Below are 72,089 nucleotides of genomic sequence, written 5' to 3'. Positions count from 1 at the left end.
TATAATCAGCATGCCAATTATACCTGACCCATACAACGGATAACCTCACACAGGAGCTTCATATATAGTAAATGTTAATTAGAAGGAATAAGAGCAGGGGTATCAAATTCAACATCACTGAGGGCCGCATCAAAGGTTGTGGTTGATCTCGGGGGGCGTGGCTGGGACAGGCATGGCCAGCTCGATGTAGCTCATGTTGGGGGGGGAACCTATGGTGGCCCAGGTGGGGCTGAAGCGGATCCACTGTCTCCAACAGAGGAAGGTGAGACCATGGCGAGCACCATATCCTTGTCCACCAGAGGAGCCTTGTCATCCCTCTCAGGCCCCACAGAGGATCCCTGGCAGTACAGGGAGCCCTGGGCAGTGGAAGGCAAGTGCCCAGCCCAGCCTTCCCCAAGGGGGTGCCCGGCTGTGCTTACCTCCTCAAGGCTTCTGCTGCTTGGCTTGCTTTCCTTGGCCAGGTTGCTCATGGTGTGTGCAAAAAGGCAAAGGCTTCAGAATGGCCCACCCCCTCTCCATGTGAGGAGTCCCGGCTTTGTAACCAAAGCATCCTCAGCGATAGGATGGGAAACCACCAGGAGAGGTCAAGAGGAGGGGACAAGGGGATGGTGAAAGGGCAGCAGGGCTGCTTGTGGCCAAGTGCTAAGGCAGGACTTCCCTCAAATCCTCCCAATCTCTCATAATTTCCTTTCTACCTACCTACCTTCCTTCCTTCTTTTCTTCCTTCCTTTTCCCCTTTTCTTTTTCCTTCCCTCTTCGTTATCCTTTCCTTTTTCTTCCTTTCCTTCTTCCTTCCTTCCTTGCTCTCTTCCCCTTTCCTTTTTTTTCTTTATTTCCTCTTTCCCTTTCTCCTTTCCTGTCCCTTCTTGAATGCTCAATTGCAAAAGGGAAACATTTCTCGAAGCCTTCTCAGAGCTTCTCTGTTTTTTATATTGGTTTTCTTTACATAATCTTTAAAAGGGCTCTTCTGTGGGGATCCTGCCATGGTCTAATTCATACTGGAAATATAGCAAAAGAAAATGTTTTTCCCACTCTGCTTTGTCCTGTTTTTCCCCCCACTGGAAATGGCTGTTTGCAACACACAAGGAAGGGATACTTTCCTAAGAGCTCACAATTCAAGAATACCAATGTTAACTTGAATTGCCAACAAAATTCTGTCTGTGACAAAACAGAACACAAAACTGCTTTCTCCTTTGACCCCAAGTCTCAATGGATCCAGAATTGAAGAATTAGGTTTGCAGTGGAATGGAATTGGCTCTTAAGCAGTTGCTGTAGTCAGAAATGGCTCAGTCTTGGCTGGTCTTCCACAAACTCTCCTTTTTAGAGAAAGCAGCTTGCGCTGACATAGTGATACATTACAAGATTTTCTATTCTGCCCCTACCAAAATGGAAGCATCATTCTTATATTGACTGTGCTGGTTTTTCTTTTTCCTTATGTTTGCCCCCCCCCCTCAAAAAAGGGAAAAGCATTTCACAAAAATCTCTTATTTCTCTTTTTTACTGTTTTACCCATTTTATATTCAAACAAATCAGTTGTACATAAAATATATGTGTATAGTAGTTTTTTCAGGACCCACCGCAAACCACGTCTTAGGAAGACAAAATTCTTGGAGTCAAATCTATTCCAAAAAGAATCTTTACTATGACATGCTTGGTTGTAGGAATACGAGACAGGACTTAATATTATTCCACGAAGTAGACCCTTATAAAGAGTTCCCGGTTTAACCCCCCTTAACCCCATTTGGTCAGTCCCCCATCCTTTATCTCGTATCATCCCTCTTGTGGGAAAAAGGAACTTAGGACCTTTCATGTTTATTGCTCTCTTCCGTGACACAAGCCAGATGCTAGCCCCCCCTTTTGTTTCCCCAGTTCAAAAGGCTTCTCCTTTCCTTTGAAATGCCTAATACCGGTTCAATACACATCCATTCCCTTCTCTTCGGGAGATGGCAGAATCCATGGAATAATGTTTGAAACATTCCATTTATGAATATGATATAAATGGATTCTGACAGTTTTACTGTGTAACATGAAGTGTAAGTTTACCTGACAATAGGTTATGAAATTAGGCATCTAAATTGGAACATACAATCTAAATTTCTGCAGAGTCCACTAATTAGAATTCCCTGCTATATAAATGCTTATATAATTATTACTTTTTGGAGTATTATGTAATTTGCATCCAAGTTGTTGCCAAGAACAAAGTATTCAGGGCCAAATAAATTTGTCTTTACATTTTTGCAGAGATGTGTTAAGTCAAAATAAAAAGCAACTTTTCAGAAAGATCATGCCCATTACAGAATCTCTTTCAAAAGATATTAAAAGTAACTGGGAACGACATTAAATGTCATGTATACATTTTTATACTATTTGATATTCACAAATACAAACATTTGAGTTTCAATTTTCTTTTTTTTCTTTTTTCTTTCGGTAGAATTTTCTTTTTTGAACTAATTAGGAAATCCTTGTGATAATTAAAAAGAAACATTAAAAACTGTTTTAATATAAAGAATTCAATCTTTCTTTTTACTTATACATATTATAAAATAATTAACTAGGAGGGCATGGCTTTTTAAGATGCAACTACAGCTAAATAGGCCTGCCTTAGTGCTCAGGCTCCAGTATCTTTCTATGGCCAGGATCCTCTTTCTGTTTTGCAAGGCTGGAAGTCAAGAAAGGAACTTTGCTTCTCTTTTGATCATGGCATCTTGAAATTTTCTGGAAGACAGAAGTATTGGACTTTAAACTCTGCTGGGGTAAGGCATGCAAGGTAAGGCCACACAGGCGAGGTAGATGAGAAATTGTTTCCTGTACTTGAAGGAAGCAGATATCTCCAGAAATATTGGCTGGCCAGGAAGGGTGGGGTTGCATTTGAAACTCATTTAAGGGATTATAGGCCTAGCATATATACTTCATCCCCCTTTGGCTTTTCTCTCTCTCTCTCTAGAGAGAGAGAGACACCCGCCTCCACACACACACACACACACACACACACACACACACACACACACACACAAACACACACAAAAAAACTTCTATTTGTTTTAGGCTATTTTCCCCTAAAGCTGTTTTGTTTTTTAACTAGATGTTACACACCACATATAAATCTTGAGTCTTTTCCAAGCACTCCCATATTTTATGTGGCCCTCCTTCTGTCAATACAGCTGCCCACGCAGAGGGAAGGGCCTATCATTAAAAGATATGATAACCACAGTCTCAATTGTTTATTATTGGTCTGAGAATCACAGGCAATGAACACATATACCATTTGCAGAAGAAAATATTGCTGAACTGATATAAGCAGATGAGAAGAACCAACCTGGTGTAATAATTAAAGGCACCAAGCTAGAAATTGGGACTGTGAATTCTAGTCCTGCCTTAGGCGTGACTAAGGTGAATTTCTGGGTGAATTTGGGCCAATCATTCTTTTCAGCCCTAGAAAGAAAGCAATGGCAAACCACTAACCCTTACTCATCAGTACAAGCTGGGAATCCCTATATAACCCAGATTTCGTTGAGGAGCTTATAACTCTTACCTTCCTCTAGTCTCTGGAACTAAACAAGTCCTTTCTAATTAAGATCCCATCTTGTCTTTTCTAACTAGGAACTTTTTATATTTTGATAGGACTCCTTCTCTAAAGTTACCTTTTTTGTTGTTGTTTTTTAAAATTGGTCAAAATGGCTTATTACACAATACAGTACAAAACACAGCAGCAGGTAAAGCAAATATTCAGATAGCTCACTTCAGACCCAGATTACAGAAGATCCTTGCCAAAAAGTACCTCCTCATCTTTATCCTAGAGCAGAAAGCCACCAAAGAAAAAATAAAATGGGTCTTGCTAGAAAAGGAACTTATGTGCCTTCCTATCTTTGCCACCACCCTGACTTTGTTAAACTTATTATTTCATGGATGCTACTCTTAAGTCTCCTTTTTTGCATTTGCTTGAGGTGGTTTGATTTTACATACAGTAGTGGCTGTGACCCCTTCATGGATTACTGCCTTGTCGTGGCGAAGGGGCTTGCGTAATTCAATGAAGCTATGAGCTATGCCGTGCAGGGCCACCCAAGACGGACAGGTCATAGCCGAGAGTTCTGACAAAACGTGATCCACTGGAGAAGGAAATGGCAACCCACTCCAGTATCTTTGCCATGAAAACCCTATGGACAGTACCAAAAGGCAAAACGATATGACGCTGGAAGATGAGCCCCTCAGGTCGGAAGGCGTCCAATATGCTACTGGGGAAGAGCAGAGGGCTAGTACTAGTAGCGCCAGAAAGAATGAAGCGAGTGGGCCAAAGCCGAAAGGACGCTCAGCTGTGGATGTGTCTGGTGGTGAAAGGAAAGTCCGATGCTGTAAAGATTTTTTCTCCATAGGAACCTGGAATGTAAGATCCATGAATCAAGGAAAGCTGGACGTGGTCAAACAAGAGATGACAAGACTGAACATCGACATCTTAGGTATCAGCGAACTAAAATGGACAGGAATGGGTGAATTTAATTCAGATGACCATCAGGTATACTACTGCGGGCAAGAATCCCTCAGAAGAAATGGAGTAGCCTTCATAGTCAATAAAAGAGTAGGAAAAGCAATACTGGGATACAATCCTCAAAATGACAGAATGATCTCAGTTCGAATCCAAGGCAAACCATTCAATATCACAGTAGTCCAAGTCTATGCCCCAACCACCAGTGCTGAAGAGGATGAAATTGACCGGTTCTATGAAGCCCTACAGCACCTTATAGAACTAACACCAAAAAATGATGTCCTTATCATCATGGGGGATTGGAATGCTAAAGTAGGAAGCCAAAAGATAACCGGAATAACAGGCAAGTTTGGCCTTGGAGTACAAAATGAAGCAGGGCACAGGCTGATAGAATTTTGTCAAGAGAATACGATGGTCATAGCAAACACTCTTTTCCAACAACCCAAGAGACGGCTCTACACATGGACATCACCAGACGGTCATCACAGAAATCAGATTGACTATATGCTCTGCAGCCAAAGATGGAGAAGCTCTATACAGTCAGTAAAAACAAGACCAGGAGCTGACTGTGGCTCAGACCATGAGCTTCTCCTTGCAAAGTTTAAGCTTAAACTGAAGAAAGTAGGGAAAAGCACTAGGCCACTCAGGTATGAATTAAATCATATCCCTGTTGAATATACAGTAGAGGTGACAAATAGATTTAAGGAATTAGATCTGATAGACAGAGTGCCTGAAGAACTATGGACAGAGGTTCGCGACATTGTACAACAGGTAGCAACCAAAACCATCCCAAAGAAAAAGAAATGCAAGAAAGCAAAATGGCTGTCTGAGGAAGCTTTGCAAATAGCTAAGGAAAGGAGGGAAGCGAAAGGCAAGGGAGAAAAACATAGATATGCCCAATTGAATGCAGAATTCCAGAGAATAGCTAGAAGAGATAAGAATGCCTTCTTAAATGAACAGTGCAAAGAAATAGAAGAAAACAATAGAATAGGGAGGACCAGAGATCTTTTCAAGAAAATTGGAGAGATGAAGGGAACGTTTAATGCAAAAATGGGCATGATAAAGGACCAAAATGGCAGGGACCTAACAGAGGCAGAAGAGATTAAGAAGAGGTGGCAAAATTACACAGAAGAACTATACAAGAATGAGCTTAATGTCCCTGATAATCACAATGAGGTGGTCACTGACCTCGAGCCAGACATCCTAGAATGTGAAGTGAAGTGGGCCTTAGAAAAGCTGAGCAACAACAAAGCTAGTGGAGGTGACAGTATTCCAGCTGAGCTATTCAAAATCTTAAAAGACAGTGCAGTAAAAGTGCTACACTCAATTTGCCAGCAAATTTGGAAAACTCAACAGTGGCCACAGGATTGGAAAAGATCAGTTTACATTCCAATTCCAAAGAAAGGCAGTGCCAAAGAATGTTCAAACTATCGCACCATTGCACTCATTTCTCATGCTAGTAAAGTCATGCTTAAAATCCTACAAGCTAGACTTCAGCAGTATGTGGATCGAGAACTACCAGAAGTACAGGCAGGATTTCGAAGAGGCAGAGGAACTAGAGATCAAATTGCCAACATACGCTGGATCATGGAGAAAGCTAGGGAGTTCCAGAAAAACATCTACTTCTGCTTCATTGACTATGCTAAAGCCTTTGATTATGTGGATCATAACAAACTGTGGCAAGTTCTTAAAGAGATGGGAGTACCAGACCATCTTATTTGTCTCTTGAGAAACCTATATGCGGGTCAAGAAGCAACAGTGAGAACTGGACATGGAACCACTGATTGGTTCAAAATTGGGAAAGGAGTCCGGCAAGGCTGTATACTGTCGCCCTGCCTATTTAACTTATATGCAGAGCACATCATGAGAAAGGCAGGGCTAGATGAATCAAAAGTTGGAATTAAGATTGCCGGAAGAAATATCAACAACCTAAGATACGCAGATGATACCACTCTAATGGCAGAAAGTGAAGAAGAACTAAAGAGCCTCTTGTTGCGGGTGAAGAAGGAGAGTGCAAAACTTGGGTTGAAACTTAACATTAAGAAAACCAAGATCATGGCATCTGGCCCTCTCGATTCCTGGCAAATAGATGGGGAAGAAATGGAGGTAGTGACAGATTTTATTTTCCTGGGCTCCAAGATCACTGCAGATGGGGACTGTAGCCAAGAAATTAAAAGACGCTTGCTCCTGGGGAGGAAAGCCATGACAAATCTAGACAGCACACTAAAAAGCAGAGACATCACCCTGTCAACAAAAGTGCGTATAGTCAAGGCTATGGTCTTCCCAGTTGCAATGTATGGCAGTGAAAGTTGGACCATAAGAAAGGCTGAGCGCCAAAGAATTGAGGCCTTTGAACTATGGTGCTGGAGAAGACTCCTGCGAGTCCCTTGGACTGCAAGGCGATCAAACCGGTCAGTCCTAGAGGAGATCAATCCTGACTGCTCTTTAGAAGGCCAGATCCTGAAGCTAAAACTCAAATACTTTGGCCACCTAATGAGAAGGAAGGACTCACTGGAGAAAAGCCTAATGCTGGGAAAGATCGAGGGCAATAGAAGAAGGGGACGACAGAGAATGAGGTGGCTGGATGGAGTCACTGAAGCAGTAGGCGTGAGCTTAAATGGACTCCAGAAGATGGTAGAGGACAGAAAGGCCTGGAGGAATGTTGTCCATAGGGTCGCGATGGGTCGGACACGACTTCGCAGCTAACAACAACAAGTGGCTGTGAAAGTTGGACCATAAGAAAGGCTGAGTGCCAAAGAATTGAGGCCTTTCCTGCAAGTCCCTTGGACTGCAAGGCGATTAAACCAGTTAGTCCTAGAGGAGATCAACCCTGACTGCTCTTTAGAAGGCCAGATCCTGAAGTTGAAACTCAAATACTTTGGCCACCTAATGAGAAGGAAGGACTCACTGGAGAGGAGCCTAATGCTGGGAAAGATTGAGGGCAATAGAAGAAGGGGATGACAGAGAATGAGGTGACTGATGGAGTCACTGAAGCCTGAGCTTAAATGGACTCCAGAAGATGGTAGAGGACAGGAAGGCCTGGAGGAATGTTGTCCATGGGGTCTTGCTGGGTTGGAACGGACTTCACAACTAACAACAACAACAAATGGTCCTCATTGCAATGGGTTATTAATGTAAGTGATGTGTTATTATGCTTGCGATGTTCCAAATCATTAGCAAAATAAACCTCTGAATCTTAAAGTAAGAATTATTGTTTTGTGTTGCTGACTCCTGTCTTTTCCATTGGGTTTTTCCATGACACTGATATATCTTCACCTTATACTTTTGGGTAAAGCAGTAACTATTTTTAGGCCATAAGAAAAAGGAAAATCCAAAAAAGCAACCTCTTTACTGAACTTTTTTTTAAAAAAAATTCATGGTGTCTGCTCCTGCTTTAAATCTCTTATTTCCTCCCAAAGGGAAGGTTCTTATATAATCACTGTCAACAGAAACAATTTAGCATAGGATCTTTCATGATAGGGTTTGTGGTTACTACATAGTACAAGGTGTTCGCTGTGGCAGTGTGACATGCATAAATCAGTCAAGTGTGATGAGCTGAAGCTCCTTTTTCTGTTCCTTCTCTTCTGTGGACTAAATCTACCACCTGTTAAATGTGTTGATTTGCAAAACTTGTAAAAGGCTTGGTCAGCAACTGTATGGTTGAATAATTGTTCAATCATAACCAATTATGAAATCATAAAACACATGTAGAAAAGTTTGGAATTAACTTTTATTAACCCCTACTAACCCCAACCCTCCTGCCCCCTGTATGTCAATGTGCTAAAGCTTACTGTAATGTACTTTAGCTATTAGGTATGAATTGAGGCATAATTATTTATGGTGTATAGTATAAGTAGTCCCTGACTTATGACCAGAACTGAGCCCAAAGTTTATGTTGCTAAGTAAGAGATTTGTTAAGTGAGTTTGGCCCTATTTTACAACTTTTCTTGCCAGGTTTGTTAGGTGATCACTGCAGATGTTAAACAAGTAACACAGGTGTTAAGTGAATCTGGTTTCCCCATTGACTTTGCTTGCCAGAAGGCCACAAAAGGGATCACATGACCTTAGGACACTGCAACTGTCATAAATATGAACCACTTGTCAAGTATCCAAATGTAAATCGTGTGACCATGGGGATGCTGCAATGGTTGTAAATGTGAAAAATGGTCATAAGTCACTTTTTGGTGCCATTGTAACTTTGAATGATCGCTAAATGAACTGTTGTAAGTCAAGGACACATGTATACCATATTATAAATATGTATGAACAGGCTGCTTAAACACAAACCAAGACTCAGTGAAATATGAGAATCTACTCACTATGTTAATGTGACCCAGAACTGCATGGTCTGGTTTCAATTTAACATACTATGAATCCAGCCATTTGGGCATATTTATTAAATCAGGCTGTGGACACCATGTGAGAAACTGAGGAGGTTGAGAAAGAAAGGGAAGAACTCTAGGCAGAAACCACAAATAGATGGAGGATAAATTTGTTATTAGCTGATCTCATAAATGGCAGTTCAAGATGAAGAAATACAAAACGTGCAAAGAGGCACTGCCTTAAGAAAATCAGTAATAAAAAGACAGCTGGAGGTTCTGATTCGGTACTGAACTTGTGTGATTCTGGCTTCCTTGATGAAGCCTTACTTGAGATGAAACAAGATTTAGCAGAACATGTGATTTCAGCTCAAAGCTGCTATGAAGAGTGGCCCAAGGTGCTGTGGCTCTAAGACATTCACCTGTTAAGCCTTCTCCATCTCCCAATTCAGTTCAATGACTCTTTCCTACATACAAACCAGTCAAGAGATTTGTTTTTATGCTATCTTTCCTTCAAGAACTCAAAGTGGCATACCTAGGACTCTTTCCTCCCATTTTCCCATAACAACAATGCTGGGAGACAAATTGGACTAAAACCTGCATCTCCCTTTTTTAATCCAACACTCTAATTTTGTGTTTCTCAACCTTGGCAACTTCAAGATATGTGGACTTCAACTCCCAGAATTCCCCAGCTAGGCCTGCTCACTGGGGAATTCTGGTCCACACTTCTTAAACATGTCAAGGTTAAAAATACTGCTTTAACCCCTGGACTGTGTACTGGTTCTCCTAGTTTAGCTCCATGACAAAAGTGAGTAGGCTAGAAATATTTCTAAACATACAGATTTGAGGAGGGGGATATTTTAGAAAATGAAATAGAACCAGATTTTTGGTAAGGAATTATATCAATGATTTTTTGTCTGCAAAAATAAATGTCCCAGCAATAAATTCACAGCATTATGCCACTAGATGGGGATGAAGCTGTTTTAATGATGCAAAGCATCCTCCAGAGTATTGCACTAGTGCCATCTAGCAGGTTCTTGGGAAAAAGTAAAGTTTTGCTGCTGCTTTTAGCAATGATGCTAAATGATGGACTGACTAAATGCCTACTTTAGGTGGTGGATTGAGATGACAGCAGAGTGGGACCAAGACGCCACCTGTTATCCTTCTGATTTATCTTTCAGAGCAGCTCTCACTGGATTGAAGTGCACAATAATCTGCCTATTGCCTACATGTATTGTTCTGAAGAGGTCCTTGCAGTGATGCTTTGTTAAGGAACAACATCATCTGCTAATACAGGCAGTCCATGAAGTCAGGGGACCTGGTTGAAGGTGAGTGGCAATGCTACTGCTGTCACCACTAGGTGAGGAATGGGGAGGGATTGTGGAGAAATCCCATCCATTCTCCTCCTGCTTCTGGAGGTAATATTTTTGGGTCATCCCTACTTAAAAACAATTCAGCTCATAATGTTGCAAGTTTATTCACAATGTTGCTAGCTCTACTTTCTCAGGCCTGTTATTGATCATGCAGAAATGGAACAATTTTGCCCATGAAAACTAGTTCATCATACATGTCTCAGCAGTTAGTCTGCCCCCAAACAAAGAGCCTGACATGACTCTCTCTGCCATCTTGCCACCAACACATTGTTCTGGTTCAGACACTATCTTGATAGGATATCTAACAAATCAATTCAGTTCAGTTCAATTCAATTCAATCAATGCTGGCCACGAGGATTATTAAAAAATAATAAAAAAAAGTTTTTTACCAATTAAAATGGAACCTGAATTTCAAATATTGTGAATGCTATAGAGCAGGGCTTTTCAACCGGTGGTACGTGTACCAACTGTGGTACTTTGCCACATGGCAGGTGGTATGTGACTGCTAGCCAAGTGTAGCGGGGGAGGAGAATGAGCTGAAGCGACCCAAGCCTGAAGGAGAGGCAGCTGCAACTGCAGGACAGTCTGGGCTTGGCCCAGGAGCCAGCAGGGCTCCAGCTGATTGGCACTTCTGGAAGCAGCATGGAGCTGGAGGTGAACTGAAGAAAAATGGGGGTGGGAGGAGAGACTATAAAAGGATGTGGTTTGGGCAGGAAAGGGGAAAAAAAAGACAACAGGGAAAGAGAAGGAGAGGTCAGCAGGCAGGGAGGAAACAGGGACAGAGAAGAAGCAGCAGCTGTTGCTGGAAGAAAAGGTCCCCTGGTTTGTTTTCTCCATCCAGGAGAATGCAATCAGCACTGATGAAATGAAAAGCTGGCATGTTGGAAAGGAGGTGGGTTTATTTAGTTCTGGATTAGCTGGCAGCTTGATTGAGTTATCATAAGATTTTTGTAGTTTTTACAGCGTTTTGTAATTCAGAGGCTCGGTTTGTGTGCTTTGGTTATTGGAATATTTTAGTCTGTATTTTAGGCTAGAAATGAGTCCAAATTGTTGACTTCTGTAGGTTTAATCCCTTTAAACAAATGTAATTAGTTTTACCCCCTTATCTTGAGTCTCTCTATGGCTTTTAGAAAGTTTTCTTTGAAGGTAAACAGGCTTAATTTAAGGCTAAAGCTTTTTGCAATTGCTGGAACCTTTCAGTCTTGAATTGCAACATTGTGATGTGTGACACACTTGAGGCAGCTTAAAGAAAAAATAAAAATAAAATCAGAGTTTTATGTGTTTCTCTATTTTAGGAGCCTTTCTTGTTTTGCACTTGATTCCTGTGTCTTTAAGGGTACAGTGAAGGGAATGGGGGGTGCATTCTTACTACACTGTGAAAAGAGCTCAGAAGGGAAAGAGGAAGAAGGGCTGACCAGCTAGCTCAGGGATCTACAAACTTAGCAAATTTAAGACCTGTGAACTTCAACTCCCAGAATTCCTCAACCAGGCATGATGCCCGAGGAATTCTGGCAGTTGAAGTCCACAAGTCTTAAAAGTGTCAAGTTTGAAGAACCCTGAGCTAGCTGATAGTGGTGCATATTAATAAACATGGATAAATTCATCATACATTTGTCAGTGCAAAGGAAAAGTGATTCAGCAAAGGAACAACCACCGAAGAAATTAAAACTGGTACTTTTTTAGTTTTTCCCTACAGTTTGTAATATTTTATTAGATTATAGAATAAAATACAAAAATACGAAAGCAAATAGTAGGACACAGTGGGGAGGGAAAAGGGGGGGGAAGTGAGGGGGAGAAGGGAAAAAGAACAGACTCCTTCTATTGCAGTAGAAGGAAGCATTAACATTGAACCTCATCTTTTTACTTTTCCATTTCTATAATGAATCTAATCAGTGAAATCCAAAATCCCAGCCCCCTTTTTTTTTAGTCATCAAGTTTTTGACACCTTGCTAAGCACTGGTGGTACTCAAATATTGTCTTGTCCTAAAAGTGGTACAATCTATAGCACAGGTGTAAAACTCACTGCTTCATTGACATGTCATGACGCATTGCAACTTTTTTCACATTGCCAGAGCTGGGGTAGGCGGGGCTTCCATATGATGCAACCGGCCCATGGGTCGGCAGTTTGACACCCCTGCTATAGAGCAACATAAATTGCAGATAAGAGTATCTAAAGGGAGGATGTATGCAGGATACAGCATATTCTTTTCCACAAAACTTTACCATCCAAATATTTAAAAGTTTAGAAAAAAAATCTGATTATAAAATGGGGCACGAGCATAGCTTTCTTCTCTTTCTACTATAACATTCATAAACATAAAACAGTCTGCCATAATCTACTGCTTTCCAAATGTGATAGCCTCCATGTTTGCATTCCCTAACCAACAGGTGGATGAGTTATCTGAGATTTATGGGAATTGTAATCCAACACAGCTAGAAAAGCACTTTATTGGAAAAGGCTGACTTGTAGGGAACAGTGGTGAAACCGATAGATTCAGGATAGGAAAGCAGATTCAGGACAGAACCAGCAAAACAGTCATTTATACAATGTCTAGTTAATTATTTGTTGTACAATAAGTCCTCAACTTATGACCAAATTTCTCTTGCTAAGTGTAACAGTTAGTAACTGAGTTTTGCTCCATTTTATGGCTTTTCTTGCCACAGTTGTTCAATGAATCACTGTGATTGTTAGTAACACAGTTAAGTGAATCTGGTTTCCCCATTGACTTTGCTTGTTTGAAGTTTGCAAAATGTGATCACATGACCCTGGAACACTACAACCATCATAAATATGAGTCAGTTGCCAATCATCTGAATTTTGATCACATGACCATAGGGATGCTGCAGTGGTCATAAGTGTGAAAACAGTCATATTCAATTTTTTCCAGAGCTGTTGTAACTTTGAATGGTCACCTGGAGGCTTCAACTGGTGCAAAATGCGGCCGTGCAGGTGCTTATGGGAGTATCTCGATACTCCCATGTTACACCACTCCTGCGCGAGCTGCATTGGCTTCCAGTTGCCTTCCGGGTGCGATTCAAGGTGCTGGTAATTACCTTTAAAGCCGTACATGGCTTAGGCCCAGGGTACTTGTGAGACCACCTGCTGCCAATGTCAACCTCCCATCGCCCGGTTCGCTCCCACAGAGTCGGCCTCCTCAGGGTTCCGTCGGCCAGGCAATGCCGGCTGGCGACCCCCAGGGGGAGAGCCTTCTCTGTGGGCGCGCCGACCCTCTGGAATGAACTGCCTCCGGAGCTGCGGACGGCCCCTGACCTTCGGTCCTTCCGCTGTGACCTGAAGATGTGGCTGTTCCAACAAGCGGGCCTGGACTGATCATGGTTTTAAATTTGGTTTTTATCAGCTTAAATTTTCCTTTATTTCTCTTTGTTTAATTCTTTTTTAATCTTTGTATTCTATGTTTTTTTAAAAAAAATTATTGTTGTGAGCCACCCTGAGTCCTTAGGGAGAAGGGCGGCATATAAATTTAATTAATAAATAACAAATAATAAATAAATAAATAAATAAATAAATAAATAAATAAATAAATAAATGAACGGTTTTAAGTCAAAGACTATCTGTATTTATATTCTTCAGAGGAACTTTATAGTGTACATAGTTCTTTTCCTTCCTCTTTTATCCTTATCACAACCTTGTGAAGTAGCTGAGGCTGGAAGAGCTTCTTCAGAGTCAGCCATTGAACTATGCTTGACTTGAAACTTTACTAATATGCTCCAATCAAAATAATGCTCCCTATACCTCACTGGTTCTTTTTTTTTTTTTGCAATTGATTATATTGAATTTGGAAAGGGTTATCATGGTGACTTATTGGGGCTGATATTGAGAGACCATTCGATTTCCAATACCAGTCATTGATGGACTAAAACATGGCTATTATTTTCATGTCTTGCTTTTTAATTTTCCAGAGTCTGGCTGACTACTGGGGGAATTAAACCAGCCTGAAATTTCAATCATTCTGTTTCCTTGTTTGGGCACTAATGCTTGGAACTGTATCACCTACATGCCTTTAAGCCTACCTGATGTAGGTGTGCCTTACAAAATACCAGACTATTGATGTGGGACAGGCACCAAAGTTGCATGCCAGGCCTTACAGAGTTTGTCTGTGTTTATGATAATCTTAACCATAGCTATGATAACATCAGCCCATTATCAAATGAACACTATTATGACTCATTTGACAGGCTGATCTTCTGTTACTAAAGTATGGCGACTAACGGCTTAACCACTCACTTGATAATTTCATTCAGGCAGTTTTTAGGAGGTATGGGGCACTTTATTTCATCACTTCTATTGTGGGAAAATGAAAAAAAATGTGTTATTTTCTCTCCTTTTCTTACACACCCTTTTCAGTGAAACATTTAATCTCTGCCAGTAATTGAAGTTAATTAACATTTGTTGTAAAGAAAGGTATTGGTTGAAAATGAAAGTTGGTGTTGAATAAAAGACAGCAGTTGAGAATCAAGAAAACTGGGCTACAGATATTGCCAAATTCTTGGGTTTCATGGAGAATTGATAAAGTGAAGAATCAGTAGGTTTGGAAGAAAGCTTCTTTCTTGTATAATCTACATATTGCAGATTATACAGGATAAGAAAAAAAAGGCAAACTAGAGCATTTATAAGGGATAAGTAATACTAACCACTTATCTGTAACTCCAGTCACTTGTAAATTTATAAAATTGGATTCAGTGGGCAGAGCTCCATTCAGAATATTCTATATCTGAATATTCCACAGAGAATTCACTGTGGAAATTCTGTCCAGCATGTATATCATAAAACTAAGTACACTGTTGACCCCTTTCAGTTTCTGACTGGAACAAACGATGGGGATACTTGAAATCGAGCAGGGTAGAAGGCACAGATTGCGTGACTTCATAGATTGGAGAATTGTAATTACATGTTATAACTCTTCGTTGTAGTGATTCAGGCACCTGCTGAGAGGATTTGATTGTTACAAGGTGATTAAAAAGAGGATAGCTCTGGTGAAGGCTGGGTATTTTCAGTCCCAATTTAGTCCCAATTTAAAATGCTTGATGAAGATGGTTGCTGATGGGCACAACTCTAGTAGTAGAATATCCAAGAGACAGGGTGCTGATGTTGCTGCCACTCCTGTGGAGGTAGCTTGCATTGGGAGTTTTTCCATCTAGAAGCAAAGCTTAAAAGATTTACAGTATCCTTTTGGAGTAACACTAAGGAAAGGGGAAGGCCATATCGTTTAGACAGAATTTGGAGAGCCAGAAATAAATGTTGGCCTAGGCCAGGGGTAGGCAACCTCGGCTCTTTTATGACTCATGGACTTCAACTCCCAGAATTCCTGAGTCAGCAAGCTGACTAAGGAATTCTGGGAGTTGAAGTCCATGAATCATAAAAGAGCCGAGGTTGCCTACCCCTGACCTAGGTGAAATACTGCTATGGAGTCCAGATAAAATGCAAGAATCTGATCTTTGTTTTAAAATCCCATTTATATCCCGCCCTTCTCCGAAGACTCAGGGCGGCTTACAATCTAAGAAGCACAAATCAATGTGCTTAGCGATATCTCCATTTAAAGAATGAAGTAAGGTTCCCAAAGGCATTAGGAGGATGTGAAAAAAGCTAGGAAATATGAAGTCTTCAAGTGGAATGCCAATGTTGCCTTTGGAATGAAGGACATTTCTGAATATATAACTAATTTGTCCCTATAAAAAGTGAGGAAAACTCTTTTTGCAAGGTATTTCCTTCTTCACCTCAGCAAACTCATATCATGGCCACCAGAAAATCCACTTTCCCAAAGATAAGATGCACCAGGGCTCAAAACATTTTGATATGAACAAAAGAATAAGAGAAAGGTCCCAAGCTGGTAGCATAGAAGGGAGAGATGTAATAGGACTTTCATGGAGTATTTTGCTACTGAGTTATCATCTGAACTATCATCTGATAAAGAAAAAAAGCAGCAAATGGCTGCAAGTTATCTCATTACTGAGCCAAGACACAGCTTTTTTAAAGTTATATTTTTGAGAACTCTACAAAGACAGATCTAAAAAAGAAAAAGTGCAAAAAAAGAAAAAAGAAATTAGTTATGAAATAATTACAATCCTTCCTCCCTCATGGATATTTTATAAATCCCTCCTGCCCCTAATCCACATTTTTAAAATATCATCAAACCCATAAATCATATTTTTTCTTCCTTTAGCAAAAAGTCTATATAAGGCATCCAGTCTTCCAAAATAGTTTTAGTTGTTTTCTTCTTTGACCAAGTTGGTCAGAAGCTTTGCCAGGACAAAAACCTCAGTTTAAAATGCAGGAGAAAGCCCACTATGAGATCTTTTAAGAGAACTGTGTTAACCTATGATGAAAAAACTAAGAAATCTGGTACCTTCTTGTTATTTAGGTTGTCCACTTTTCACAAGCTGCAGCTCATTTCACCAGATGTTTAGAGTACCTAGACCGATGTGGGTTTGAAATTGATGGTAATGATACAGAATGGTGAGGAAAAGACAGTTTGATTAAGCAGATGCAGGTTACAGATCATTGCTAGATCACAAGTGCAGTCAATGAGCAATTGTGTTAAAAAATTGTTTGTTGAAACCTTCTAACATTACTTGAAACAATTAAGTTTGTGAATTTAACAATTTCTTGTTTAATGGTGCCTTGATGCCCTATTTTTCTAAAATAAACACTTTTGAGATCTGCTAGTGTGTTCTGGGATATTGAAATGCTATAATTGTCCTTGTTTTGAGTCCCAATGTCAGTCTTGTGTCCGTTATTTTTTTTTTGCAGTTTGTTCCATTTGTCTTATGAAGAATCCAGAGGTGCTGTTGGTGTAAATGTGAGGGCAAAATAAATGTGTGAGTTTATTGTAAAGTCTGGTTCCCATGTTGCCACAATGTGATGCGCTCCTGATTTTTTCTTCCTTCTGTTCAATTGTATTTGATTTTTGAAGACTGCCTGGACAAGTCCCTGCAGGGTTTTTTCTGACAGGAATTTTCAGAAATGGTTTCCCATTGCCTCCTTTCTAGGGCTGAGAGGACTGCGACTGGCCAAGATCACCCAACTGGCTTCATACCCAAGAAGGCAGTTGGATTAGAACTCACTGTCTCCTTCTAGCCTGAAGCCTTAACCACTAATGCCAAATTGGCTCTTGATGAATATATTGTATGGGATTAAATTACTGTATAGATTCATAATAGACATTTAACCAAATTTAAGCAGGAATGGTTTCTCTATAGATGACACTACACTACAAGGCAGATTCAGGCATTTGAAATATGGCTTCTAAGAAGAGTCAAGTGACTAATTAAAAACAATAGATGAAATTATTTAAATTGATATGAACAAAAACCCCATTGTTTATATTAAATATTAAGAGCAGAACATTAACATTACAGTGGTTAGCAACTGAGAGAAAAAATGCAGAGAAGGGGAAAATATGTCCTCAAATTCACCTTCAAAATGTTACTTATGTTTTATTTTTTACTCTGCATTTGAACTTTTTTTCTTCATTCTTGCACTTTTAAGTTTATGCAATATAATTAATTAAGAGGCCAAGGAGTATAATTTCCCAGGAATGCTGTTGCTTGTGAAATGAGACCCTTAAAACTCCACTACAGTGTAAGGCTGTTTGTTTCAGGCCATACTCATGTGATAGGCAGCCAAGGTGTTCTGGTAAATAATGAGATTAAGGGGGAAGGGAAAAATAATTTAAATTATGCAGGACAATAATCTCAAGGATGAATGCGCTACATGTAGATGGGAACTGCTTTTAATCATGGTATCCTTGATAGTAAAAGGTTGATGAAGAAAACATGAAAGTTTGGCTGCTCGTCTTCACAGAATTTTTTTTTTGTTTCAAACAGAATTTATCTGGGTTTTATCCCTAGATTTTCCCCCAAAAATTATGCAAATAATGATTGCAATCTATGGAATACTTCAAAGAAGCATCTCAAAAGTTTTGCTGTTGTGTCACTATAGACTTACTCACCTAATTTACAGTATAAGAAATGTAGTCCTTAACATTTCCATTCCTTTTCCTTTGAATCAGAAGTAAGATGAATGTGATATTCCTCGTTTGCTGGAAATTATATTTGACTAAACTTGAGCTTAGCTGGAGAATTTAGTTGTAAAACGAGGGGCTTAGTTGTTGAATGTTTAAAGCAAATAAATTGTTTTACAAGGTATTTGTCTTTACTACTACGCAATCCCTACAATATGTTGTAACAGCTTAGAGCTAAGACTAAATCTTTCAAATGGGATGATATAACTTTTAAGATGGCTTAGGACTAGCATTTCTCTTCTTAAAAATCATTAAATCATTAAAAACAAATGACTCAATTGGGAATGACTTCAATCATTTTGCTTTTAGCTAGTCATCACCTTTTGAGCAAAATTCATTATTTTCCAAGTACTTGTTAAACTTTTATAATCAAGCCGAAAGTAAATATTGGTTTCATTTAGAATATATATATGTAAATATCCAATGAGTAAATCACAAATGCTCATAGCTATATTAACTGATTTATTAACTATGGAGCTTTTTTGTAACAACCAGCTATACTGTAAAGATTTAGCAGCTTTTGCTCTTAAGTTTGAAATTTGCACTTTCAACGGTTATTTACTTAAAAGACAGAATTTCCTAAACTTGAAAACAGAGTAAATTTAAGAAACCATAACCTTTTTGGTCCTCTATCTGCTTTCTTTTGCAATCAAGCTATTGCTGGTGGTAGAAGTATGCTTAGGTGAGTACAATAACTCAAAGTTTTCAAGTTTCTAGTTCTTGCCCTTGTCCAAAAGTATTAATTGTATATTTTTGTGAGTCAGCTCATGGATGACTAATAATAATTTTATATTTGGCTGAGTATTCCATGTAAGTCATGTCATAACAGTCAATAGGAAAGAAAACAGTTAAAGCAAAAAAGAGGGTATTTCATGATTTTTTCTCCTAAGCCTCATATATTGAATTCTCTCTTCCTCTTTCAACTTAACTAATCTCAAAAGAAAATGAAAAAAATATTTTTTTTTCATTTAAACATTGAGAATCACAATTGGCTTTTGAGGGAAGTAACACAAATTCTTGGGTGCAGTAGGCTGCCTACCATGAAGATGGGGGCAAATGGTTCCACAATATAAAACTGGCTCAAGACATAAATTTTGGAGCCAAGCAACTAAGTCAACCTAGGCATGAAAAATAGCATATCTCTAAAACAGCCAAATTACTTTGGCATGAAGGGGGAAAAATCAGCTCTAAATAAGCAAGATTTATTCTTGCATTCCAGAATTATTTGGAAACATATAGAAGCAGAAAGCCATACAAGAATCATGGATACCTGTTTGTATTCAGTGGAGGATGCACTTTCAAAAATAGGTATATTGATACATATAAAGGAAACTGTAAAAAATTAACACCCTATTTTGAAACTATCAAAAGCTTCATACTGACCATTTATCCATTCCCTTGATCTTGTTCTTTTACAATCTAAATCTCCTAAATAATGTCAAGGAAATTCTAGGTCATCATAAAGTCACTAATTTGATAAGCATATTTAATTCTGGACATTAAGCACAGGACGAAAATCAATGGATTACAACCATTTCCCATTGTCATTTTCTGCTTCCAATTTACATTTACATATATAAAATTCCATAGAGCTTCCCATGTAAATCTTCACTTTGATCTTGGACAATTTAACATAACCAGTTTCAACCCTTACAGCAAAACCACAAATGTCCTAAATTACTCTTAATATTATCATTTGTTCTTAATTCCCTTCTATACAATTTGATACTCCAGACTAGTTTGATGTTACTACAAAACTTCATCTGGCTCCTATATGACAGTGGGTGGTGGTGGGGGCGGGGCAGAACCAGGAACAGAAACCCACGTTGAGTATACCTGAAGTTGGTGAAGTCAAGATAGAACAGGAACATGTTGGAACAAGACTATCAGAGCTTTGGGTGGAGAGAAAGTTAATGAAATTTTGATAGCATGGATTTAAACTGTCTTCAGGAGCCAATTCCTCCTGGGGTTTTACATAAGAACACATACACTCTGAAAGTTGCCTCAGGTGCTTACAAAAAATCATTTACTCCACACCCAAGTTTCAAGGAGCAATTGTGCAAAGTGATACAACTACTTCATAGACTCTTACAGAACAGAAAGTTTTATAAATATAAATATTTCCAAAAATACATCTACATCAGTAGAATTGGGAGAATAGCATGATACAATGATTACAGCATATTTCACTGATCTGTATCCCTCCAATTATTTTGGGCTCAAGTTTCCATCATCATCAGCCATGATGACCAATGATAGGAGTTACAGACCAAAACATTTGGAAGAATTTGGTTTAAGGAAGACTGAGTTACTGTATCAAGCTAGGACTATGGGTGATAAAATTTTTGATTCTTAACCATGAAAGTTACTGAGTGATCTTGGGCCAAGTTATTTATTCTTTCTCACAGTCTAACCTACTTTACACAATTGTTTATAAGTGAAGAAACTGTGTAAATTGCCTTGAGGTTCTTGGGAAAAGAAGTGAGGCAAGAAAGTTAGTGTAGGCGGAGGGACACAAATTACCCTGGTACTTGTTTTTGCTAAGTCAAAAAGGAATGTAATCTGGGTTGGGCATCATGACACAAACAAATTGAAGTCATCATTAAAAATATGTATCTTGCAGGTGAGAGTTTCAAGCTTTTCAGGGTTACTGCACCAAAAGCACTTGCCTGCCGCTTGAAGAATTTAAGAAAAAAGATACACAAGATCCTTAATGAGAATTTTAGAAATGTGAATGAATCCTGCCTCCATGATACAGAATTCAACTGTAAGATCAAAGCCCTCATTAGCAGGTTTAGAGTAATTATTGCCTCATTCTGTAAGTAGTTTCACATACCTTTACTCAGCATTTAGCTTTAGTGAATACATTCAAAAAACAGTATAAGCTTTCTCAGTCTTGATTGTAATCAGGTTCTTTTGTATTTTGACATGTTGGTCTGTTTGATTAATTTATGATTCAATATGTTGTGCAAACCAAGAAAATGGGCATATTAATAATCATTTGAAGTGCGTTATGCAAATCCAATCCATATTTCTTCCAAGCTATATATCTTATTGCCAAGACACTATGCCAAAGTTAGGAAGCATTTGCAACCAAGATGCTTATTTTATTACCTCAATCCAACAAATTTGTTTTATACACTGATGCAGGTTTTTGCTGGTCTAAATGGTTGTCTTGACACAGCTGTCAAAAATATATTGTTTTCATTTGGGGAATATAATACGGGCACAAATATGATCCTAACATTTCCTTGTGAGAATATTTAGAGTTTTGCTTAGTGTTTTTTTTTAAACAGCCCCAAGGCCCCCTCCCAGCAGAGACAAATCTCCTGCCTCCCATTAGAATGGCAGAGCCCCGGAAAGAAAGTTTGAAGGGGTTTCTGACACATATTATGGACACAGGGAACCCACTTACTAGACAACTCAGGACCACTCAGTAATTGGGATAAAAAAAGTTGTTTTTGCAGAGCACATCAGATTTGGCTGACAGTATCCTCAACAACAAACTAGCTGGGTGTGAGAGAAAATTATGAAAATGTATACAAGCCTTTTTCTGCAAGGAACAATTTTTAAAAATGCAAAACAAATAAGGGGAAAGGCATGTACTTGTTAGAAATACTGAAAATATTTCACAAATATTGTGAATAGTTCTGGCTCAGCCACAACTATGAGGCTCAGTAGTTTCTCACTGAACTGAATGGACATATTTTAAATATATTCTCCCCTACCATTATGTCCCAGGACTGGACTGGCACTAATGAAAGTTGATTTACTGCAAGGAGATGTTTTTTTTTAAAATCTCTCTAGTTTGGTCTTAAAGAAAACAGCACTTTACTATCAGCGTGTCCAAGACAAGTACAGACCACTGCAATTATTTCACTGTCTTAAAACAAGTATTGGTTTATTATATCAAAAAACATTTTGAATAAACAGAGTAAAAAAGGAAGAATCTAAACAAAAGCCACTACAAATCTATAAACCAACAGTGGATTAGGAAATTTCTATAAACCTAGTGCCTTTCTTTAGTTAAGTTACCATCTTTTACTTAAATTCCTTGGAGATTTTAACCCTAAATCAAAACTTTGATGGCTCACGCTTAAAAAAAAAACTACATGAAGATGCAAGAAATATTTCAGGCTTCAATTGTCAGAGAATTAGCTTTTGCTGCTTAGTACAGATGTGAAGGAGAAAACTTGATAAGCCTTAAGCAAGTCCCAGGAACTATGTTCTACCACACCCTTGCATCAAATCATTGTCAAACCTGACATCACAGAGTATTGTTGGGAGAGCAGAAGAGAGCCTGCCAAAAAGAATCCCACATTACTCGGAACATAATGAAAGTGAATAATGCAGTCATATTTTCGACAAGAATGGCCTAAAGAATCATATGCCTTGGGAGAATATGTGTTCTGCTTGCATAAGAAACTGTATTGCTGCAAGGGAGAGAGAGAGAAAAAAAAAAGCAAACAAGCAAGGTATGCAGTGAAAGACAGATGAAAGCCTCTGGGGTTTAGAAGTATAGAAATTAGAAATATCATTTTATCAATGTTGGCTTTTAGTGCTGAAAGTCTTTAGCATATGCAATAGTGCAGGTGTTTTTCTTTTATAGATCCCAAAACAAGGAACTATCAGGAGAATAAGGCATCCTATGATTTTTATGTACTTGTCCTGGTGCATTTTTTCTTCTGTGAAGTTGCACATACTATTTTTTATTTTAATTTAAAATTAGTATTTTAAAAATGTATGGAGAGCCAGAAAAATCTGATTTTGAATGAGCTGCACGGTGCAACATAGCATTTGTTTTGTATGTAATAGAAATAGGAGATTTTTGTTGAAAATGAGCAGTTATTTAAATTCTATAGTTTCCATAAGAATGAATCTTGATCAGGTCCAAAAGCAGCTATAATTTGGGCTAGTTAAATCTCACCCTAAGCAGTCCACTTCTGAGAACAAAGTAACTTTTCAAAGGCTTAGATGTAGGAAAATAACAAAATCAATCAAAGCTAAATTGTTTTCTTAAGAAATATGATGCTGTTCGTATAAATCATATTGTTGGGTAACTATTCAGTTCTTATCATAGCATATATAATAAAAATGCATGGGCTACATTGTGAAACAAATAACCTACAACAATACTAATGACAGTTTACATATTAACTCCACTACAACTCACAAATCTTTTTAAAAGGTAAAGACCTATATGGAAAGAAGTGACTTTTAGTTTACTCTTTCTTTTCACCATCTTCTGAAGTTACTGGGTCAGCTGGGGGTTCTTCAGCTAGGGCACTATTGCTTTCTGAACCAGTGTTGCTATCACTTGTTCCTTCCTCTGCCATGCTTTCAACACCTTCTTGCCCACTCTCCTTGTCTTCAGGAGTGGACGTCCCTTCGCCATTCTGCTGATTCTCAATAGCTTCTTCTGGAGGAGGTTCTTCTGTCATAGACACACACACAAAAAGCAGCGATATTCTTAATTTGAATTACTAGAATATTTTTCAAGAACAAGAGAACAAGGAAATAAATGATTGGTAGGCAGAGAAAAAAAGGGAGTCTCAAGGTATGCGTATTATTAGCTTGATGCTCAATGTTTTGCAGAATATATATATATATATATTTTAAAAAACAAATTATTTATTTTTTAAAATCAATTTACACTTCATAAGTGCCTAATAAACAACATGCTGTCTGGGTCTTATCTTAATAACATGTAGCAAAATCCTATTCTCCATCCTGTCTTTCCAACGACTGGTAAAATACATCCCATATTTGAAAATACTCTGTATCTTCTTTTTCTTTAATCTTCAATGTGAGCCTGTCCATTTCTACACATTCCAGTATTTTCTTGATGATATCATTTTCAGAAGGTGTTTCTTCATTTTTCCAATTCTGCGCATAAACAATTCTTGCTACTGTTAGTACATGTACCATTAAATATACATTTTCTTTCTCATATTTTCCTGTAATTATGCCTAATAAAAATAATCCTAGCTTAAAATTGATGCTTTCTTAATATTTTTTTTCAACCAAGTATGAATTTTTGTCCATTTTTTTTTCTTTAGACACGTCCACCAAAGATGATAGTACGTGCCTGGTTTTTGCCTACATTACTGACATATTTTTAAACATTTTTGCTAGTCTGGCCGGTAGTAGGTGCCATCTATAAAACATTTTATACAGATTTTCTTTATATGCAGTTGCCATTGTTATTTTATAGTTTCTTTCAGATTTTGCCAGCTTTCTATGCCCATGTTATAGTCTTTTACTTGTTCATCTTCCATCTTTAAGCTTAACAAAAATTTATACAATTTCTTAATCAGTGTTTTGTCTGATGTTAATAGTACCAGTTCAAACATTGTCTGCTCTTTATAGAAACCATACATCTTATCATTCTCATATCTTGTTTGTCCTTTTAAATGAGGCCACCATGATAAGTTGATGCCCTGTTTTCCAGCTCGTTTGGTTTTTAAGTTCTCTTCAATATTCAAAATATATTTGTACATTAATGTTTTCTCAGGATTAATTAAATTAAGGTGAGTGAATGCTTCCATTGTTGAAAGCCGCCCTGGAATTTTCATATATATTTTCACTTTTATCTTTTCCCATGTTAAAAATAAGGCATTTCTTGCACAGTGGTTTTGAAAGTATCTATGAATTTTGTTCTTTCCATACCATACAAAGGCATGCCATCCCAACTGCAAATCACGTCCTTCTAAGTATAGTAGTCTTTTGTGTCCAAGAGTAATCCATTCCTTTAACCATGTTAATGCATGTACTTGGTAGTATAAAGTCCAGGCTGGGAATCCAAAGCCTCCATTTTCTTTTGATTCTTGTAACAATTTCAATCTGATTCTAGCTTTTTTCTCTTGCCAGATGAATTTCAAAGTCAATGTATTTAACTCATCAAATAATTTTTTTCTCTAATTTTATAGGTATTGTTTGAAATAGAAACAATAGTTTTGGTTAAGATATTTATCTTGACCGTAGCTACTCTTCCTAAGATTGACAATTGTAAATTTTTCTTTTTCCGGGTCTAGTTTTATTTGTTTTAATAATTTTGTAGAATTGTCTTCTTTTATTGCTATTAGATATATTCCCAAGTATTTAACTTTCTTAACTATCTGGGGATCTATTTTTTCTTGACAATTGACTTTTCTGTTTATCTGTGAAGTTCTTAACTATAACCTTGGTCTTTTCTCTATTTATTTTCAGTCCTGCTAGTTCTCCAAATTCTTCTATCTTTTTCAGTAATTTAGGGTTTGTCTCCAAGGGTTCTTCAAGTATGAATACCAAGTCCTCCACAAATGCTTGTAGTTTGTACTGTTCATCTTTTATCTCCATTCCCTTAGTTTATGGGTCTTGTCTAATATTTCTATTCAACGCTTCCAAAGTTAATATAAATAGCAAAGGAGATAATGGACACCCTTGTCTTGTACCCTTTTTTATATTAACATTCTTGTTTTGCAGACCACTCTGTTCCATACACACACACATACATAGACACAGATACATATATATGTAGTCCTCAACTTACAACCATATTTGGAACCAGAATTTCCCTTGTTAACCAAGATGGTTGTTAAGTGAGTCACACCCAACTTTATGGCCTTTTTTGCCATAGTTGTTAAAACAAATCACTGCAGTTGTTAAGTTAATCATGTTGTTGTTAAAAGTCCCCTTGACTTTGCTTCTGGGCTGAGAAGACAGCAAATGGCAATCACATCATCCTGGGACACTGCAATCATTGCACACATATGCTGGTTGCCAAGCACCTAAATTTTGATTATGTGACTTTGGGGATGTAGTGATGACTGTAAGTTTGAGGACTTTTTCCAGTGCTGTTGTAATTTCGAAAGGTTGCTAAATGAATGGTTGTAAGTTGAGGACTACCTGCATGCTAAAATACAGTCAAATTCAATAATGTATAAATTGAAAAGAGCTCTAACTGGAGAGAGATATGAATGAGATGTTAAACAGATACAAGACACACCCATTCATGAAGAGTGGTTTTCTCCCGTGTCCCAAATTGACCAGCTGAATTAAGGCAAATTTCACCTTCAGTACTTAAAATAAATAGAAGCCTCCATCTCGGAAATGCGTGACCTGTGATTTCATTTTCCTGAAATGAACTTCGGGCTTCCTAGGCATTGAGAGAGGGCTATGATGTCAGGGAACAAATTTTCTACTTTTACTGAAAATACCTTACAAAGGTTTTAAAAATCATCATCTCTGAAAAAGATAAGCACGATTATTTGGTATCTATGGAAGGAAGAGAACAATTTCTGAAAAACAAATCTGCATATTCAATGCACATGGCTGAAAAAAGAGTCTACTTTATAAATTGGTCCTCTATTAAATTAATTTTCCCCAAAGATTGTTTTTAAAAGCACCATTTTCTCTTCATCTCTAATATGTGATTGATGGTCACCCTCCACTCCAATTACCTGTTTCCATGGGAGGAGTTCCCTCTTCTTTTTTCTCCTCTGTCTTGCTGGCTGCCTGCTCCTCCTCAGTGCCCATGCTGGTCTGACTGCGTTCAGCTTGCTCTGCAGCCTCTTTCTCCCTTTCTTCCTGTCGCTTACGGGCTTGTTCTTCAGCCTGTGCAATTTCTGCTGCAATTTTCTCCATGTCCACTTCTACCTTCAGGCTGCACAGCTAGCAAGAGAAAGGAAAGAAACAAGACACTTTTCAATCCAGGGCTCCTATCAGAATATTTTCCTATCCTACTACAGGTAATACTCAACTTACGACTGCAATGGAGTCCAAAATGTCTGTTGCTAAGCAAGACAGTTGTTAAAGGAATTTTGCCCCATTTTACCTTTCTTGACACAGTTGTTAAGTGAATCACTGCAGTTAAGTTACTAATATGGTTGTTAAATGAATCTAGCTTCCCTATTGACTTTGTTTGTCAGAAGGTTGCAAAAGGTGATCACATGACCCTGGAACTCTGCAACTGTCATAAACACATGCCAGTTGCCAAGTGTTTGAATTTTGATCACATGACCATGTGAACACTGCTACAGTTGTGTGAAAAACAGCCATAAGTCACTTTTTCAGTGCCATTGTAATTTCAAACAGTGAATGGTGAATGGTTTTAAGTCGTGAACTGCCTGTACTACTATTCAAAACCAAAACTTCACAAAGTGACTTTATAACAACCCATCTACTCCACAGGCAGTATGGCAACTTTGCCAATAAAATACTCCTTGCATAAGCTGGGTTTAAACTACTATTAACTGAAGAAAAACAAGTTCATTAGAAAATGATAATATAGTACTTTATACTAAAATCCCAGAAGTGTTAGTTAAGAGGTTGCAAACACTATACATTTCTAGCCTGACTCTGTAACAGTTACTGTCCCATATACTGTAATTCCAAAACAACAAATGCATCATTTTTATTATAAGCAATACAACTGGGCCAAATATATCATGGCAAAATGGAAAAGCCAAGTACCAAAAGAACACAGAATTTGGAGAAGGAACAAAGGAGGCTAATCCACATGCCAGACAATGAAGAAACTTATTTGCCAATAGTAAAATTTCTAACCAGACAGGTTTAAACCTGCTGAAAAATTCTGTAGTGATTCAATTATAAATCTGAAGGTAATCTGCAATTCTTAGTCAACACTATTCATTTTACAATACTTTTAGTATTGCACTTACATAGTTTTACTGAGTGCAATGAATTGACCTATTCAATTCGCTAACAATTTAGACCTGTTTTTGACAGTTTATACAGTTATAATATCTACAGATAAACTTTTTATCATCACTTTTTGAAGATCTTTCTTTGAAGGAAAAATGAGCAACTTTAGAAATAGGAATTCTAAGGAGAATTCAACAGTTTGCTTACAATGTAATCTCAGACATGTCTAACTAGAAGTATCACTGTGTTGTACTAAAAATAGGCTAAAATGCATATTTATAAGAGTATCCACAGTAAGCTTCACCAATTATAATGAATGAGCTATCTTTGGTCATGTATCACTTCATACATAAATTGTATCCAGGTCTCAGATGAAGGATGTGAATACACAGAATGCAATATTACCCTACTGAAGAAGAGGCAAGTAAAGAGAAAGAAAATATGAACTATTAAATGAGATCAGAAAGTTAATTTGAAATTGTTTTCCTGATAATTATCTCCTTGAAGGTTTATTCAATAATTTGAATTTGCTAGTCAGACGGCAGGTGAAATAGTTATAGCCAAATATACAATGTAGTGAAAATGTAGTGCATGGGTATCTGTTAGATGTTTTAAATTTCTTCCTTAGGCAAGGAATTCTAGTTCAAAAATCTGGAAAGCCATCTGGAAAACCATCTACTTCCAACTTAATGCTTTGGTTAGAACAGCTGTGAACTTTTTGATCTGTATTTCTTTCATTTTGAAATTAGCATCGGTGCAGAGCGAGGTATTTTTGCATTTCCCCCCCAAATTTTCCAATAGGACATGGGAAAAATATTTACAAAAGGCATCAGGAATCCTCTGGTGATGACCTATAAAGCCCTAAATGGCGAGGGTCCGGGATATTTGAGGGAACACCTGCTACCAGCATCAAGTTCCCTTCGTCCAGTGCGCTCCCACAGGGAGGGTCTCCTCAGGGTGCCGCCGGTTAAAGACTGCCGGCGGGTAACACCCAGGGGTAGGGCCTTCTCAGTGGGTGCGCCTGCCCTGTGGAACCAGCTGCCTGCGGAGCTTAGGACTGCCCCCAACCTCCGTTCATTCCGCCGGGACCTGAAGACCTGGCTCTTCGAGCTCTCTGGCCCAGGCTGAGAATATTTTTAATTTTAATTTTAACTGGGTTTTAATTTTCTCAGGAGGACAGGAAGGCCTGGAGGAACGTTGTCCATAGGGTCGCGATGGGTCGGACACGACTTCGCAGCTAACAACAACAACAATTTTCTCAGGGTTCTATTTAATCTCTTTTAATTTGTTTTAATGTTTGTATTGACTGTTTTTTAAATGCCCTGTAAACCGCCCTGAGTCCTTCGGGAAAGGGCGGTATATAAATCTAAATAAATAAATAAAATAAATAAATAAAACTAATCCTAGATTCAGGTAGATCCACGTCATCCATGCATAGATTTTTTTGAACTCAGGCTTCATTTGCACTAATGTCCAATAAAACATTAGGCACAAGGATCCAAGCACAAAACACATTAAAAACTGAAAGTATGATTTTGCCCCTAGGCAACTTACAGGTTTGGGGCACACAACAGTAGATTTAACCTGCATGTCTTCTTTCCATCTGACCTGAAAAAAGACCAGGGACGTCTACATATGTTTAGTGAAACAGAGATGTTCTAGAGGACCCTACCCGTTTAAGCTCACTGTTAAAGGATTCCGTGCTTTCCAAAAACTTCCTCTTCTTTTCTTGATGACGTTCTTCTATTTGAAGGAGTTCAGCTTCAAGTTTACGCTGTGTAGATGGGAAAATGAAAGTATTCAGTGAAGAAAAAAAACCAAATACACATTTGAAATGTACTGGTATATTTGATTGCTGAGAAAGTTATGAAAAAGGGAAATTGAATTTATTTTTTGCAACACATCAGTAGATCTTGAATGCTTTGCAAATTGGAAAGCAGAAACCTGATTCAAAGGCTGTAAGTATCTTTAAGGCTTTGCGCATACTGTGCGCTTCAGAAGAAGGCAAATATCCATACCTGATTATATGAACACTTGAATCATCCTTTTCAGATCTTTCTAAAATATGTGGCAAATAACATATCTCTCTTATGCCAAAACCTGCCCTGTATTGAGAAATTTCTCACAAATTAGTTGTTTTATGATTAATCTGAATTTATCTGAAGTCTACAAAAAAGTGCTCAAAACTTCCTTATGGGCTATAAGAACTATGAAAGTATGATATTTATTTTATCTGATGTAGCTTTCAGCATTGCAGAATAAGAATTTCAAGAATAGACAATTCAGAATAAGACACCAATCTACCAATATCTGAAATTTAACACATATGTAGAAAAGTAGGTTCTGCTCTTTCCATGTTAATGAAAAAGTCTGGCAGTATCTTTAAAAGCAGCAGATTCTTGTTTCATTTAATTCAATAGTTGCATTTTTGTGATAGAGCATAGTATGTACAGAAATGTTCTCATTTCCCAAAAGATATAATCTAAAGCAGTGGTCCCAACTTTTCTGGCACCAGGGACTGGTTTCAGAAGAAAAATTGTTTTCCGCAGACAGGGTGAGGGAGATGGTTTCACATGCAACCTAGATCCTGCACATGCGCGGATGAAGCTTTGCTCGTTCGCCTGATGCTTGTGGGCCCAATTCCTAATAGGCCACAGACAGTAATGGGCCATGGCCCGGGGATTGAGGACCCCTGATCTAAGGTACTTAGGTTAGATCTCATTCTTTATCTCTCCTAAAGGCAAGTAAGAGAGGTAAGCTCTATGAGCAGAAATATTCATCTTAGCATGTTTTCAGATATAAGAAGTAATTTTAAGGATAATTCAAATCTGCTGCATTAAACTCACACTCATAGGAAAATGTTCTTGCCTATGTGAAAAGAATGGGACAATATGAAAATGTTAATACTGGGCAAGAGATACAATCTTTTATGCTGAGGATAAAGAAAATTCAAAACAAACTATTAATGAACACACACACCCAGGAACTCCCTAGCTATTTTCTAAGAAGGAAAAAAGGTCAGCTTCTTCTTCAGCTTGTATATTATGATCCCTGACCATACCAACAAAGTAACAAGATTTAATTTTTATAAAAAATGGGAGGAAATGTTATTGGATACATATATCTATTCGATATAATAATCAATTTCAGTTGGAAAGTTACTTATGTTGAATTCATACTGGCTTGAGTTACCTCTCCATAAGCATCTTTGTGGTTTACCAACTCAGTTTGTACATCAGTTGTGCTTTACACAGTCACAGTCTGATTAAGAAGCAGCAGCTAAGATATTGCTGAAAAAATTATTTTGTCTCATAATGATGACTAAATGTTCTTTCAGTTCTTGTTAAATCTATGTATAATACCACAGATCAATTACAAATCTGGTTTATGTAACTGCAACATTTATGGTAAAGCAAATTTGGAACAGCAAAGTAGTGAGATTTCTCAAGTAAAAGGCGTAAAGACCTAAAAGTTTCAAAGGTTGGAGGAAGAAATTATAAAAAAGATCTGAACTTAGTTAAAAACAATCATGGAGATCTATCCAATGTTCTTGCAGTTATTATCACACAATAGGTGAACTACCATATGAGCATTTACAATTCTGGATCCACTGCCTTAAATAAACTCTTCTTAAACCCCATCTCATCTTATCCCACCCATTTGTGTTCATACTTTACCTGGTGAACCATTAATGACTGTACTTGGCGTTTGAGGACTTGCATTCTTGCTGTAGTAACCACAGATCTAACATCAGGGACTACGCTTTCGCTCAGGATCTCACTAATTAAGCGATGGTTTCTCTGGAAACGGGCAGTAGCAGTATGTTTCATAGAAAATCCATCATCATAATCTGAAACAAAATCATGCACAGTGATGTGCCTGGGATAAACTTTATGCTATTCCTTATTCCTTTCTATCAATTTAATATCATTGATAAAAACATTTCAGCTTTTTTTCCGGAATGCCTGATGGCTCAAAAGCTGACATATGCAAAATAAAAATACATCTACCGTGTTTTCTCAAAAATAAGACCCGGTTTTATTTTTTTGTCTCTAAAAGAGGCACCAGGACTGTGTGTGTGTGTGTCTTTTCCACTCACCTCACAGCAGCGGCACCAACAGCCCCGCCCAGCCAGGCCACTTCTTCTGCAGCTGAAGGAGCAGCTTCATTCTGCAGCTGAGAATGGAGTTGGCCTGCATTTCGCAGTCAGAGGTCAATCCACAGCTCGGTTCTCAACTACATAGGCCTTCCAGAAAGGCCTGAGTCCGAAATACAGGCCGAGCTCCATTCTCAGCTACAGAATGAAGCTGCTCCTTCCAGCCAGGCAAGTGTCGATTCATGGGAGACCTGGCTGCAATTGTAAGCTCCAGCCCTCCACTCTTGCCCTAGCTTGATTTTTAGGCATGTGCCTTGCCCCAGAAGGAGGTTTATTTGGGGGTCGGGGGGGTGGGGTAGGGTACGGCTTATATTAGGTCCACTCCCAAAAATAAAAAAATTAAGCTAGGGCTTATTTTCAGCGTAGGTCATACTTTCTGGGAAACAAGGGAAAATATACTCATATAGGTTACTAAATTGTGATTATGAAATTTAATTTTCCTTAGCAAAGAATGATTTAGTCCTGCAAAGGTAAAATAGTTGGTTTTCATGTAACAGAGAAGTTAAGTGAATAATTTTGCTAGGTTAAGGATGCATCCTGAATGTATATTACTACATTTATTATTATTATATTAATATTTCAAATGTTAAAGGCTTGCAGACATTAATATGTTGGCTTGCAAAGTAATGTTTAATTAGAGATAGTATAGAACAGCATAAGTATACTTGGGAGTAAAACCAAGCTTTGGCTACACATATAAATTAAAATGTGCAGTTTTAACTAAAACTGTATAATCATACTATTATCAAGCAATGCTTTAATCAGCATAAAAATGACCAAGGGTGGATAACCTGGTTTAGGCTTCTATATTTTATTAAAAACAGCAATATTTGGTCAAAATCTTGATTGACCAAAGAGATGGTGAATAGTGCAGGTCAATACATGGGTCTATTTGGTAATGACCCTAACAAATGGAAGATTGCAATTTGATATGTAAAATAAATACATGATAAAGAATATGAATTACCAAATGAAACAAACAAATGAAATATATGTTAGCTGTCTATGCAAACAAAAGAAAGAAGAGATATAATAGATCGGAATGAGGATAATCTGATCCAGTGGGATTGATGAACATATGCAGAGAAATGAAAGTGTAAATTCAATTAGAGATAGTCCTGGCTTAGTGGACGCAATTGGGATAGGCAACCTCCATTATTAGAATTATTTTCAATGAAAAATTGTCAGTAAATAATTACTACTATTCAAACATATATTTTGTGGCATAATGGATGAAAAAAATCTGCAAAAAGGGATTCCAGTCTTTGCAACTTGCAAGTTTCTAATCTTAGATTTAATCTATCCAACAAATTCATACAATAGTTGGGACATGGAGGCAAACGATCAAACTTATTTCTCAGGTGCTAAGCATAGATAATAGAGGTTTTGAATTTGTATCTGTATTAGCCTTGACCAGCATGAACCATAGTGAAGACTGTGAAAAAGGTAGTCCAAAACATATTGCATCAAAAAGAGACAGTCACAACTACACTAAGTTTTAAATCCAATGTTTCTTATTCCTAATTATAAGTAAGAATTATAATTATCATTATACACAACTGCCTTTTTCATATGTAATGATAGATGTTTTTTAAATAGATGAAATCAATTGTATCCCATATAAGTTTAATTTGGAAGCAAACTGTTCTCTGCTCATTGAAGTCTATTCCTGGGTTAGCACGCAGTTTGGCCTGGTATATATGTTTAGAAAATGTACAATCCGGCCAAAATATATATACACTCTCACAAAGGCCTGATAAGGAAAAAATATTTCTATGTGATACTCAACAGGTTTTTCTTTCTCTTCATCAGCCCATTTGCTTACTTATAATAACTTGCTATTATCAGTTACAAGGTAATTTTAAATTAAAGATCATTTACTCCAATATTAGAAATTTGCAAAAATGAGCACTGGGAGAAATGAACTATATTTTATATAAAACAAAATATATTTTGTGAACTATTTACTATCTACAAGTTCCTTATATAATTAATATTTTGATTTGATATTTTAAAAAAGAAAAAAGATCAGTCACCATTTTCAAGACAAATAGAGCAGGTTAAGGAATCCCACACAACAAGCTCTCACTCTTTCTTTGACTTCATTCTCTCTGAAAATAGCTATTTAATGAACAACTGTGAATTCATAGCCACCCATTTTCCTCCTGTCAAAACCAGGAACATCAAAGTCAAGTCAAAGAATATCTCCTAAGTGCTTTTCAAAAGACAGAATGACGAATAGTAGATACGGGCTTGGTCTTTTCCAAAACTATTTTTGGAAAAGTGCTTCAAAGCAGCAATCTTGAATTTCTAGTTTATCCCTCCAACCAATGAATCCCATGTTTTTAAAAAAGGACTGAAAAGCTAAATATGCTAGAGGTATTTATATATGGGGCCAATAGGTCTGCTCATCCATATTATTTTACTTTAGTTTAATTTTTAAAATGATAGATGGGAGTTCAAATCATATTTATATACCCTCACAACCCATCCTAATAATTCCAAGTGAGCATACAATTCAAGGATTCTTTCACCGATGTACTGGAGTTCTGAATCATGAAAGCAAGGTTACAGGTTTTAGAATTAAGATACTCATGAAGCATATCATAAACTGGGGGGTTCTTTCTCAAAATAATAATTTATTTCTAAGACAAGATACCTGGATTTGAAGCAGTAACTGGAACAAAATGCATGATTTAAAAATCTTCAATAAAAAGGATTATTCATGGAGGCTATAATGAACTCTTGGTAGGGTCAGAATATAGTATTATTCTGCTGATAGTAAAAGCCTAATGAAAGATACAGGGTGGGGAAGAGCTTTAAGAAAAGATACCAAGCAGCTCCACTAATTCAATGGTGAAAGCAAATAGGCCTATTTATAGTAATAATAATAAAGCTCAATGGCTCAATGAAAGACACAGTTGCTGATCAAGAATTAAAGATTGGGAGGAATTAACATTAAGAGATGAATCTTTACAGCGATTCACTACTGTTGGTCACTGTACTGATTTCTCTGTCAATAATACAGAACAAGTCAGGCCATGGCTATCAAATACCAAAAACATCTGCTAGGCTGTTCCACCTAGTTTACATGAACAAGCTGAAGTTGTATGGAAAAACACAGCTGAAATGGAATTGCTGCTCAATCCATTCCAGGTATACAGCCAGAATATTCCAGTAGAGTTTGGACTGGGCAAATGTGCCACTCTTACCATCAACAGGGGAAAACGACTGAAAACTAAAGGAATCAAGATGCCCTACCGAAATAATATCAAAAGTCTGGATGAAAATGATCACTACAAATATCTGGGCATCCCTCACGCTGATAACATCAAGCATAATAGTCAAGAAGAAGGTGAGTATTGAATACATCAGAAGAATGAAGGTTCTAAAGTCCAAACTCAGGGGAAGAAATATCATCAAGGCAATTGACACCTAGGCAATTCCAGTCATTTAAATCAGGGCTTTTCAACCTTTTCACTGATTGTACCAGTTTTAGAATATGGCAACAGTACCAACAGTCGCCTAGCAAGGTGTCAAAAAATTGATGACAAAAAAAAGGAAAAAAGTGATAAAGTATAGGTAGTCCTTGACTTACCAGAGTTTGCTTAGTGACTGTTCAAAGTTACAATGGCACTGAAAAAAGTGACTTATGACCATTTTTCACTTATGACCGTTGCAGCATCCCCAGGATCATGTGATTTACATTCAGATGTGTGGCAACCGATTCATATTTATGATGGTCACATTGTCCCATGGTCATGGGATCCCCTTCTGCAACCTTCTGACAAGCAATGGGGAAACCAGATTCACTTAACAACCATGTTACTCATTTAACAACTGCAATGATTTACTTAACAAATGTGGCAAGGAAAGTCATAAAATGGAGCAAAAGTCATTTAACAAATTTCTCACCCCTCCATTTATATCTTCTCCCTCCTTCTTTTATATCCTCTTTTCTCTCCCCTTTTATATCCTCTTCTCTCCCCGCTCCTTTTATATCCTCACTTCTCTCCTCCCTTCTTTTACATCCTCTCTTTTTATCCTCCTTTCCCCTTTTGTATCCTCTTCTCTCCCCCTCCTTCTTTCATATCCTCTCCTTTCCTCCCTTCTTTTATATTCTCTCTTCTGTCCCCCCTTTTATATCCTTCTCTCCCCTTTTATATCCTCTCTTATCTTCACCACATCTTTTATATCATCTCCTCTCCTCCCCCCTTTTCTCTTTGGTGCATCTCCAACTGACTGCTCTCTTCTCCCTCTCTTTCGCAGTTCCCTTCTCTCCCCCCTCCCCCCGTCTGTCGTCTCCTTCTCTCTCCTGGGTGCCTGAAAGTGCTTACCACTGGTTGAAAAGCCCTGATTTAGATGCACAGCTGAAATAGTGGACTGGATTCTAGTGGAACTAAAAACATGGATAGGAAGACTAGGAAAAAAAATGCAGTGAATCATGTCCTTCATCCATGCAGCAATGTTGACAGACTCTACTTACCAAGGAAAATAGGTAGATATGGAAAGCTGAAACTACATCAGCCAGTTGAAAAAAAAGGGCATTTAAAGAATATCTGAAGGATAATGAAGAAGATGCACCAAAGCTAGTATACTATGAATGCTTATTATTAAGCAAAGTTGCAAGGGAGACTAAGTGAATATAAAAAAGGGACATGGCTAAGCAAAGTATAATATGGCCAGTACGTTAAAGAAAACAGGCAAAGAAGATAACAACAAGACCTGTTAATGACTAAGAGAAATAAAATTGAAAAGAGGGGCCAATTCCTGGCTATACAAGACTGCACCCTAAGAACACATGCATACACAGTCAGAATTAAGAAGATAGAAACAGATAGCAAATGCCACCTCTGGAAAGAAGCAGAAGAAACACTGGACCACCTAGTTAGTTGCTGCAAGAAAATCACATAGTTTAACTACAATCGCATGACAAAATAGCCACAATAACATATTGGAATATTTGCAATAATACCATTTACCTGAAAGCAAGAACTGATCACAAAATAGACAAAATAACAAAAAATAAAGAAACTAAAGTGCTCTGGGGCTTTAGAATTCAACATAATCAAACAGACAAATATTTGCTACTTAAAAATTGTTGATAATAAAGATAAAAAAATCTGGATAGTGGATGTTGCAGTACACCATAAGAGAAGAGAAAGAACTGGAGAAAATAGCAAAATACAAAGACCTGAAAACAGAAATGGAATGGCTTTGGTAAAAAAAAAAGCAAAGATAATACCAACAGCAATAGGGACCTTGAGTGCAATCCCAAAACAGCTGGAGCATGAATGCTATCAGCACTGACAAAATTACCATCAGTCAATTGCAAATGGTAACTTTACTTTGACAGATGTATATTTATCTGCGATGTTTATCTTTATTAAAAACAGTATCTGCCTACCCAGGTTCTTTGAAAGTACTTGATATGTGTATAAAAATGCTAAATCCTATCTAAACATCTGGCTGGTTGTGTGACCAGCCATAATGTTGAAAACCAGCAGCTTCTGGGAGTCACATAATAAATACTTGGGGCAGAGATGTGCAGTCTTTGAACATCTGGTAATACACAGCATAAGATGGAGCCAATGAAAGGCTGGGAAATGTAAGGAAATGTATGATCATTGTACTACTGAATGACTGTTTATAATATCTCTCGTAAGCTATATATGGTTGCTTATTTTTCTGAATCTGCAATGATTAAAACTGTTACTTTAGAAAGCAATATACCATGATTATGACTCAACATAAAGATACATCTGTCTCCCTGATTTTTTATCCTCCGCCTTGAACTTATTCCAAAATGAGGTTGCATTGCCTTAAAAAAAAGAAAATGATCTTATTCTTGTCTAACAGAAAAATAAAGGTGGAGTAAAGATTCATATACTTTCAGATGAACAGTTCCCCTTTCAGCCAGGTGTTGTTTTTTTTTAAGCAAAGACTTCTGGGAGAAATAAGTCAACTTCCTTTTGTGAGGCATCAAGCTACTAAAATGACATCTATAAGCAGAAGCTGCTGGATCTATCCGAAGTAAACTTTAAAAAGCAATTCTACTCAAAATATTTTTGGATGATTGATCCAGGATAAAGCTGGGTATTTTATTTCAAATACATCTTAAAATGTTAAGTGAAGAACTTTCATATTATCATATTTAAGGTAAGAGCTGTAATTTGGAAAGCTTGCCAGTCAACTATGAGAACTCAGTGGGTGGTTTAGGTAAGCTATACTGAGTCAATTTCAACCTTCACCCCAATCTGAAACAGGGAACTAAAAATGGTTAAAGTTTCTCTAATAATTCATCTGACCTTAATTGGCTTGGGCAAGGAATCTAGAGGACTGGAACATTTAGTAAAAAAATATTTGGCATTTCAATTGTTTTCTCCCTACTTTGAATATTCTGACTTCTTGATCTGATCTTGCGATTTCTGTGGTGCTTTTCAATTCTCATATTCCTGTGAAAAAGAGTCAAGGTCTTTAAATAAGTGAAGACACAGTTTATTCTCTTGTACAATCCCTTGGGACAATTTTACAGATCTCTGGCCAATAGGCAACTTCCTTTGTATCAATCCAAGTAACTGCCAGTGAAAAACCTAGTTTATTTTTCAAAACTATCAACTGAACAACTAAACCCAATCTGCAAAAAACTGCAGATGCTAGAATGCATATTTTTCTAAGCAACATACTAATTAAACCCAGCTGGGTGCAAATATTTATGCAAGAGGACATCTTGAATTTTCTACCTTTGATGATAGAGCTGTGCTACTTCATGCTTTCAGGTTAGAAAGCAGACTGTGAGTTCTGGTTCTGCCTTAGGCATGAAAATGGGCTATAGTTTTATGAACCTTAGCTGCCTTGAGTTATTCACAGCAATAATAAAGATGGGATAAAAATAAATCTGCTATATTGATAAACAATACTTTGTTTTATGCAGCTTCATCCTATTTATGTGCAGATCCCAAGCTAAGCATTGTAACATTTATAAAAATTTTTCCAAACCATGAAGGGTTCCCCAGCAAGTTGTTTTAAGACAGACATGTCAAATTCGCGACATCACATGATGTCACGCAACGTATCAGGACAGCTTTGCCATTGCCGGCAATGAGGTGGGCATGGCTTCCGGATGATGTGTGTAGCCCGCAGGCTGGTAGTTTTAAGAAGATAATCAGAGATTGATTTCTGAATCCTGAAAAATTCCACTGTCAATTAAAAAAAGCTATAACTAAAGCATTGTGCCAATTTGTGTTGCCAGCAACACTATTTCTTCTGTTCTTGCTTACCGTCTGGATCCTCAGCAGGCTGGATGCTCATATATGGTTCACCTTTCTCCATTCGAGATTGCCTTTGCCGGCTTTCCTCCTCCAGTGCAGCTTCAGCACGACTTTTGGCATTGATATAGGCAAGGTAAGCAGGTGAATTATGGTAAGCCTTCATTGATTCGTTGTACTCTATCTACAGGTTGATGGATACAATTTTTTTAACAAAAAAAATTACAACAAATCCCATCTCCCATATCCTTAGGAATTTCTTCCAATTAAGAAATCCTCGCAGTACACAAGGACAACTTCACATGAAGCAAGAAACGGATACCTCAGGGCTGATTACTGATACTCAATTGCCCTCTTCTGGAAGGGTCTCATGGCCAGAAGCAGGGTAGGGTTGCATTTAAACATTTCGGAATGTGTCCATATTTAATGAACAGCAAAGGGAAGTGCAGGGAAATACGATGTTGGGAGGAACTGAAAGAGGGGAGACTCATTAACTGTGCTTTATTTCCAGGTGCCTTTATGCTTAGATGTTTAGTTGGGGGCAGAGAGGGAGGACAGACAACCTTGACTCAAGCTGGGCTCTTTTCAAGTCATCCAAGGTATCGTGTTTCTATCATACTCTCCTTAAATTCTTTAGTGGATCTGGCCTTGCACAGCAAAAGTTGATTCAGGTTTTCTTTCCTCAATAATGCTCCTATACATGAGCCCGTAAGTGACCTTCTTCAGAACCAGTCTTTTTAAATTTTATTTTACTTTAGCTTTATGTGTATGAAAGAGAAAGACAGACTTCCAATGTTATTTGGGAGTGAGAGGGGGATTTCTTCTGTGTACCTTTTCTGCTTCATATTCATTTAAGTATTCTTGCTTCTCTTCATCAGTGAGGTCACGCCACATCCCTCCAATGATCTTCCCAATTTCCCATAGCTTCAGGTCAGGGTTGGATGCCTTCACTTGGTCCCAGACCTTAATAAAAACATCTGTAGTAAAGCTCCAGCGGACTAAATACTTACAAAATAAAACATCTTTTGTTAATATCACCACCAGGACTTTGGTCCTTTCAGAGAACTGTCACCCCAAAGCAAGGCTACACTAAGACAGTTATTTTGGGCCATGCTATGTTCACTGATTATTTCTCTGGGGTGGGAAGACAGAAGTATGTTTATCCACTGCCTGGTTTTATTGTCAGTTGCACAGCATCCTTTTCACAGCATTCTCTCCCTTAAATCCTGCAGATGATTCTTCTCTTTTGTCTTAAGACAGGCCGATGGATGGAACTTTTTTTTTAAGGAATCAGAGATAGAAAAACAGGTAACACCACAGTCGTCCTTTTGACTTAGTCACTCCTTGACACTGGACTGAATCAAGCGCTGTCCATAAGATCTAGGCTCTCATTTTATCAGAAAAAAAGTCAGTGAATTAAAAACAAGAAAAGGAAAAAGAAGGGGTGTAACACTACACCCTCATTCTCTCTCCCTAAAGTAAGAGGAGAAGAGAATTTCAAAACAAAAATATTTTTTAAAGAGCAAAGTAGATCCTACTGTCACTACTGCAAAGTCGTTATGGAGTTGCGCCAATCCTGCTTTGCCACAGAAAACAGATTCTTTTAATATAGAAAATTCTGTCAATAAGGCACCCAATGCATCCTTGTTAGCAGAGGAAGCAGCAGTACACTTTAAGCATTTTTAAAATAGTCAATAAAAAGGGTCTTCATTTCTCCCCGACAGTATGGTGACCATGTTTCATTCTGTGGTGAAACTTATTTTTTCCCCCTCCATTTTGGGTAGTTTGCTATTGCCTTCACTGTGAAAGGAGGAAACCATTGACTTCTTAACTTTCCCTTAAGGAGAAAAAAAACATAAGCAAAGCTATAGTAACAGGTTTGCTTTTTGAAATCAAACACGTTCTAGAATAATCATGAAATAAATTAAGATGAGGCAGACCTTTAACCACGACCAAGTATTTTGTACCCACCTTTCTGCTGTACCTCATGTAGGGCATTAGTGGCTTATCTGGAGGCTTTGGGGGTTTGGGGATTGTAATTCCCGATGATGCCTAAGGAACAACCAAATAAAGTGCACAGATTATATCATTTCAAACATTTAAGTACTGCAAAAGAGGCATTTGCTAATATAATATATTGATAACAGAGGTCCAGGTTAACATTTACTAACTCTCATGAGAACATTTCATATATTCAAAAATGATGCAATATTTCTCTTTGTATTTTCAATACATCTATGGATCGACAAAGGTTTTGTATTAAAACATCAATTTTCAACAACACACTTTCCATAACTCAAAATGTCCAATTTCTTGTCCTAATGAGAGCACTAAATACCTGCACTAAATACCTGAGGTTATATTCACCTGCATTTATAACTGCAGGTTGAATCCCAATAGCAACTTTAGTCTGTATTATTTCAGTGTCTCTGCATGACAATGTGCACAGCAATGTCAATTGCAAGCTCAATTGTTGTGGCCTTGTTTCCTGATATGAATCAAAGACATCCCGCTACCCTCTAGAAAATTAAGCATATTTTCTAGTAGGAGCTTTTCAGATAATAATTATTGTCTTGGCGAATGGCTGCAACTGATATGGATTTCTGACTTGTCAGATTTTGCCTCTTCTATTCCAACTTCTGAAAACACCTGGAACTGCTGCTAGCTAATGTGGTACGGATTTTCCAGCAAATACAGGAAAAGAAAAAGATCTTGAATACAGTGTGAAATCTATGACCTCCGTATGTTGCTAAACTACAACTCATAGCAGCTTTCAATATTGAAATTACTGTGGCCCAGTAACATCCTGTGGCCATCTAAGTTGCCATTCTTATTTTAGAATATTAAAAGTATTTTTGAATACATAAGGTAGCACAATAAAAGGTCAAGGGTAAATGCAAAGGTCAAGGGTAAAGAAAAGAGATAGATTAAGGACAGTAAAACGGACTGAAGTGGAATTGTAAAGACTAAGGGGAAATGTTCTTAACAGAAATATGCAAGAACTACTATCTAGAGGACTGAAATATTCTTTACTTCGTGGGAAACAAGATAATATCAGGAAGGAAATCAAATAAATGCTTTCTGGTTTACTTGGACATAAGAAGAGTGGACAGGAAGTAAGGAGGAATCAGATTTGCAAAATGGATCTCAGTCCCATTAGGTAGACCATATCAGATCAACTTCATAGGAAGACGAGTTATGCTTTATTGAGAAAGCTATAATAATAGAATCTTACAACTCTGTTTTACTCTCCCTAATTATATATTTGGAAGAAGTCCTGAATATTATCTTGCTTCCCAGGCCTTAAATAGTATTTTGGCCCTCTATACCTAATAAATGATTCTTGGTATTTCTGAATACAACTTATGACTTAACAAATGTTTGCAGTTACAATGGTACAGAAAAAAAGTGATTTACAACTGGTTCTCACACTTACGACCATCATAGCATTCCAGTCACGTGATCAAAATTTGGGAACTTGACAACTGGCATGTATTTACAATGATTAAGCATACTGAGATCTCATAATTGTCATCTAAACCTTCCCAGGGGGCTTCCAAAAAGCAAAATCAATGGGGGAAGTCAGATGCTCTTAACAACTATGCTGATTTGCTAAATCATGGCAAGAAAGATAAAACTCACTTAATGATGTCATTGCTTAGTGACAGAAGTCCTGGTCCCAATTACAGTTGTAAGTCGAGAACTACCCACACTAGCCTCTCACCCAAGGTAATCTCAATTATCCTTATTCCGTTATGGAGAATCCATTATCCTTATTCCATTACTGGAGAGACTCTTAAAATATTTATCAGAGCAAAATTTTTCTCGAAGCTTGCTCCCTTGAATATCTTATTAGCTCAAATTATATTATCCAGGGAAATTACAGAGTGAGTTTCTGGAGCAACTTTTGTTTTCCTGAAAGGTTTGTAGAAACACCAAGCTTTTTCACTGCACATAGTAAGGAAAAAGAATAACTAAAAGAAATATGTCTTATTGGGTAACAGGTAAAATCCCTATTCTTCTACAAAAACATTCTAGATTCAAAATACATTTTCATAAATACATAATTTATCTTTTTCAAATATGTGCCCATCCTTCATTTGAATCAACTTTACTAAAGAAGGATCCATCAACTTTTATTCTCATGGAACTTATTAAACCTCACATACCTAATATCTTTATCTTTATTAGACTTATATACCGCCCTTCTCCCGTAGGACTCAGGGCGGTTCACAAGGTTTTTAAAATAACAATACAACAATTACAAAAATTGCAAATTGATACATCTGCAGGAATTTTCAGTAACAGTAAAATCAGTCAAGGATTCTTATTCAGTTTAACAAAGGAGAGAGATACATGCCAGCATTTTTAGACTCAATGTGACCTTCCATGTAGAAATTAATGAGGTAGCATATATTCACAAAATAGAGATTAACAGCACAATTTGCCAGATTTTGAATAATATAGTCCTTTTATGGCCCCATTGAGATAATACATATATAAAAAATATTTTGCATGAACAGGCCTACTACATTTGAGACTCATTTTTAAAATAAAAGGACAAGCTTTTCTCCATGCCATATTTATCAAATGCCATGAACTAAGCAGTGGTGCATAGATTATATCTAATGAAATACAAAAATGTTTATAAGATGTATGCATTAGGAAATGTACAGTCACACACACAATATATAAAGATGGACCTGAAAACATTCAAGTAAATCAATTAATACTTAAACACCAATAAGAATCTATAAAGCATAAAACAAAATTGAAACACACATTTTAGAGAAAGCTCAGAATGTTTATTATAAGTATATACAATGAAACTTTGTGAAAGAAACTAAAACTTCTTCCAATATGAATCTGATAAAAAATAATTGGGGATCAGAATTGGTTTCAAATCCAGATTCATTCATATTTAAAGTAATGAATTAGGTACAAACATATAGGTTTACAGTTAACACATGAAGGGTGAGTATTCATGATTATCATGTGTAACTTCTGAATCTGTTATTTCTTTGCAATATAAATGTCTTTTTGCTGGTCATGAAGAATACAAAGAAGACTCTTCCATATTAGCAAATTAGTGTGTTCTTCAGTTTCCTTAAAGATACTTACCAGAGAAGGTCTGGTTCACAGGCCTAAACTGGATCTTTTTGTCATTCTTTATTGAAAGTGAACTATTAGGATTTGAAGTGCAGTCTTTTACTTTGAAAAATGGTTAACGGACTACCACAATTCATTATTTTTGGACAGGAATAGTTTGAAAGTATTATCCTTTACAGGTAAAATATAAGAATTAGAACTGAAGTTTCGCCTCAGGTAATGAATATAACATATATAATGGCATTAATAATGATTTGTGGACATTACTGATTTGTAGACGTTTTCCAATGGACACAGCCAAATAATGTCTAAGTTACACTACTGCAGATGCTAACAAATCTTGGCCATACCTTTTCCATCCTAGTACAAATTAAAACTAATGAATGAGGTGAAAACCTCCTTATAATCTACTATACTATCAATACTATATGATCAAATAAATACCCTGAAATTGTAAAGGAGATTGGCATAGACTAAAACAAGAGCTATGTACTTTTTTCTCTAAGTGCCTAACATAGTGACATAATTAATATACTTACTAGTTTTTACTTAAATCCAAATGCATACAGTTCTCATGAGCAGGTATGTAGTAACTGCATGAATGCAGGTGTTAAGAGGATTCTATCTTCTGTGTTTACTGCCTATAGGTAGTACCATAAAGAGTTTGGAAATTCTTAAAGATTAACACCTTTGTTACTGCCATAAATCACAGCTCATTTTATTAACAATCTACCGTATATGTATTTGGCAGTGGACTTTGATCCATAGAGATTTACACAATTTCACTTTGTTTTCCCCTTCTATTTTTGTTATTTTTTGTCATTTATTAAATGTCTTTACAATTTAAATTGTTGCTTTAATTGAGTTTGTTTTTATTTTTGTATTTTTGTAAAATTTTGTGATTTTATTGATTTGCTGCAAAAATAATAAAAAGGGAAGGAATGGTTTAGGCAATAATAAATTTGTTAATTGCTGAAGTGCAACAATACTTTTTTTTTGCAAAACACAAATCTAACTACCCTTCTAGACATTAATTACAGGGGGAAGCACCAAGTAATTAAACCAGCCACTACGTCTCAAACTGAAGCAATAACTAAGGAAAGATAGTAAGGTGCTTCAAGTATTGTTTGAACGCTAAAACACTTCACAGAATACCTTGCAGAATGGAACACATTATGACAGAGGTGTCAAACTGCTGGCCCACAGGCTGGGCGCATCACACGGAAACCACGCCTACCCCATTGCCGGCAATGGCAAAATAGTCCTGACACGTTGCGTGATGTCACGTGACATCGCGAGTTTGACATGTCTGTACTACAATGTCTTCTGAACCAGGTTTCTTATGAGAAAACTTTCAATTTAGAACACTCTATCAATAAGACATATTGCAGAGTAATATATCAGTATTGACTGAACTGATAATAGGAAAACTCCGACTCATTTTCCATGTCAAGAGGAAGGTCTCCCTCTGGCCATTCTAGAACACTGTCAACTTTCACACTATTTGGAAGGGAAGACATCAACTTCAGCAAATCTAATCTTGGACAAAATTTTGCCATTTTCTAGTTTCAAAAATTCTTCCTCTAAATATTGAGAAAGAACGCTTCTCTTTAGTTCTAGATTTGTTTCTTTCATTAATCTTTGTGTGTGCTTTCCTTATATATTTATATACATATCTCCTATTTCATCTAAAGATTTCCACAGGTCTTCGCATCATGTTACTTCCCCCCGACATTTAATTATTTGGTGGTTGGTGCATAAGCTGCTTTCATGATCAGAGGGGAAAATTCTTGTCAGTGGTACCTGGTCAGTGAAAACAGTTTTAAGAAAAGTTGTCTCTATTCCTGTTGGCAAGTGACTCGAAGCCCATTCCAACTGACTAATAAAAAAGGCTATCAAAAAGTTAGTGAAAAGAAAAAGATTGGGGAGAAATGGAAAGAAATCACAAGTTATTTTTTTACTTTTTAAATAAAAGGTGTTAGCAACAGCTAAGATTTAGAAGAACCTAATTCTAAAGCCATTTCTGGTCACTTCCTGCTGTTTGCCGGATGATGTAATAGTTGATTCTCCTACCGTGGCCCGGCTGTTGGTGCCCGGGTTCCCTCCCAGCCTGTAGTTGTTGTACGCCAGATGGCTGTATGGATTGTATCCCACAAACCCTGGTGTGCTGGGCATTTGCTGATGGAAACAAATGAGACAAAAACACGAATGAGAAATGAGTCTCAACGAGGAGAACACAGAAAAATGAAAATGGTTTGCAATACAGCATGCAAAAACAACCAGAAATTTAAACACGCAAAATGAGGTGTCGCAGCAACTAGATCCCTCTTCAGAGACAGTAAATTTTCATGAAACCTGCCAAGAAAACAGGAATTTTTCTCTTTAGTATCTTGCCACTGCAGATTCTAGAGTCATAACTTCAAAGCTTCCAACATGATTATGCTGTTTTATCTCTAGCAATTAAAATTTAAACAATGTATAACCAATTTTAGAGGAAGCTAGTTTGTTCAGCTCATACACACAATTACAAATAATATGATCTTAACATTTACTTTGCAGGAAGGAAGAGGGGAGGCTCTCTTCCCCAGTAGTTAGAAAATAATTCTGTCCATGAATGTTTTTCTCCCTCTAAGAGTAAGGGTCTGATCAAAGGAACACTCATCATAAAAAAAATCTCAAAAAGGGAGAGATCTAACACAGAATAATCAATCAGACAATGACTTCAACAGACACATTAATTAGTATGTGAAATCTGTAAGGCAGTATACCGTGCCACAAAATGTCACATAGCACACAGACAGGTAAATATTTCGGTTTCTCTTGCATCTAAAAGCCAATGTAGAATATTTGATACTGTCCTCAGGGTTAGAAAACTGTCCAATGAGGGAGTTTCAAAGTCCATGTTCAGAAAAAATATGCTGATCATTAAAAATCGTTCCTGTCACCTTCTAACCTTTTGCTCGGGCAGAAAAGCCTTTCTTTTAAGACATGATTATACCAGAAAATAATTAACCAGGGTTCTAGTTTTGCAAATGGGAAATTAATGTCAATTTGAAATTTAAAGTCTTGTGGGTCATTCATAGAGAATCTGTGCCCAAACTGATATTTACATGTGTAATTTACAGGCTCATGACAGTAAGGATTGTTCCAGTCCCATTAACAACTAAAAAGTATGTCTATAGTTTCCACTATTTCAAAAATTCATGACTACATTGCATTGTCTCTTAATATCCTAAACTCTCAGAACTTAAATGAGAGAAATTTCCTATCACGTACTGTAATAACAGCGATCCCATTTATTTTGAAAAACAAAATTAAGATGCTTAAATGGCAATCCTTTTGCCATTACAAGAGAGGAAGGTAGGCAAAGATGACTTCAAAACTTTACTATACTTCTCCCACTTACCACCCATCCCACAGTACCATTGTGCCCAAGTTTTGTAGAACACCTCTGGAGATCACAACATCAGTGGTACATTTTTAAAAAATATGATCTTCTTTATGATTGTTGGCAAAATCTATAAATTAACCTGTAGCCTTAAAATGGAATAAAGATAAATTAAATAAACAATGAATAAGTAGATGAATGCCATATATACAAATTTAATGCCTACAACCTTTTAAACTGAGTAAACTGTGAAAATGGGGCTCTGATTGCTCAGTTATGCACTCCATGTTCACACTGTTGTTTCCCCTCTCAAAGATGCCCTTCATAAAACATACATGGGCTCTTTACAATGGTTTATATTCATAACAGGAATTATGTCTCACTTTGCATTCCATTCTTCTCCTATTTGCCCCACAACAGCTCTGTAAGGTAGATTGGGCTGAGAGAGGGACTGATCCAATCAATGAGTGATGAAACTCAAAGGTGTTTTTTCCCCCAAAAAGCAACTGGACTTTGTTTTTCCTTGAAGACATTTCACTTTTCATCTAAGAAGCATCTTCAGTTTTGTTTTTCATAACTGAAGAAGATTCTTGAATGAGAAATGAAACATCTTCAAGGAAAAACAAATACAGCTGCCATTTGAAAAAAGCACCTTTGGGAAAATCATGACTTGGATGACTGAGAATCCCCATTAGACAGCCAATGATGTCCATGGTTGAGAGCAGACTTTAAACCAGGTATCCCCAGTACCAGTCCAACACCTTAAACACTATGTCACACTGACTCTGTTCTATCAAGGAAATTTCAGCACTGAATTGAAATATTTAATATATACCTAATGAAAAACTCTTCTCAATTAATATTTGACTAAAGCAAAAAAGACTTTTTTGCTTTAGTCAAATATAATTGGGAAGATCTATCTATCTATCTATCTATCTATCTATCTATCTATCTATCTATCTATCTATCTATCTATCTATCTATCTATCTATCTATCTATCTATCTATCTATCAAACCTGAACAGTCTCTTCTGCTCCACTAATCCTTATGTTGGGGTTTATAGATGGGGATGCTGAGCAATCATCTTTATTGACTGTTGAAAACTAGGAATCTTCCATTTGGTATACATGGTAGCTTACTTTGAGACCATTTGGCCATGACAGTCCAAGGAATCAATATTTCCACTGCAAAAGGAAATATTCTGTTCTTGAATTCTATGAAGGTGTCATCCAAATATGAGGCTGGCTCCTTTTGAATTTAGCTTCATTTAATTATATACCGTATTAAATGGAATAATCAAAATTATTCTCCTGATTCTAGATGTCTGATATTTTGTTTTGTTGATGGTGCAAGTGGGCATGTTGTCTATGTACAACATGCACAGAAAACCAGGAACAGCTTTCAAAGCAGCTATAATAATTTTTTTGTTAACACAGTGACAAAACATGTTTGTAATCATCCTAGCATTTATGTTATTTAAATTGAATCCATTTGTTTCGTATTTAGTCAGGCCTTTTGACTTTCTATATAACCTGTGGCATCCATATCGTATTCCACAAATACGAACAACACAATTATTACGAAGATCAAAAAGGCCACATTTTTAAATTTACTAAAAATTACAAATAATTACTGAAAGTTACGCCATGAGTATTTTACCTGTTCCTTTTATTTTGTAATGGTTATATTTTATATTTGCAGTGATTAGCATAATACTGAATGTTCCAGAATCTGCAGCTGTGGTTAAGGCTTGTTTCCATACCTAAATGTTTAGTTTCACCTCTTATTATTTCCCATTCCGCTACACCTTTTTATCCTTATATATGCCACCCTGCCTTGCCCAAAACCAGATATGTAAAAGATATTAAAGAAGCTATAAATTTGCAAATAAAGGTAAATAGTCTCATATACTATGTGGATAGCAAACTGTTAACAATAGAGCAATCAGTTGATACAAATATGGTACTGATACATGAGGAAAGAAAGAGGGAAGAATGAAGATTCACTGGATCAAGGAGAAAAATATTTATAAAAAGAATCGTTGATACTGAGCTTTTTCTCAGGGCCACCTAATTTGTTAACACATTATTGAGCTAAAAGTTATTTGAAGCCTCGTAACTCAATATCTGTTGGGGGGAAAAAAGAAGCATGGGAAATAGGAATTATACAAAATAGAACTGAGTCAAACAAACAAAATCAAGGAGATTCTGGTTTAGAATACTAATCTATGTTTTGGGCTTACGAAAATGAGCCTTGGCAATAAACATTCTCTCCTCTTTAATAATTAATGATTTATTACTATATCTGAATCTAAATAAACTGTTTCTTTAAAAAAGGAAGACAATTTAAAGCTAATTTATTCATAAGCACAGTTAGAACTAACCAAGATTCATTTGGTTTCAGATTTAGTTAATGTCAAAGTAAAAACCTGCAATTTTCTTCAAAGATCAGACTAGGGCAGTGCTGGCGAACCTTTTAGAGATTGAGTGCCCACACTGCAACCCAAAACCCACTTATCTATCGCGGGGTGCCAGGTGGGTGTGGCCCACTGGGTGGTCATGGCAGATTGGGTGGGTGTGGCCAAGGTGGGCATGGTCATGTCAATGTTGCTCGTGGAGAGGGACACCTGTGGGGGGTGGGCAGGGATGGAGGAAATCCAGGGGGTCTCTGGCAGGAGGCTCGTCCTGTGGGGTGAAGCAAGACAGGGTGGGGGTGCCATAACCATGGGGCAAGGGCCGGGCCGGCTGCTGCCTGACACCACCAGCCCCCGCACACAGAGGCCAGCGAGTGCACAGGGGCCGACGGTGTATATCAGCAGCCACAACCTGCCGGCTCCTCAACCGGCGCACTCTGGGGCTCCGCAGCCCACCATCAGCAGTTCAGAGAAGCCGCCTCTGAGCTGGATGGCCAGCTGACAGTTGAGGAGGCGATGCAGTGGGTTTTGCCCAGGAAAAGGAAAGCATGCGAGGCCAGGAGGGATGGGATGGGGGGGAGGGAAACCAGCCGTGCCAGGATGCATCCGGCCACGTGGGACCTTGGTGAGTTAGCGGGCGGCTGCTTGAAGAGGGACGGTTGCCATCTCTGGGGCATGGTGAGTGTGCCCACAGAGAGGGCTCTGAGTGCCGCCTCTGGCATGCGTGCCATAGGTTTGCCACCTCTGGACTAGGGAATCGGTAGAAGCACACAGGTCTAAGATATAGTTCAGTATTATGTTCAGGTCAGATCACTGTGTAACATGCTATCCTGTTTAGAAAGTTCAACTAATTCAAGAATATCTACATTAAAAAGAAACCCCTCTATAAAATACACCTATATTTAAAATATTGTCATATCATACTGTACCATACAATGTTTGTTAAAAAATGGAAATAATTTGTAGATATTAAACATAAAGGTAAAGGTACCCCCGCACATGCGTGCTAGTTGTTTCCAACTCTAGGGGCCGGTGCTCATCTCCGTTTCAAAGCCGAAGAGCCAGCGTTTGTCCGAGGACGTCTCGGTGGTCATGTGGCCGGCATGACTAGATACCAAAGGCGCACAGAACGCTGTTACCTTCCCACCGTAGTGGTCCCTATTTTTCTACTTGCATTTTTACGTGCTTTCGAACTGCTAGGCTGGCAGAAGCTGGGACGAGTAACAGGCGCTCACTCTGTTACGTAGCACTTGGGATTTGACTCACCAAATTGCCAACCTTCTGATCGACAAGCTCAGCGTCTTAACCTACTGAGCCACCACGTCCCTTATATTAAACAGACAATGTAGTAAAAATACTGAATTTTGCTGGTGTATTTGTATACATATACATGCATGCATGTATGTACAGTATGTATGAAAACAGCTAAAGGATAGAAAGTAGGGGCAATTTCAAATACAGGTCAAATATAGCTTGTTTTCTTTACAATACAAAATAATACAGTATATAGCACAACATTACAGGAAAGATGAATGCGTGATTAGCTAACAGTTTTTATGGTAGATAAGTTAATAACCTTGGAATCACATGCTTTCTCTTGTGTCTACAATTTCCTTCTATCAGCTGAATTTGCAGCCCACGGGTGTGGACAAAAAGTTTTCCTCCCAATTGAATAGGAGGAAATATACCAAGGAACAAAGAATACCAAATTACTTTGTAAGTCAAATAATGCGTTAGGTCACATAAAGTGTCATCAACAACTACTCTAATAGCTGTCCTTCCCTCTGGCTGAGTGGAAAATTTCACATTTAGTAATAGAATACATTAAAATTATTACTCTAATCTTAAAACCATATTTATTAAACTCCTAGATCTTCAGCTAATCCAAATGAAAATGCTTTCAATACACTTCAAAATCATGAAACTTTGATCCATGTATTTCAAATCTATAATGTAACATCTAGGAATTCCTGTGCAAGTGTCCCTACAACACACATCCACATACCTAAAGGATTGAAATGCTCAGTGGTCATTCTCATATTTTAAAATGTGGTATGTCATAAGAAATAAAGAGGTTAAGCAGAAAGCATTTTTCATTTTATTTCTTCAACTTTTTGTATTTGATATCTATTTTATGCTTTTAAACAAACTTTTGAGGACATATATTATCCTTTTTAAAACACAAAATGCAGCAACAAAATCAAGTCAAATCTTTATTCAGTAATAGATCTGCAAATAAAACACAAGAGTTACAGTTATGATAAAAAGAAAAATATATTTATTTTAAAGTATCTTAAAAGGGTTAGAGTTAATATTATGGCATATTGTGCAGACCATAGACCAGAACATGGCTGAGGTCAAGGAAATAAAATCAGATTGATCAAATAATAACTTCGTTTGTCTTTTGGGGATAGCTTTGGATGGAATAGGATAAGTATTCAGAAAGAGGACAACGAAGAGCTTTAGAAGCAACATACTGGGACAATGTTCACTCAGGACAGCTGTCAATATGAAATAAGAAAATTGAGGAAGATAAATTTCTTGATGTTGCAATTTAATCAAGCAAGGAGGGCCTCATTCCTGCCAATGCAAGCGCTCTGCCAATAGTATTCAAAATTTGCAGGTACAGCTTATAAAATGTCTACAGTATCTGGAAACCCCTGAAGTCTTTGCTGTAATTTTTGGATTCTTTAATTAGACTGGGGGGGGATCTGTATATTAAGTGGAATTTAGAAAAATTTGGCAAAAAATGATTGTCATTTGGGCCTAGTCTGTCATTGAAGTCTTCTGAAATGATGATATGGGCAGTGGAAAGGTGTAATTAAATACCCCTAATTTAATTTTCCACTTTTCCCCAAATTTGAAAAATGCATGATCAAGGGATGTTGGGAAATAAATAGAAGTTAAAGTGAGAAGCAATTTCTCTTCAGTAAAGTTAAGAATAGTTATTTGTGTAAGGTTGTAAGATAGATCTATTGACATAATCTTAGTATTTGGAGTGGTTGAAATATAGATGTTCAGAGCAACATGATGTCTCCCTCAATCAATGCTAGGAACTGCTGAGAGAGATAATGGTTTATATCACAAATAAAGAGATCATTTATTGACCAAACCAAATCAATGGCTATTTTATGTGTTGCCACTAGAGGTTCTCTCAAATTGCCCTGTCCTCAATAATATCAGCCTGTTCTGAATTTGTGAGTAGTGAATTAGATTTTTTCCCCAAAAAACAATCTATGCACTGACTTGCTGTAGGTAGAACAGTTTTTGCACAGGCAGTAATCTCTTTGGGGGGGAGGGGCGAGAGCTGGTAAAGTGTCCTTGAGGTTATCTGAAGTTGAGTTGTCACATTTGTTCTTTAAAGTGGCAATACTCCCTCAGCCAGATTGGTTCAGGGGTGGCCAGGTTCCTCTGAGCACAACTCATGTTTTAGAAAAACTGAAAAAAGTATGAAGAAAGGGCCTCACTTTAAACAACGTATTGGAAATTGTGACCGGCTTAAAAGTAAGCAAAATTTGCTCTCAGCTTTTGGTAGAGGGGAAACCCCTCAGCCTGCTATAAATCAATCACTTATTTTTCACAGCATGTAACTGGCTTGAAGATAAGATAATTAGTCTTTTTGTTCCCCAACAAACTTTTTATTCTATTATTTAATATTTCTAAGGTGATTTGTTTAGGCTGCGGGTAGAATTACAATTTAAATTTTTCTTTTGGTTACATGCCCACCGGAGACTTGTTTCTCATTCTTTCCCACAGGAATGGTCAGCTCTCTGATAGTTGTTTTCTCTTTTCCTTGGTGTAGGAGTAAGGTTGCCCATGTTTTCCCTGCTGGTTGCTTTTTGGCACATTTGAGACTGAAAAATCTGTGCTTTAGCAGAGTTGTTTTACAAAGATGTTTTTTAACGAGTCCACTTTGATTTTAACTGTGGGCAACAAGTCAAAGACATAAAGCACTGTTTTCCCTGGTTAAAAAGTTAATTACGCTTTCATTATTTAAGTTTATCAGGTTAATATTCACATCCTCGTCCTGTAATAACTGCAGCTGCAGAGCAGATTGCAGCATGTGTTCAGAGGGGGGAAGAGTTCACTTCCATTGAGGAGAGATCTTTAAGCTGTTGACTTTTGAACTCTGCTTGTAGATCCCACTCTAAAACATCATATCCAATGGAGGGGTTTGAGGGAGTAACAATACTTACACGAGTTGGCTTCCTTTTCTTTTTGGCTTTCTGTTTTTTGCGCTTGGACGCAGCTTGTGTAGGATGTCTCTTCTTACTTTTTCCCATGATGGTTAGGAATGTCCTGGAGTTTTCTCAGCTCTTTCTAAGTGCTGAGGCTTCCAATAAGGCAACGGAAGATGGTATTTAAAACAATAGTTTTAACATACCATGATAAAATGAAATAGAGTGATAAGAAATAAAAATACGGTGATAAAGAAATACTTTTCCGGAGGAGCTATTTACAGTGGTTGCTGCCTCTCCGCCATCTTAGCTCCTCCTCCTCCTCCTCCAATTGTCTCTCTATATTTGGGGTGGAAACCAAATTAAAATCCCATAGCATAGAAAAGTATTTCAGTTGAGCAACAAAATAAGGCAAAAGGCAAAGGAGAATTAATTTTATTTATTTGCTGGTAAAAATGTCTAAAGTATTTAGTTAAGCTTATCTGGGAAAGTGTCTGCAAAGAATCTGTAAAGAAAACTTGCTACTTTTATAACAGTTGTATGGTAAATAGACAGCAAATCTATATGCAGAAAAAATATTGTGTGGGTTAGTTTGTTAAACTATTCAACAGGGGCAGCAATAATTATATATTTTAATATCTCTTAAATAATACCTCTGCTATTGGTTTCTTATGATTTATCAATTGTTGTCTATTATGTTCTATGACCTATTACTTGCTGTTTATATGTAAACTGTGAGCTTATGTACGAGAGACAAATTCCTTGTGTCCAATCACACTTGGCCAATAAAGAATTCTATTCCATGATTCTATGATAATTTATCTCTAGAGACAGATAGATCACATGGGACCTACAGATTATCTTATTAAAAATAAATAAAATCAAAATCTCTTTCACATGAGTGCCTGTATAATTCAAGATCATCAAAGAGATCAGACGGTGCTTCTCAAAGAACCAAGCAGAAAGCAACTGAAAGAGGAAGATCACAGAGATCTTTTTTTGAGATATTCCTAAAGTCTGTAAATGTTACAGGAATACAATCCTCAACATTAGAATATTTCGACTGCTCAATAATACTGACTACTGGGTCATTATTCTTGATCGAAAGCATGGAAATCATGCAAGCAATAGAAAATTTTGAAGAATAAACCATTAGCAAGATGCTAAATTTTCTGAGGTTGCAAATGATACAGTAGTCCTCAGTTCATGATCACAATTGAGCCCAAAATTTATGTTGCTAAGCGAGACATTTGTTAAGTGAATTTTGCCCCATTTTACGACCTTTCTTGCCAAAGTTGTTAAGTGAATCACTGCAGTTGCTAAATTAGTATCATGGTTAAGTGAATCTGGCTTTCCCATTGACTTTGCTTGTGAAAGGTCACAAAATGGGATAACATGACCCTGGGGCGCTGTTATAAATATGAGTCAATTGCCAAGCATCTGAATTTTGATCAAGTGACCATGGGGATGATGCAATAGTTGTAAGGGTGAAAAATGGCCATAAATCATTTTTTTCAGTGCCTTTGTGACTTCAAATGGTCACTAAATGAACTGTTATAAGTTGAGGACTAGCTCTACTTAGATGAACTATAGTTTTAACAAAGTGGCAGGAAGAATACATTGCATAAAATATTATTATCACTGACAATTTAAAAATAATCTATAGTATGGGGAAGTGATATATATCAGGACAATCTTTTTACCCATTGTACCACTTTTAGGATATGACAACATCCGAGTACCACCAGTTGCCTAGCAAGGTATCAAAAACTTGGATGACCTCCCCCCCAAAAAGGAAAAAAGTGATGAAGTACAGGTAGTCTTCAACTTACAATAGTTCACTTAGTAACTGTTCGAAGTTACAATGGCAATGAAAAAAGTGCCCCCAAGCCCCAGCTGAGCAAGACACCTGCCTGGGGGCGCTCTTCCTCCTGTCCGAGGTTTTCATTGTTGTGAGCATTTCTGTTGAGGATTGGCAGTGGAGATGGTGTGGGGGTGTGTGTTTGGTTTTTATTCCCCCCTCCTCTGCTGGGTGGTTGCAGCAGGTTTTGGTCACTTCACCTGACCCTGGGACACTGTGACCGTCATAAAGATGAATCAGTTGCCAAGCATCTGAATGTAAATCACAATACCCTGGAAATGCTGCAACATTCCAGCTGATCGGCGCTTCTTCTGGACTTAGCAAAAGTGCCAGAATCAGCGCTGAGCTCCAGCTGGAGCCTGGCGCTGATCCTGGCACTTCTGCTGAGCCCTGACAGCCCTGCAGCTCCAGTCATCTCTCGCTCAGGCTTGTGCGGTGCTGCCACTGGTTCAGCTCATTCCCCTCCACCGCTGCTACTTTTCTAGGATGGTCGCGTACCACCTGCCAGGTGCCAATGTACCACAGGTGGTACCGGTACCACTGGTTGAAACGCCCTGATATATATCTTATTTCAATATACTTCAAATTTCATTAACTTCAAAAACTAATTTCTTGGGTAAAGACAAAGTGAAATATTTTTAAATGGGCAAATTTAAGATTCTTATCCTAATATCTGGTATCAAGTATATGCTTCTGTTCTGTTCTGTTTTAAACCATTCTATAATGATGCAGAAAAACAATCATGTGACAAATGCATAAATCATTACTCAAGAAGACTGCTTTAGAAATACAGGTGAAAATCAAATCTGCAAACATCATTTATATGTATCTCACAATTACCCCATCCCAAAGATAGCTATGAACAACAGATTTCTTAAGCCTAGATTTAATTGTAGCCTTTTATTTTCCAAGTTATTTCTTTTTATCATCTATTCTTCAGTCTGTGCACCACAAATGTCAACATTTTTAATCAAGAATTTTATCTTTTATTGTTTAGACCAGAACTGTTACATTTCACTAAGGATTGAAAACTTTATATACCATTTTGTACAGTTTTTTCTGCTTTTATCTCATAGTTACAAAACAATTTTTTTTCACAAAGCCTCTACTTCTCAGTCTTTAAAAATAAATACAAGATGAAAATAGCATATTAGGAAAAACTATCCCATTATTAACAATACACATGCTTTTGCTTAGCACAGGCATGTCAAACTCGCGAACATCATGTGATGTTGCATGACGTATCGCAACTTTTTCCCCAATGCCGGCAAGGGGTGGGTGCAGTTTAGGCGTGATGCATCCGGCCTGTGGGCTGGCAGTTTGACATGCCTGGCTTAGCATATTATAAAGACAATATCTGCTTTCTGATTTCTAATGATGTATAGCCATAGCCTTTTATAATATATTTAGATATAAGGTTTTTTTTAGAGATATATCAACACTGAATTCACTTAAAAGTGCAACCTTTGTAAACACTAAAAACAAAAATATTTCCAAAATTAAACTTTAGACGTCAGATCAAATGGAATGATATCATAAGACAGAGAGTGAATTCTGTACACATGGAAAGTTCAAATCTTTATTTTTTAAATAAATCCTGCCAACTGACAGGATTCCAAAAACATCTTGGTGTTGATTTCAGGCAAAGTTTAATCTTACTGGGTGACAGGATACATAAAACTTGTCCCTTGCATTGTCTCTGTGGGGCTAAAATGAAATCAGGGATCAGAGTTTGCAAAATAAAAAAAAAAACTTCCATACTTACGGTTGTGGGGGCTGGAGTGGGTGGTGGAGCATAAGATGGCCTTTCTGTTTTAAAAAGAAGGGGGAAAATAACTATGTTGAGGTATTATAACACAGGGACTTCAAATTAAGTTTTGAACAGCAAATCAAAATATGAATGAATAAAAAAATACCTATGCAACTCTACAACATAGTTCACATGTTACAGGAATGCCCAAGCTGTGGATTTTAAGGTCGTATGCAATTCTTGAAAGTTAAGCGGTGAATGAAAAAAACAAGTTCAAGAATATTCAAAAAATACAGGACCCTTATTCTATGTCCTATTAGTCTCCTAGCTAGACCCTAGACCACAGGTTTGCAACCCGCGGCTCCGGAGTCGCATGCGGCTCTTTCAGCCGTCTCCTACGGCTCCTAGTCCTCTGCCATGTGCAGTCCAAAAAAAAAAGTGGGACTAAAAAAGTTCAACCAATCAATTCAAATATGCAGGGTAGGTGCATATCTCGCCTTGGCTCCACTCTTCAGTCAAACCCTGTTCTGCGCATGCGCGCATGTGCACACATTTTTTGCGGCTCCCAGTTTTTCCTTTTGTGAGGGAACCGGTTCCGAGTGGCTCTTTCACTGTTTCAGGTTGCTGACCCCTGCCCTAGACTTATCCGCTTGTTCCTTTTCTCATGTAAATGGATGTTTAGTCTTTACATGGGTTATGATTTATTTTGCTTTGCCTAGTAAAGGACATCCTATGCATATGAGACAGAATAGTGCTAAATCTCTGTCCTTATTCTTCATTTAACAGGTAACAAAATTTCAAAATTTTTGCATAAGTGCCTGTACCCAGCAACCAAAGTAATGTCCAAACGTTTATTTTGCAAAAAGTACTCATAGTACTCTCAAAACCAAATGGAAGACTCAACTTTAAGGAAGTTAAATCTAGGATTAATTCAATGGTGGTCAACATCAAGGTCCATATAAAGCGATCCTGACACAATACAGGGATTGCAGAGAAAGGATGGCATGGATGTAACAATGTTTAGAGATGACTAAATCTGAGATCTATTTTAATGTCAAGAGTCAACCCATTGTACTGGTTTGAATCCAGACTTTAATATGCATACAACAGAGCAAATGAAAATTAATGACTGAAATAATTATTTTACGTTTGACTTTGTAACAGTTATTTATTGCTGTAACTTACTTATTAATCAGCTCATTTTTTTGTACTTTCTTAAAAGTTACTAAACTTGCCACCGGCATTATGACCATCCTTATCCATGTGGCGAATCACAGAGCAAACTGTGTATCTGACATATAAGACTGAACTAAATACATTTATCTTATTTAGAAATAATAGGTTAAAATACAGGTAGTCCTCGACTTATGACAATGAGTCCAAAATTTATGTTGCTAAGTGAGACATTTGTTAAGTGAGTTTTGCCCCATTTTGTGACTTTTCTTGCCATAGTTGTTAAGTTAGTAATCCAGTTGTTATGTAAACCTGGCTTCCCCATTGACTTTGCTTGTGAAAGGTTGCACAAGGTGATCACATGACCCTGGGACATAGCAACTATCATAAATATGAACCAGTTGCCAAGTATCTGAATTTTGACCACATGACAATGGGATGCTGCAACGGCCATAACTGTGAAAAATGCTCCTAATTCTTTTTTTTTTCAGTTCAGTTGTAACTTTGAAAAGTCACTAAATGAACTATTGTAAGTTGATGACTACTTGTATAGCCTTAAACAATGGCTTATTGAAACTTGGTTTGCTGAATAGTCCATAAAATTAATTTCAATACTAATTACCTTTGGCAAGATAGGTGGCATTCAAGTTCGATAAAAATAAAAATAATCCCAAAATATAATACTTGATATCCCACAATATATAGGTAGTCCTTGACTTTCAACCATAATTGAGCCCCAAAACTCCATTGTTAAATAATACAGTTGTTAAGTGAATTTTGCCCCATTTTATGATCTTTCTTGCCAAAGTTAGGTAAATCACTGCAGTTGTTAAATGAATCTGGCTTCCCCATTGACTTGGCTAGTCAGAAGGGAATTATGTGATCCTGGAACATTGCTACCATGATAAATATACATCAATTGCCAAATGTTTGAATTTTTATCATATGACCATGGGAATGCTGCAATGGTCGCATGAAAAATGTTCATAAATCGCTTTTTCCAGTGCTGTTGTAACTTTGAACAGCCACTAAATGAATGGTTGTAAGTTGAGGACTACCTGTACTAATACAAAACCAAAGAAGCCACATTAGTGTATTGTGATATTTGAACACATATGTGCTAAATGGAGCTTGTTCTAAACCAGGTTTGTCCACAGGTATAACCTATGCCAGGAGTATCAAGCTTGCAACGTCAAGTGACGTGTTGCAACGTATCATGACTTTTTTGCCATTGACAAAAATGGGGTGGGCACAGTTTTGCTATGATGCATCCGGCCCACAGGCTGGCAGTTTGATACCCCTGACCTATGCTGAGCTACCAAATAATAACTTCTATGAATACTGTAGATTAAATTAAGAACAAAATACAGCTTAACTTACTTGACATTTTGGTAGATAGGTTTCAATCAGAGGAAATTAGATCTGAAAAACAGCAATAACAAAATGCTGTAAAATAAAGTCTATCTTGGCCTGTTATACTGGTTGGTCCACTGCAGTTCATTAATAACTCCTACAGTTAACACACAAATGGAAGAGAATATATAAAGACACAAATACTCCTTAGTGAGTTATAATTTTAAACAATGGTAAACTTATTTGTAGTTCCTGAGCTCTGAAGTATATGAATAACTTACAATCAAGAGTTACTGTTAAAGAAATATACCAAAAATCCTATTTCTTAGAAACATTAGAAGCATCTTATAAAAATTAATATGGTGAGACATTATTGATGTTCAAGTCCTGCTTGTAGTCTACAATTCAATTTTTTTATTACTAGTGTGATATGACCAATTTGGATCACAGAAGTATTCTATTAGGTATTTTAAGTCATTTTGTATATATGAAGAGATGGAGATAAGAAAATATACAAGTAGCAACAAGGGTCAAAATCAATTGTTGTATTTTACAGTTAGCATTATCCATACATCATACTTGTGCAACTTGTTTAGAAACTGTGTGAAGACTGCATTGATACCTAATTATGGGAAGAATGAAATGATAACAAGAATAAATGTGAAATCTAATGTTAATACTTTGATGAGTGTGCCCGGATAGATTGTCAGAATTCATTTGGTGACATTTGGTGACAACAGGTATCAATGTGAGAAAGGAGCATATGCTCACAATTTTTTTAAAAAAAGTATATGATAAATACATTTGAATTATGGAATAATGTCCAGTTTTCATTAATAAGATTTGAAGGCTGGTTGTTGAATGTGATAGAAATGGTTAGCAAATTGTACAACACTAAACAGAGAGTAAAGAAAGGATTTGTGATGTCCTCTTGTTTGTTTAATATGTTTATGGATATAATAATGCTTATGATGATATTAGAAGTTTTATTATTTATTTAATTTGGATGTTGCCCAATTCCAACCAACTCTATTGGACATGAGCATAAATGCGTATATACTTTTCTATAATCTGCACCAAAAACTTTTAAGGAACACAAGTATGAAAATCTATATTCTACTAAAACTCTTGCTCCTATCTTAGCTGGCAAAACAGTGCAGCATAGCCAACTATTTTTGAATCTAGATATTTCAAATGGACTAATAACAGAAAGTGTCCAAAATATGGAACCTATGATTTCTGTAGAATTAAAATTTGGCTGTGTATATGACTGCTTTTACTCTTTTTGTTATGCAGAAGTGAGAGACATATAAGGAGAAATTAAGTACAGTGGAAATGTGGGGTATTTAAGAATTCTGTGTGCTAGAGTAAAAGGACATAATATAAGGCAGGGGTCTTCAAACTTGGCCCTTTTATGATTTGTGGACTTCAACTCCCAAAATTCCGCAGCCAGGCACGCTGGCTGAGGAATTCTGGGAGTTGAAGTCCACAAGTCATAAAAGGGCAAATTTGAAGACCCCCGATATAAGGAATGCATGAGTGCTGAATGAAGGAGGGCTGTGAATGACAGGTAGAAAGAGCATAAGATGGTTTGGTTCTCTAGAAAAAATTACAACATACACAACACAAGCAAAAGGAAGCAGAGTGAATAAATCATGGGGAAAGGGAAGATCAGGGAAGTTGTGATTGAACTTGATAAGATTTTCAAAGAGAGGGAAGCGATAAGCTTGAAAACAAAAGATTATGCATGAAGTTGTATATACTGACATAGTGGAATAGGAGATGGTTAATGTAAACTAGTTTTAGCAATGTTTCTTTTTCAGTTTATTATTTTTACACTTTTTCTGCTCTTTGCATAATGCTGTTTAATCTGAAAGAAACTGCGTGATGTGGGTACGTAGTATTTCCCTCCAATTCCATGGTTAGTCTTAAGAATAGAATAAATGCTTATTCATTGCTTTTTTTTACTTTATTCTGCTTTTTTGGTATTTACATGCTACTCATGACAAGGATCTGATATTTTAGATTTCACAAGTCATAATGCACTTGGATGACACAAAAACTTCATTAGCGTGATACACCAAACCTTTTTAAAAAAATAGGCTACTGAATAAACCTATGTTTACACATTGTAATATCTAGACACAGAATACATTAAATCACAACCAAGCCAACTACATTTTGGCTTAGATGATACATCATATATTTTTATAAACTTTATAGTTTAAAATACCATCAAAAGTAAAAGGTTAGCAGAAATAAGATTTGATGGACTTCAGTACATTTCATCTTCAGTGTTTTTATTCTTCATAGATGCTACTAGCTGAAACCTCCATGTGTATTCCAGTTCCTTTGGCTTGCTGGCATAGGATAAAACAAGTAACTCTCAGCTTTTTAAAAGTACTTAAAGGTACCCAAGATACATTTGCTTCATTTTACTAGTAATCTTTACAATACCTATAACTAAAACATTATACTGTCGACGAGGAACGAGAGAAAATCGTTCACAGTCCACTACCCTCTTATGTCATCTGATCTGAATCAATACCATATGAAGCAAAAACAAAAGGTAGGGCAAAAAGTATTAAGCTTATATCTCAAGACTTTAAAAGCAAGTACTCTGAAGTTAAAAGCTCTACCCGTCGCTTTAACAGAAAACAATAAAATCCACCCCTTCGCCCCCCCCCGCGGGCCTTGCATTTGTTCTTCATCTCGGCCGACAGAAGGAAGTTAAAAAGTAAGAAGAAAAATCTTCCAACGGTTACTGCAGTGGGAAGGCCCGTCGTAAGTGGGAAGATTTCCGTCTCACACCGTCTCTTTAAGAGACATCAAGTCCGGGCTCCGCGGACTCACCAGCTTCGCGCCAGACGCCCGGGCCTCTCTCTCTCCTTTCTCTCAGAACCCAAAAGGAACCAGGTAGATACAGATCGTAGCTTCCGTTTCCGCTTCGGCATATTCCAAACAATTCCTCAAATTTGCAGGTTGCAACAAACCTTCAAACTATTTTTTTAAAAAAAAATGTGTTATTTTTCCGTCCCAGTAAAAAGAGTTGGATTTTTCGTGTAATTTTCTCCCCTCCCCTTTTCTCTCCTTAAAGGGTCTGGGTTCAATTGTTGCGAAACTGCGAATTCATATGACATGACATTTCCCTCTGCAAGATAGGAACGTCTTTGCCGGGAAAAAAAGGGGCGGGCCGGGGGAGGGAAACAGGGAACGCGTTTGCGCGTTAGTTCACGTGGAGGCGAAAAGGCGTTTATGAAAAATTTAAAACTCCGGAAGTCTGTTTATTTGATATATATCTATTGTTACCCAGGTTCTCCGTGGTTAACGGCAGCTATACAGTAATCAACAAAAACTAAGTTACAGCAAAGATATAATACAACATTTATAGCATAAATCTTAAAAATGTAAGAAGGTCACAGAAGGCTACAGAAGGTCAATATGCGGAGTAGCCTGTTTCACGTTGTGGATGCATCCATGAAGAATAGCATCTGTAAAATACCTGTTCCCTCCGTGAAGCAGAAATAGCTTCTCTGGACTGGATATGGAAAGTTTTGGCTGTGAACTCAAAGTAGTCCTAGTTCCCTTTCTGGTTTGCAATATTGACAATAAGCAAGCCGGATTTCAAAGAAGCAGAAGAACTACAGATCAAATTGCCAACGTTTGCTGGATTATGGAGAACGCAATGGAGTTCCAAAATAGATCTACTTCTGCTCCATTGTTTATGCTAAAGCCTTTGATTGTGTGGATCACAACAAACTGGCAAGTTCTTGAAGAGATGGGAGTACCACACATCTTACCCATCTCGTGAGAAACTTATATCCGGGTCAAGAAGCAACAGTTGGAACTAGACATGGAACAATTGATTGGTTCAAAATAGGAAAAGGGAGTACCACGAGGTTCTATATTGTCACCTTCCTTAACACATAGTGCAAAATGCCAGGCTGGATGAATCACAAACTGGAATTAAGATTGCCAGGAGAAATATCAACAAGCTCAGATATTCAGATCATACCACTCTAATGGCAGAAAGTATAGAGGACCTAAGGAGCCTCTTGATCAGAGTGAAAGAGGAGAGTGCAAAAGTTGGTTTGAAACTCAATGTTTAAAAAACTAAGATCATGGTATCCAGTTCCATCACTTCATGACAAACAGAAAGGAAAGAAATTGAAGCAATGACAGCTTTTATTTTCTTGGGCTCCAAGATCACTGCAGATGGCAACTGCAGCCATGAAATTAAAGTAAGCTTGCTACTAGGGAGGAAAGCTATGGCTAACCTAGACAGCATATTAAAGAACAGAGACATCACCTTGCTGACAAAGATCTGTATGGTCAAAACTGGTTTGTCAGTGGTGGTATGGACATGAGAGTTTGACCATAAAGAAGGCTTAGTGCTGAAGAATTGATGCTTTTGAATTTTAGTGTTGGAGAAGACTTGAGAGTCTTTTAGACTGCATGGAGATGAAATCAGTCAATCTTAAATGGAATCAACCTTGCCTGTTGTTTGGAAAGAATGATAATGAAGCTGAAGCTCAAATACTTTGGCCACCAAGTGAGAAGAGAGGGCTCATTAGAAAAGACCTGTTGTTGCGATAGATTGAAGCAAAAGGAGAAGGGGACAGCAGGGGATGAGATGATTAGATGCTGTCATCAACCTGATGGACATGGATTTGGGAGACAGTGGAAGACGGGGAGAGGGTTAGCATGCTGTGGTCCATGGAGTCATGGAGGGTCAGGTTTCTTAGGCTAATTTAAGAATACAAAACACAAAACATTTTCATAAATCTAATAGAAGTGAAATGGTGGTGATGGGAGGACAAGGAATGAAGGAAAATGTAACAAAATATAGTTAGAGAAGGTAAATTCTAATTTCAGGATTACAAAAGCAACACGTTTAAGTGTAAGATGGTGTTGTTTTTATTAAGGAGCAGAAGCTGTATTCACATATTTTATCAAATGTGCTTGCTTGATTTTAGTGCAGAATGTTGTGGATGATTTTTTTTTTTGCAAACTATTGTTTACTGTGTTACACAATGTTAGCCAAATGTGATATATTCAGTGAATCATGGTTAACGTTGGGTTTTGTGTTATGGTTTTATTTATCTTAGTGAGCAACAGGTTGTAGAAAAAATATATAACTTCCTTAGCTCACATACAATGCTAAGCCATATCAACTAGCTTACAAGCTGCAATGGCACTGAATATGTGGTACTGTAGGATTGGTCTTTGAACTTGCAGCCATTACAGCATCCCCACAGTCACGTGATTTGTGATCTGGGCACCTGGCAATTTGTTCACTCTTATGGAGGTTGCAGCATCCTGCACTCATCTGATTGCCATTTGCAACCTTTTCTTCCAACTTCCCACAAGCAAAGTGGGGAAATTGGCAGGAAGGTTGCAAGTCACTCCTGCCACTTTTTGTCCTGAGGATTCACAGCTTCCCCTCCCCTCCCAGCCATACATGTGCGGTTGCAGCACCTCCTCCCCTCCCAACTGCACTCATACTTTATTGTAGCATCTCTCCCCTTCCTGCCTGCATTTATGCAGCATAGCAGCAACCCCCTTCCAGCCACACACCATGGCACCATTGCAAGCCTCCCCAGTTCATTCACTATTGCTGCAGCATCCCCACACCACCTCATGCTGTAGTAGTTTCTTTTGCTTATGGGAAGCCAGGTGGATATCACAAATCTTGGTCACATAGAGTCCCTGCTTAAAAACCCACACTCTTTGGTTCATGACGGCAAGGGGACTCCTGGGATTGCTGCTGCTAACTTATGTAGGCATGTGACATTAGTTAATGATGGAAATGCTAGTCCCAATTACTGTTGTTATGAGGATTACCTGTATCATGGATGTGTTAGAAAAGAAATATAAAATACTTTAGAGAGTAAGAGTGTGTTTAAGTCTATCATGCCCATAAAACATTTATTTATTTATTTATTTATTTATTTATTTATTTATTTATTTATTTATTTATTTATTTATTCGGTTTATATACCGCCCTATTCCCAAAGGACTCAGGGCAGTTTACAAGGCAAAATTTAAAAACAATCCAATATAAAATTAAAATAAATTAAAATAAATTAAATTAAGTCTAGCCACAAAAATTAAATCACAATTTAAAAACATTAAACCCCTCAGTCCAGACCAGATAGCTAAAAAACATGCCCTGGTGTTTACGTGTATGTGTATCAAGAATCAATTCTTGATGACTGCCCGGACTGGTCCCTGCAATTTTCTTGGTAAGGTTTTTTGTGAAGTGGTTTGCTATTTTCTCCCTCTTGGTGGTGAGAATGTTCATGCAGCTGGCATTGTATCTAAAGTTGAACTAGAACTCAGCATCTCCCATTGTCTAGCCCAGGGGTAGGCAACCTTGGCTCTTTTATGACTCATGGACTTCAACTCCCAGAATTCCCGAGTCAGCATAGAGCTGCATCTTGAATTGCACCTGGAAACAAATTGGCAGCTGATGTCACCTGTGTCTGCGCAAAACCATTTGGGCCACATCATTTTGAACCAGTTAGAGCTTTGAACCAATGTAGTCAGATGAAAAGAATCTGTTGCCATTCTTTGACATCTTTGGCTTGAAGAAAGAGAAACATGAAATACATACTTGAGATTTATATAGCTAAATAAACTATTTTATTATGGGGTTTATGCATTCATTTTCCTTGAATCTAAGCTATTTGTTTGGTTTGCCAAATCCACTGTACATACTTTAATTAAGAGCAATGAAATTGTTTTTATATGTGATGTTGTTCTTCTGTAACATGTTCTTGTTATAATATGAATTAGTTTCAATTTAGGAACATTCATTATTTTTGAAATAAAAAATAAAATTACTTGTCAGTGACTTGATAGATTGTGAGGCCTTGTTACATTTGTGCAAAATCTTGTATAAACTTAAAAGGGTTTGAATTTTTATTTTTTAAATAATATATTTGTATTCTAATATGTATGTTTATTTACTTATTAAACATATGCTGCCCATTTCACCTAGAGATGACACTAAACAGCTTAAAAACAGTAGAACATTAATAAATATTAACACTAAAATTGATTTAAGACTTAACAAAGGGGGTAAGGAAGGTTGCAGGGGGAGGTGAGGTCTTATATCAATCCATTAATCACCTTCAGTTTAACAAGCTTTCATCAGGGAGCCAAGCCAATTGGCAGAGGTCTTCAGGCCCTTTTGAAAGGCTAAAAGGGTGGGTGCAGATCTCACTTTGGAGGTGGCACAATGTTCCAGAGGGTGGGAATCATGACAGAAAAAGATCCTACTCTGGACCCCACCAACTGGAATTCCGATCAGGTCTGCAGCATGCCCCTTCTGCCAGCATGGGTGAGACAGGCTAATTCCACTGAAGTGAGGCTGTTCTTTAGGCAACCTGGATCCATGCCATGAGGGACTTTAAAGGTAAGAACCAACATCTTGAATTGGACCTGGAAGCAAACTGCCAATGAGTAAGGCTTTCTTAAAAGTAGTGTAACATGGGCATGCTTTAGCCTATTTCACTATTCCTGCTTACTTGTTCGACTGGTACAGTGAATAGGTTGTCCCAGATAAATCTAAATCATTCTTTTAAAATATAAAATCAATGCTTGTTGTCTTTAATTATAAGTATAAAAGATTTGGAGTTCATCTTTGCCTAAGGCTCTCAGATGTGGGTTGCAAAATTCAGGGTGAGCATTATATGGCAACAAAGACCTAATGTTAAATTTTATTTAGTGTATGAATTTATCTTAATCTTTTACAAATTAACTGTCCACTGCTTTTGATTTCTACACAGTGCAACCTTTGAATCAAAGGTGTAGTAAGATAACCCCCACCTCTTCTATGTGCATTTTGTTCCCTTCTGTCACCTTAACTAAATTTTAGTGTTAATATCCATTGTTTTAATGTTTTTAATTGATTGTAAATTGCCTAGAGTTGCCTCTAGGCAAGATGGGTGGCATAATTGAAAGATAATTAAAAGGTACTATGTTTTTTTTCTGGACAATGATAATAGCTATTTGTGATCTCAGCTTCAAGCTCAGAGATTAAACTATAAATACAATTATAGTTTTGGGTAGCAGCTAATTTTTTGTAGAGCTACTGTTTCTTTGACATTTTGTATTTTGTTTGCTAGTTGACTAGATTTTAAAAGCAATAGTTTTCAAATTAATCAGGTTAGAGTCAGACTTCAGAACAAAAACAATGGATCAAATGGATATTATCTGCACTAAATATGTCATTCTTAGATTAGACTTTGAAATTTTGATAAAATAGAACATGAGATAATATCTGGAGGGGTAGAGACCACAATTTGGCCTCCTAACTAACCATCTGAAGGGCACACATTATGGTCCAGTGACATTATGACACCATCAAAAAGATGGCTATGATTTTTGAGGGGAAAAGGGAAGACAAACAGTTTTCTTTCTCACTCTTAAAACCTGCTCACTATACTTGAAACTACACCACGAAAATCCTGTTTTGCTCTTGAATTTTTACATTAATTAGCAGATTCTAAGGAAAGAAATCTTCTGCCAACCTAGCAGTTCGAAAGCATGTAAAAATGCAAGTAGAAAAATAGGGACCACTACGGTGGGAAGGTAACAGCATTCCGTGCGCCTTTGGCGTCTAGTCATGACCACGGAGATGTCCTCGGACAAACGCTGGCTCTTCGGCTTTGAAACGGAGATGAGCACCGGCCCCTAGAGTTGGAAACAACTAGCACGCATGTGCGGGGGAACCTTTACCTTTAAGGAAAGAAATATAGAGGGACAATTTTTCATACATCAATTTTTATTTAGCTGGCTGCCATGAGTGTTTAACATTGACATGTATTCAATGAGACTACAAAGCTCCTTCGCAAAAACTAATTGAGATTTGAAATGCAATGTTTTTAATGCCAATTCCATAAAATTCTGTTTTTCACATATTTGCAAGCATGAGCACTATGTTTTTTGTATAAAGGACAATTCTATTGTGAAAAACTCGAGGATTATTAGATTTTTTATACTGATTAATCCTATTTAAAAAACCAAAGAACCTTTGCTTTAAAGAATTAGCTGAACACTTGTTCAATGCTGAAATCAGTGGTTTCACCAATTGCTTAAAGGAAACTATGGTATCAGTTTACTGAAGGTGTAATAAATACATGAACATTCAGAAGCAAGAGTTACCTAGATTTAGCAAATTCTATGTTCTATTTCAAAAGTGAGCAACTCAGTGTTCTTGAGTTTTTCTGGATATCAGTTTCTGTCAATCTTGCCAATGACATTAAATTATAGGGGCAGACGGCTCATCACCAAGCTGGACAGGCTACACCCCGACAGGGTGGCTGCAGAGACAGTGCAACCCAGCCCAACTAGGGAACTGAACACAGATGAACTGGTCTGGGCCAGGAACTATGGGCCGGGTCATGCGTGGATTCCTGGCGTGGTGGTTGACAGAACAGGGCCCTTGTAGGGGTGGAGGGGGACTGTCAGATCCGACGGCATATAGACCAAGTTAGGAGATGGGTTCCTGAAAGGCCACTGGGAAAAAAATCAACAGGAGAGCCATTCCTCACAACCAACAGATCAACATGAAGAACCTGAGCTGGCGGAGGATTTCAGGGACCCAGAACTGTTCCTGGAGAGACGGACAACAACCGCCTCAGGACGATCTGGACAATCCAGTTGCAGGGGCTGACCTGGGGATGAGTCAACATGAGAAGCCCAACCAAGCCATATCCACTGACCCTGCTGTCCAAGTCAAGGAAGAAACCCTAAGGCGGTCATCACAGGCAAATAGGCCACCAGCCTATCTGGCTGATTATGTTAGGTCATGAGTGGGGCGGAAGGACATGGTAGGATTGACGTGTAATGGTTAAATTGTACTCAATGTGTTCTAGTGTGTAGTTGTTGTATGAATCATTATTGTTTGTTCTTAAAAGGGGAGGGGTGTTGTGTATGGGGTTTGGGTGACAACATAGCAACAGTGCTACTTATACCACCAGGTGGCGCTGTACTGGGACTGATGCGGATTGGGCGATGGCGGGAATACCAGGTTCAAATGGATTGGCTAGGAGGTGAATACCTGGCCCGGTATGTATAAGGACTCAGGTAACCCCAAAGGTTTAGTATAGTTTCACCCACAATAAAGAGCTGCTTGCTGTACTCCTCTGCCTGGCGTCTTCCATGCGGTCTAGAACCCACTACACAATAGACTTCGCAAAGCAGGACTGCTGCTCAAACTTTTTCTGAAACTGCCTGAACACACCATTAACTGAACTAATTGTTCTAGGACAGGTCTGGACAGGTCTTCCATATGTATGGATAAGACCTCATGTTGGCAAGAGAAAATGCTGCTGATATGGCATGATATTAAGCGAGTGTCATTTAGTTTTAATCATATTTGTTTTGCATACTTTTAACATGTATTATATTTTTATGACCTATTTTATACTTTTTTATTTGCTCACTGTTGTAAGTTATATGTCTATAGTTTGAAGGTGCTTCTGATCCAAATAAATGATTGGACAAGCCAACTACCCTGATAGACTGCAAATGTAGTTTGGCATGTGTAAACCATGTTTGAACATCCAAAATGTAATTATTAAAATTCACTGATATATTTATTTCTTGCCCAACCTTTATCCTAATGAAATAATAAATTTTTACTCAAAAGTGGAGAGGAGTCACACAGCTCGTTTTAGTTTGGCTGCCCAATTTTGTTTTTAGTAATATTTAGAAAGAAGAAAAAGAAACAAAAAGTATATAAAATAGAATTGGGTGAATGACAACTCATTATTTTAGAGGGTAAATGTTATCACAAATTTGAAAAAAAGAATTTATTACTTTAGTTGTAGCTTCAGTGGGGCCATAACACAATTTCATAGAAATACTGTTTCACCAAATGATATGATTTCATATGTAGTGTTCAAAATGTTTTTACATTGTTTATTAAAAGCAATTATTTTAATATATGTATTTTTGAATTAAATACCAATTATTAGTCACTAAATCACTTTGGATAAAGTACACACAGATTTCACAGGATTAATGTAGGACTAGATGAGTAGTGACCTTCTTCATCCCTTGATTTTGTAGAGTTTTATCATTTGGGGAGTGAGCTATTTGATCATTTAATCATTATAAGTATAACACTACCAAATGGAATAAAACTATTGCTAACCCTCTATATGATAATGTCCTTCAAATGTAGATCTTACATTTGTTAGTTCTTAGTTCTACAAAAGCAAATATTTGAAAGCACTGTTTAAATATCTGTTGAAAATTCTAAATGCAAAGAAATAACATTTGGAAGAAAAAACACAAAATATGTCTTCAAATATATATCACTGGCCTAATATGAGTTTTCTGTCTTTAGAAGATAGTATCATAATTCACATCGTCCCTAATCATCTTTGATTCATGAAAGTTGTTCAACACATGTAAAGGATATCAGTTGGGGAAAGCTCTATTATTTGAAACAAAGTACTTCTAAGAAGAGATCATAGATTCATATCAATATTTATTTTTTAAACCCGTTCCATGAATAATTTCTGAATTGACACTGATTTAAGTTTTCATTGATGGGATGCTGCA

General features: G+C 37.3%; 2 protein-coding genes across 4 annotated transcripts in view; both read right to left on the bottom strand.

Annotated features, from left to right (window-relative positions):
* Positions 1-18,742: 18,742 nt before the first annotated feature.
* Positions 18,743-63,439, bottom strand: SMARCE1 (SWI/SNF related BAF chromatin remodeling complex subunit E1). Of its 3 annotated transcripts, none has more exons than XM_081344867.1 (11): positions 63,363-63,439; positions 60,537-60,578; positions 57,999-58,042; positions 46,466-46,570; positions 41,255-41,335; positions 40,115-40,246; positions 39,296-39,467; positions 31,537-31,709; positions 29,532-29,633; positions 26,656-26,866; positions 18,743-23,648 (listed from the first exon to the last, which is right to left on the bottom strand). In XM_081344867.1, exons 2-11 carry the CDS (start codon positions 60,541-60,543, stop codon positions 23,437-23,439), a joined length of 1,239 nt encoding a protein of 412 aa, XP_081200993.1. In that variant the 5' UTR covers positions 60,544-60,578; positions 63,363-63,439; the 3' UTR covers positions 18,743-23,436. The 3 variants fall into 3 exon arrangements, with proteins under 3 accessions (XP_081200993.1, XP_081200994.1, XP_081200995.1); XM_081344868.1 differs by having other exon boundaries at positions 18,743-23,645; XM_081344869.1 differs by lacking the exon at positions 18,743-23,648 and adding an exon at positions 23,679-24,100.
* An 8,623-nt stretch (positions 63,440-72,062) lies between these two features.
* Positions 72,063-72,089, bottom strand: part of KRT222 (keratin 222) — a gene marked incomplete at both ends in the record, with an annotated part of 7,113 nt that continues 7,086 nt past the window's right edge. Inside the window, one exon of the mRNA XM_081343287.1 lies at positions 72,063-72,089. This exon is cut by the window's right edge and continues 187 nt beyond it. Within this exon, the coding sequence (XP_081199413.1) occupies positions 72,063-72,089 (27 nt within the window).

This window comes from Vipera berus (genome assembly GCF_964194415.1).
Source record: "Vipera berus genome assembly, chromosome: Z".
Taxonomy (NCBI): Eukaryota; Metazoa; Chordata; class Lepidosauria; order Squamata; family Viperidae; genus Vipera; species Vipera berus.
This window is presented reverse-complemented; position numbering and strand designations above follow the sequence as displayed.

Coding starts and splice junctions, on each gene's coding strand:
- SMARCE1 (XM_081344867.1), bottom strand. Junction 41,336..46,465: donor GCACCAACAGCCGGGCCACG/GTAGGAGAATCA, acceptor GTTGTTCCTTAG/GCATCATCGGGAATTACAAT. Junction 23,649..26,655: donor AACTCCTCCCATGGAAACAG/GTAATTGGAGTG, acceptor TGTCTATGACAG/AAGAACCTCCTCCAGAAGAA.